Here is a 72,089-nt window from a genome sequence, read left to right as displayed (position 1 = left end):
AAAAAGAAAAACCAACGAGTTTTTGACCTAGTTACTACCTGCAAACCAAATTTTCAGGAAATCACCAAAAGAAGATGCCCATTTTTAACAATATTGGAATTGTTTTAGGGTTTGGTTTATTAATGTGAGCTGTAGTTTCCATCAATTCATCAACCAGGACTGCAGATGAAGAGGGTGCAAACATAAAATCAGTCATGACCTGCAGAAATCCCAGAATTTAAAAATGCAAACATAGTTGTTCTCAAACTTTTTCAAGTGCACGTAATATTCATTGTTCAAACGTCTCTCTGTTGTCAGACTTTCCATCTTTCTCATTAATGTTGAATCTGTTTTCCTTCACTTTTTTTTCATAATATAATCCAATTATTCCCTCTTTGAATTTGCTCTTTAAGCCTCTGTGGATTAAAACTTAGTTCCAAATATCACTTAACAATGAGTCGCCCCTTAGTAATTGCAAAGTAGTAGTGAATAGAAACAGACATAAATTTTCATTTCATTTCACAAATTGTCATAGAATTAGGTTAAAAAAAAAAGCAAATACATATCTGATTACATTTGAAGTACAACTTTAAGAAAAAATATGAAAGCTGCATCTTCTAACATATTATATCACAAATAAATGAATGAATAGGTAAATTGTGGATGTGTTTATTTATTTAGTGTGAGATAATATTTTTATATTCAGTTTGAAAGTAATATAAAATAGTTTAAAAGTGTTTTATCATATATCATTTTTGTAATCCAACAAATTGTATTATATTTAAAAAAGGCCAATTACTTTATTTTCTACTGGTTCATTAAATTACTTGGTAATCTGACCTTGTCCTGGATAAAGATGTTCTGAAAACAGCTCAGCTGAGAAAGACACAATCAACATTCGAATGGAATATTTCTTGTGTGTTTACATAAGAAGTTTATAGCATATTTAAGTGGAAATTTGTCTTGATATGATACTGACATACTGAGACATTTTGTAATTTTTTGAAAAAGAAACATCTTTGAAAGAAACAACAAATTTGTAAAGATTTTACTTCAGTATTTATTTTTCTATGAAACAATTATCATAATCATTTCACCTGCATTTAATTTAGATTTTTCTTCAAATAAATCAATGTATTTAGATCATTTAATCTAAGTATAATTGTTAAAGCAGTATGAAAACATTTTTTTAAGTAAAAGCTGCTTTTGAAATAACGTCCATTTGGTTATTAAAAAATAATCCTCCTGCATTTGTACATTTTTTCTTAATATGTAGAAGGTATGATGTCATTGGGATGAAAGGCAAAGTGGCCTTGCCTTTCATGTTAGCAATCCCTCCATTAAATATCAGATGAAAGAGCAGCTAAAGAGAAAAGAGAGCTGGTCATGCTGGATCGAAAAAACAAAGCTAATGCTTAGAACAGGATTTCAAGGATAGGTGGCAATGTATCTCAGCACTGACAATAAGTCTGTCGACCCCTATGTCATCATGGGGAGCTTTGACCTCGGTGACAGATTTTGCATTCGGCATCCTTTTGACTTTCATTCAATGCCAACATGAAATAGAATCAAGATACTTTGAAGTTAGGTGTCAAAACACACGTCCTCACTTGATAGTGAATAAGTTATGACAGTATCTCTTCTGGTCAAAGTGTTACTTTTCAAGATTTGTTTGGAAGAAGTAAAAAGCATATACATACTGTACAGTTTGCCCCCACGTAAGAATTCATGTTATAGTGTACTATTTAACACAATAATCACAATAATCTACTTTTTTAGTGTTACTTTGTGTATAGAAAATGCAGTTCAGGCTTCAGATGTTATTTTTAGCACGAGCTCTTTCAATCACTGATACTTATTACACATACTGTTTTCATTTGCTAAAAGAGGACGACTAAAACCTGATCTAAAGTACTATGTCCCCAGTTCGTTGACACAATGTGTTTCGTAGACATATAACGTAATACTAGTTTGAGTTGGGTGATTTGACTTTGAAACGCTGAATTAATTCTTGACATTTTGACTTTGATCTTTAAACTGTATGCCAACTTTATTCACCTTGTTTAGACTTTACTTTCCAAATAGTATTTCAGGTTTACATTCAGAATGTCTGCCTAATTACTGACACTTCCACTGTGTTCTCAACAGTCTGACTTTATTCATGACAAGTTGACTTTCTTATAGACAGTTTGACTTAATGCTCAAACTTGGAATAATAACTAAACAACTTCCTTTTATTCTTTTCAATGATGTGGCCCTAATTTGATTCATACAACAGTACCTGATTAAATAATCTATATTCAATTCTAATTTTGAGCTCCCCTCGAGTGTGTGTGCACATGGCTGTTTGTCTTAGGTGTATCCTGCCTCTGGCTTGATGGCAGTGGGGACATGCTCCAGAACCCCCTCTTCACATGAACCCTGATGATGTTGCTTGTGATTAATCACTGTGTAAGCAGAAGTTTAATGGAGAATTTTAACATGTGAAAATGATCTGATTTCTTTTTTGTATTATCTTAGGATCACTCCAAAGGTATTGCTGTCCAGCTACATATTCTCTGTAGCAGATCAATCATCACAAATAAGGTACTGCACCTACACCAATTATTCATTCTGCTCACACACATACTGTCTAGCCATCTGGAGTTACCACCTACCAACTTCAACGAGAAATCAGTGACAGGAAGACACCCAGTTGATAACAGTGGGATACACTGTGCGCTTATTTCCTAATCCACTTTTAAAAAATCTTTCTCTCCCATACGGGTTCTCAATCAAAATAGCAGAATGTTGGGTGTTTTCTTTACCACTTGTTTTTATTTTTAGAAAGATCTTTACACTCAGCTCATTATATGAATGATAGTGTGTGACTGTTTAGTTTGTTAATTTGTAATTGTCTGCCTTCCCAATGTCAATGAATGCTGCTGTTTGCCACAACCCTCTGCTTCTGCATCTCGACATTCCCATCCCGCCCCCTCATTAAGTGAATCATTTTGTGAGATGCTCTAATGGCTCCTAAATTGTTTATGGGGCAGTTTAATTTGTCTGTAAGGAATCCTAACAAACTCTCTTGGCACACAGACAAGTAATTATGTGTTTGGCTAAACAGATAATTGGATGGGCTTGAAGATAGATTTATGCCTCTGAAGAATGTTTGGAAATAGAAATAAGTTTTTAGGAAATGCAAGAAAGTGAATTTGCTCTAATTGTATTAAATATCATGGGAATAACCAATATCCTGATTTGCAAGTAAATGTCACCAAAGGAAAAGGCATTTTTAAGCATATTAAACCCAGTATTTTTCAGGTTTGCTAAAATATTTGCCCTCATGTATCTCAGGAAAGAGCGAATATTGACCATCCTGGGTTGGTGTTTACAATATCATCCAAGTTGTAGTGCCACTGTATATCTTCATCCAATAAGATGAACTCTCCCAGGAAATCTCTTATATTGTTCCAGTTCACAGAGGAATACTAACCTCTGAAAAAGAAAGCAGTCATTTTGCTATTGAGGTCAAGCTCAATATTGGTAGCAATAGCTTAAAAGAGGCCTTAATATGTTTGAAATTGATTTTCTGACTTATTCCCACCATAGTTCACGATATGTATTGTCAAATGATATAGACCAGATTAGAAATATATCATGTAAGCCTCAAAAACAATTCAACTAAACTTTTAGGTTGGGTTCAAACATATGATACACAATGGCATCATTTAGAGGTCTTATGCTGACCATTTTAGCACATCGGTGGGGACGTGAGCTTTTCTTGGGCTTCCCTGGACGTTTTCATCAGCCGCGCATCAAACAGCCCGAGACTGTGTCAAACCGAAATCTCTATTCAGCAGAGCCTGCATGATTTATGCATTTGTCATTTCTCATTTGCTGAAACTCGGTGTCAACGTTTTTGTTCCATTGCACCAGTCAAGCCCACGGAGACGAAAACGTAAGGATGGAGCAGATGTCCTTCAAGATGACAAAGTCAGATGGGGAATTTGTTTAGGTGTACTTCTTTTCTAAAGGATTTCGTTGTGAAAGTGCAGTGGTTGAAGACAATCCCCTCGTGACTCATTCGTAAATATGTTCTCCAACAGTGGGACCTCGTGGCACATACTCGTGCACCGTGAAAGAGAGTGAGCATAGTGAATGTGATGGCTTGCTAAAAATATCAAATATTTCTTGAAAATGGGCCCACCTGTGGCAGACTGAGTCAAAACTTTACATTCTACGTGAACAATTAATAATCACATTGACCTAAATAAAGACATCCCTGAGTATAAGATATTTTCTTGGAATATTGGAAACACTGACTTCCTCATTGCCATCACCTTGTGACCATGAAGCAGTCATACATGAAGTTCACATTTGAGAGTCTCATCAATCAGTCATTCAGTCTTATGTTAGACTCTTGAGGAAACCATCTTCTCTAACAGAATCTTTTTGAGCACATCCTATGTCACAGCCACATGTATAGGTTGTAGATGTATCATGGTATGCATGATTACTTCTTGTGCTACAACATTTAAATGACATTGAGAGATGACTATTGCTGTTTGTAAACCAGCAAATGTTACCCATATTGAAAACGGATTTGTGTTACCTACTCATGCAGCACCAAATGTGCTGATGCATGCAAAAAGTGTATGTCTTTGGAAAGTTTAATTAGCAGTTCATCACAGTTAAAAAGGGAAGCCAGGAAAGACATACTTTGTTATTTAGAATAAGGTGATTATCATGACAAATATGCCTCAAACGTAGATTGCGGTAGCTTGTTATGCATCGTCCTTGCTCCATAATTTCCATCTATCCATCTATGAATCACATCCCGTGTGGACTAACAGATGGAGCCTAAATAGTTTAGTCATTCAGGCATTCATGAAATATGTTACGGGAACGGTACTCACAATGTAAAATCACAAAGAATAATTACATTTACAGCAATTACAACAGAGTCAAGCTGGAGTATTGTCATGATCCGTGTTGTTTTGATGTTTGTTTTTTCCATTCTGTTTCTTGTTAGGGTTCTGTCACTTCCTCATTTGTTTCCTCAGTCTCTCTCCAGTACAGTCATCAGTTCCACTCCCTTCACCTGTGTTCACTTCTCTTCAGCTGCACTCAGTCAGCAATCACCCTCCTCTGTATTTAAACTCTTGGTTTCCTTCACTCTTTGGCAGATCCTCACCCTTACGCTTTCTCATGCGGTTCCTGGTTTCTATTTTGGTCACTCAAGTCAAGTCAAGTCAAGTTTTCTCAGCAGTTTGATTTGGTTTTCTCTGGTTAGTTTTTTGTATTTCCGGCTTTGCTGCGTCTTTGTTTAAGAACGTCTCTGTTTCTTTTTCTTTTTTTTTGTGCTTTGTGTCTGCACCTGGGTCCTCGTTCGCCACTGTTGACACGTGACAAGTATAAGGACAAGAAGATGCATAGAGATATGAGTCAATAAAAATTATGTAAAATTAGATATGGCACAGGATTTAATTTTTCTTCATCGCCTGGAAAAGTAAAATATTTGGATCTTTGGCACTACTGCTAATGGATAGAAATGACATGATATTCAGGAAACCCATATTTCAATCAGTAGTGTTGCTGATGTAAAAGTGGCAAAATGATGTAGCCAGTTACACTTTAAAGACAAAGAGCTAACTTTGCTACTCACTGATGGGGCTGCTCACACTTTAAACCAATGTATTTTTGACTCTGCCTCTTAAACTAGCGGTACAAAAACATTAACACATATTAAGCTAAAATTAATCCTACAAGACATGCATGAAGAGTTAATGCAAGTGTAACTCTTAAGTTGTGTAAAAATGCTTCCTTCTATGCTTTTCTATACTGTTCAGTCAACTATAACAAGCCACAGGATTAAATGTTAGACTGGCTGTGAATTATTCAGCATGACATCTTGTTGCAACAACTGTATGAATAAAAAAACAGGTTGATCCCATAAAAATAATACATATTGGTTCATTATCTAAAGTGCTATAAACTGTTGCGACCTGGCCTACACCCATCACTGATGGCGTGCAAATTCAACAATGATAAGGAATCTCGTATCCAAACATAAGAAATTCACATGAATTAAAAATGACTTTATTAACTATCAGTAGCTGTAATAGAAGTAGACTATTATAGTCAGTCATGTGATGACACAAGAAGTATAATGTTTATGAATATATATTGTTGCTATCTTAACATGCTCAATTATTCAAATACTTCAGTACAAATACTTCAGTAAAATTCAGTACATTCAGTAGAAAATTGTTTTCTTTTTCTTGGCTCATTGGTTAACTGTATGTGCTTTCCTAAGTGTGTGTACATTTATTGTTTTCCAGATTGGTTGTCACATGAGTGACAACCCTTTGCAAACTCAGGTCCCGGTCCAGATGCCTGGGAGCTGATGGGTTCTATATTGTAGCTTAACTGGTCCTAGGACTGTACTCTTCTGGCCAGAGATCTCTGACCTTCCTGGGATCTGTTGGATCTGGATTCGCCTCCATGTAGTCATGGCTACAAGTGCTCCAATTACCACTGGCACTACTGTTGCCTTTCAGTTCTTGCAACTTTTCAACTTCCTCTTTCATACCATGGTATTTTGTGTTTTTCATCTTTGTTGTCCACATTCCTCTTTATGTTGCAGTCACTTGGGATTGCAACTATCGCTACTGCTTCCTTCTGTTGTGCGTGGGTGCGCGTGTGTGTGTGTGTGTGTATTTCCTGATGGATTACAACAACTCCATGTATAACAACATCTTTTGAAGTGGATTAACAATTTTATATTAAAAAATTTATATTTAAAAGCTATATTTTTTTTCCTGTCAACACATCATTGTCACAGAATTTCTCAATGTACTCTTCTTTCATCTCATCGTATCCCTCTTCTCTCATCTCATCTTTGTTACCTCCAAAACACAAGGTCTGATCTGATCAAGCAATAACTTTGCAATATGACCTATTGTGACATGCTGGCCCTTGACTGAGATCACCTGCATTCACTACCCATTTACCTGGCCTGTGACTTTAACTCTGAATAAGCTTCAGTCTCCCATCTTCTGGTGCCAGATTGTCTTAGCTGTGCGAGTGGTTCAGTGCGTCCTTGTAGTATATCTTTCTTGTGTTTTGACCTTGCCTGTTAACAGTTTCTGCCTTCTCCTAAACCCCTGCCTGACCTCTTAGACTGCCTTTTGGTTATAATGGCTTTGTTTCAATAGATTACTTGCGCACTTATGTAATAAAACATAAGAATCATACCCTGCCTGCCAGTGCTGTGGATTGGAGTCTTCTGTTCCATAACAGATCTCGCTTCACCTATAATGTACTGTATGTAATGCAAAAGCCACTATGTAACTTTAATCTCGACTTCACTCCTACTGAAAACAATGAAGCCAAAATTATATCAAACCTCCATCAAAATCATCACAGTAATGCCTATAGTCCCTGCAGTGTAAATCCTTACACTTCTGATCAAATAACAAGCTTCATGCAATTTTTCAAAATAAATTTTTTACCATTCCACTCTGGTTTAAGGTATTTTCCTTGTATGCACTGTATATGTATGAACAATGCAACATCTTCATAAATGCCTGTTGTATAGATAACCATTTGATTTTCAGACTCAAATCTTTGCATCCAAAAGTAAATAGTAGTGTTTGTAGTCACCTATTCAAACACCACAATCCTGAATATATTCTTTCATACTGTCATGCAACTTTTGGGCAAGCTTGGCCTCATCCTGTCAGTGCAGGAATTGATAGACAGGCTTTTGCTTTGTGTGTCAAAGGAAGTGGTCCAGTATAGACAAGAGAGACACTCTAACTGAACACGGAACAGGGGAAGAAAGGGAGAGGACAAAGCAAGAGAGTGACACGCAGAAAAAGGGAAAACTGAAGGAGAGGATGAGTGAATATGTGTGTGTTGTGGAGGAGGTTTAAATTGCCCTAGGCGAAGCCACGTGTGAAGATGGCGGGGCCTGAGAACTCCCTGCTGCTGGGGAAACAAGACAAAACAACGAGCCCAAATGAATAAACTTTAACACCCTGTCCTTCCTTGTAAATGTATGAGCAATTCCCTAAGCCCGCTTTGACATTTCACTAAGTCTGTTTGAAACGGAGCATTTGAAAACATAGCTCGTGTGCAGGTACTGCTGGACTGAGCAACGCCTGAGACTCTTACTAATAACTCATAATTCCATGCTGCGGATTTCCTTTTTGTTGCCAAACCACTACAGATTATTTTTTGGAGGCGTTTAACTATTGTCTGAGCACAGCTGATCTGAGCAGCTCAAGCTTTGCATTCCTCAAAAATGTTGAAGCAGTGTGTGTAAAACTTTTCTCTAGTCTTTCACAAAAACACAAGGGCAACAGTTTAAATGACATTAACATTTCCAACTTTTCTGGACACTTAATTTTCTATGTCTTCGATCTCACCCATCTCACACAACAGACTCCTCTAAATCCTAAATGTCACAGCTTTACATCACTTCCCAGTGTCTGAACAAGTGTTTAATATGACCTGTCGAGTTGCACTTGCAATGTGATTCAACAACCAGTGCACTGATCGAAGTGAACAAATCTAACCTAAAGGAAATGCTGCTTGTGAGCAAACTTTATTAGCTTGGAATTGCCTAGGAGAGGTTGAGTTTTTTTCAACAGATGCTCTCGAGCCAACCCTCAGTGGTCATCAGGGGTATTGAACATATAGGGGCTTCATCATTGGCTTCACTCTGCCTCTCAGCCACACAAATCTGTCACTTGCATGATGTGATTTTTCTAATGACTCCCAGTTTCATGTTGTGCTTTATTCCCTCAGTTATATAGGATATTTGTTTGCTCTAAACAGCAATAGTCTGCAAGCACAGTTTGCCACTGTGCTAACTGTATCCTGCAGCATACAGGAATCATACGCCAAACACTAAGGGGCACCAAGACATTTGTCAAATCTGAGACAAAATAGAGAGACAAGACACTATGAAAGTCAAGAGTCTAAGGGCATAGGAAATAATTCTGGCACAGTCTGCTCAATGTTCAATTATTGCTGATGAAAGGGGCATTTTGTGGGGCGGACATCAGAGAGAGGGATTAGTTAAAGTGATTTCCTTGTCCTGGGTTGTTTGACAAAGTCTGCATGTAATCCTCTTGAAGACTTTGGCTGTCTTGGCTCTTTTTCCTTTCCTTTGTCTTAGCTTTTTGAACTGCTGTTTCCTGTGAGCTGTGGATGACACACGAAGCTGAAACAACAAATCTCTAAATTTGTTGACCATTCAACATTTACCCTCAACTACTTTTACATCTGTGGTGATTTGCCAAATTAAAGCTTGATTGAGGGGCTGCAAGGGGTCAGAAAAGCCAGGCCTCACAAAATAGTTAGGTAGGAGTAAAAAGGCATGGCTGTCATTATAATGTGCATGTTATAGTTGAAAATGTACAATTTTACCATTTTCATGTAATTAGTTTCATTAATGGCTGCATGGTAGTGTGGTGGTAAGCACCGTCACCTCACAACCAGAAGGTTCCTATTTTGAATCTCAGTTGGGGCTTTTCTGTGTGGAGTTTGCATGTTCTCCCATGTATGTGTGGGTTCTCTCCAGGTACTCTGGCTTCTTCCCACAGCCAACATGTTAGGTTAATTATGACTCTCAACTGACCGTAAGAGTGAGCGTGGATATTTTTTTGTCTCATTTGTCTTTGTGTGGCCCTGTGATGGACTGGCAACCTGTCCAGGGTGTCTCACCCAATGGCAGCTGCGATGGGCTCCAGCTCCCCCGTGGTATCACCCAGGTATAGAAAATGGATGGATGGAAGATTGATTAAATAAATTCCCTTTCTTTGTCACTGAATGATGTTATAAGTTTCACTTGCATGAATTAAATGCATCTTCGTTGTCCTGTAACAGCTGGGAAAAAGTAATTAATCTATACATAAAGTCGTAAAATCTTAATTATAAGATGATTTCATTATAAATCATATTTATCTTTATGGTGGCAAATTATTCCACTGAGCTGATAACAATTATAAAATGGCTGTTTCTGTACATGACTAGTTTGATATTTCTTTTAAACATTTTCCTTTGATTAATATTTCATTTAGGATTTCTTTATTATGTGTGAGTGTGTGTGTTTATAGTCATTTATATGTATATATTCATAAACACACACACTTACTAGATATAACTTATTTCACTGTTAGAATGTTTTCAGCTGCATTACAGCTTGAATTTTGAAATTCATGTCTTCTAATGTTAGTTTTTTTTCCTTTTAGATTTATTATGCTTATGTATGAAACGGTGTCTCATCCAATTCCACAAGCGCAGCGACAGGATTTAAAGACACGAGGATTTAATAAAACATACCAACATTTGGCAGGCAGTCATCATTTGAATAAGGAGGATTATAAAGATGGAGCATGCTGGTAGCAGTGAGATCCTGAATGCCTGAGGCTATCACAGAGGGAAGATTTACCACATACTGTCCTTTCTGACAGTGAATGAAAAAGTAACCAATTTCACATGTGCAGGTATATTGAAAACCCTAAAATTAGGGCATTCTTGGACTATGCACAACTTCTCCTCACATCAGAGACTTATTTATAGATTTGATATCTAAGCAAGAACTTAATTACTACTTCAAGTAGTAGAGGAGAACATAAGGACTGGCATAGAAGCTGTGCTGTGGAAATATATTGACTGGTCAAGAAATAATCAAGACTGAGTTCTCTTCTGTTAGAGTTAGACACTATCTTCAAAAAGTTTCTTTTAGAAACAAAATGAACATAAACTAGACAGAGGACTATGTATCCCTCTTTACACGGTGCTTTTTAATTTTCTACTCTATCATCACAGTGGTCAAGCTGAAATGTTATTTTATAAATCATATAATTGAAGCTTGAATGTTGTATATCTATTACACATGCTCTTGTTTACCATGTTATTGTTAAGGTGGATTGGTCAGCATTGTAATTTACACAGTACCTTATGCATATTACTTTAGAAACACATATTTTTACTAAGTAAGTAACTGATTTTTTTTTCTCTTTATTTAGTAATGAGTTTGGAAGTGTTTTGTCTATCCATTAGGTTGTGGACGTAGAACATGGAAGTTGTTATTAGTCACACACAAAAAAGTTTGTTTGCTTTTCTTTTTTCTTATAAATCTTTTCATTATGAAAGAGAATTCCTGCTGGTCAAATAGAAAAGAAGGTGAAAGTTAATTTCTTTCAGAGGGTTTGTAAGTGGAGCCTAAATTGCCACAAATAACCCAGAACTTCTGGTTTAGGATGGCTGAGCAAGTCCCTCTAAAAGGAAAGTCTTTCAGTGATTTTAATAGTGGTTCCTTCCAGGGTCCAACTCTGACTAATTTCCAACTCAGTTTCTCTTTTCCTATCCATCTCACAAGTTTCCCATTATCTATCGAAGTTGACTTCATTCTTCATTTAAATTTTCGCTCCACATCGATACGCATAGATGTCTGAGAAACAAAACACACAACTATTTATTCAAGGATGGATGTCCTTTTCTGCTGCTTCTGCAAAGTAAAGACAAACCAACGACCTAACAAACCCAGAAAGAGGAATATTATCGATTTATGACCTGACTTTAATGTGAACCATGAAATAGTTTACATTTGGCTGTTACTGAAAATCCCACGTGGTTAATTAGATATCTATTGTTTATCTTTGTGGTGGTGGTGTGTGTGGTTTCAACTCAGCTGTAGGAGCAGATGTGGGGCAGTCGTTCAGAGAACAGAGCCAAGTGAGATAGTTTGGAACGGCTCTAACTAGTTGGTAATCAGCCTCTCTGTCTTCATCTGCAGTAGTGTGCCAAAGCCCTGGAGGAACCATGCCTGGAGCAGCAAGGATAGAGCTTCTAACACTGAGAGCAAGTCTAAACTCATGTGAAAACCAGAATACAAGTATTATTTTACATCACAAATGACAAACAAGCAAGCAAAAAAAATTTGCAACTGACAGTGTCTGTTTTCAGCTGTTCATTTGATTTTCATGTCTGTTTCAAGAATTGTATGACTGTGTTTTACAATTTTGAAATACATTCAGTAAAAATCAGTTATTTCAACATTGACACAACCAGCCATCAGATGTATTGTGAATTTCTTCACCATCTTGCTAAAGATTTTTTCTGTTCAAAACAAAATTCCATGTTGGCCATGCTCCTGTCCTCATGCATTTTTTTTAAATACCAAAAAAGCAACAACAACTGAGCCTATGTCATGACCTGAGATGAGGTAATAATTCATAGTCTAACTGAAATCAGTTATAATGGACCGAGGACCAATGTTTGCCTGCATTTTCTGCTTGACTGACTAGTCTGAGATCACCGAACTGTGTATCCATCTGACCCAGCATAATCAGCTAATATAAAAATCTGTAATTCAAGTTCAAACAGCCTTTTGCAACCTCTGACCTTCAACCCTTTGTGCCTGAGAGATGTCTCTGAGAGAGTTGCCAACAACACAAAAAAGATACCTCAAAATAAAAGAGGCCAGCCTGCAACAACAAGCCATTAGCTAAACACATTTAGCTTCTTCTGTTTTTTTTTTTATGGTGTTCTTTTTTATCTTTAGGCTAATTTATTAGCTTGTACTAATTTGTTGTCTATACCTCATCTTACTAAAACAGGGATCAAACTTTTTTTTTTCTTTCACTAAACCATTTTGTAAAAGTTTTAATTTATTGTAAATCCCTGTCTTGGGTGCTTCCTTTCTTACATAGTACCCTAAATAAACCAACAACCCCGTGTTGAATTAAAAAAAACATGTAAGAGTAGGAGATTAGTAAAAAAGGTAAAAGGCTTTAAAGGCAGTGACAGCAGAACAAAATGTTATAACTTTAAGATCAGTCATAACATTTTAAGCTGTAACTTAAAGTAACAGACAGGTCAACAATTTCCCTTGGAACACAAGATTGTAGATCAAAGATCCTCTTGTTTATGCTATATAACTTTGTTGTGTCATCCTTAACTGCAGCTGAGGATTTTCGTATTGATTCTGAACTTTGCTTCAACAGTAACATTGCAACAGGTATTCGGTAGGTATGTATAGACTGAAAAAAAATCCTACATGAATGCATGTGTGATGAGTGAATGAGCCATATACTGTAAAGCACTTTGAGTGGTCAAATAGACCAGAGAATAGCAAGACATGTTGCACCAACTATTCAAACACTTGGCTCAGCAGCCAGTGGAATTATATTAATACGGATGATCGCTTGAACAGTACAAGTGTGAATGCAGGGAGGACACACAGAGATCTGATCATACAAACCACATACGGAGATAGTCGCCTTAAGATGCTGCCAATTCTTAGCAGTGTGTAAGCTAATGTGTCATGGGCCATACTGGCCTGCCCACTTAGCACAATAATTGTGCATATATGTGTCTATGTGGGAGTTTTATCCATGTATTGAATGACTGTGCATGCAATGGCATGATGCAACAAGGACATCTTTTAGCTGAGAAAACTGAGAGAAAAGTTGAACACTATTCCTCATTTGAATTGCAACCTTAAGTGCTTTAAAGACAAAAAGATGTATGAAGAAACTAAATAAAAGACTAAAAGTCTAAATGGAAATATAAGGATTGTAAAACAAAGCAGCAAGCAAAGACTGCAGTCTACGGCGGGTTAGACACTGACTGCTCATAAATACTTCACATAGCCCTCTTGAAAGAAGAAATCTCTTTAACAAAGAGAAATAACATGCGTTAGTCTGCATACAGAGCAGGAAAGTGGTATCAGCTGACTAAATCAAACTTGTAATCAGTAAATTAAATGGCCCTGTTCATACCAGATTGTCTACTGTGAATAGGGCCATTTGATTTAAAATACATGTTAAGCCTTTCTGAATTGTTATGACTAGAGTTCTGATTAAATCATATGTATTCAGTCTCAGTCTGAGAATGTAAACAGAGCAAATAATAAAAATCAGAATCTTAAAATGCAAACACACTCCTTCTTCACTAAAGTTGTATTAAGGATCTTATTTCATATGAAAAGAAATAGTGTTTTATATTGCATTTTTCCTCAAACACAGCAATATCTGAAAGATAATTGTAAATCAAATAAAGTATAAACCAACACTGATGAGTATGTGTTGTACAGTATATGTCAAATTCTTGAAAATGAGGGTAGATAACTGCTTTAATCTCCACACTGGATTAAAATGCCAAAGACAGACTGGGCAAATCCATAGCTCTCTATTCACAGAGGTCCGTTGGCTCCTGTGCATATCTACAATCTGCTTAGCATTCCAAGGCAGGTCCACTGCATTTTTTTTAGATGCTCATCACTTTTCAGTCCATCCACTGAATTGTAATAGGATAATTAAATCTTAAGAATGATGTTACACATTAGAGGGTAAGAAACAATCCCCTTTGGTGACCGTCACTCCACAGATTAACAAACACCCTGCTGAGACATACAACACAACGTTACCTGTTAAAGTCGGTTTTACATTACATGCACTTTATTTAGAAGTATCATACCATAAGATGAATAAAAAGCCAATTCTGCATTCAAGCTGAATTTTTACATCGACCCTTAATGTTGTCAATTAAAAAAAATAATTGATCACTAGGGTGAATCTTACCCAGTTTTACTTATTAGTAAATATTTACATGTTACATTTACGTCTGTTATTTCTCTTAATTTGGGCTCACACTTATTTCTGCTGTTGGTTCAAACATCCTCAGCTGCTCAACAGTAGCAGCCACTGATGTGTTGTCCACGTGTACCTGGAATTAATTGTACACGTGTTTTCCTCCTTCATTCTTCAGAATTGAAGAAATAACTAAAACAATGTAGTATATAGATAAAGAAATAAATTAAAAAAAAATCCATTTAAGATAGTACAGTTCTTAAGATTCTTGAACAATTTGCAACAGAATAAGTGTGCTTTCACACTAGAACTGTTTGGTCCTCTTTAAATGGACGAGAGTTTTTCTTGGATAGTCCGCTTCAATTGGGCAGGTGTGAAAGCTCCTCCAAACTCTGGTGCGGACCAAAAGAGCAAACTCTGCTCTGCCTGAACATGTGGGTCTCAGTTTGCTGGCAGGTGAACCCTGGTGTGGTTCGCTTACAGTGGGAGTGCAAACAGTCTATCAGGTGAACCAAAGGGAGGAAGTTAACCTAGGAGGGGAAGTGATGTAGAGCACATGGCCGTCTTTTTCAGTACTGCTGCATTTGTCTCATGTACAGAGCAACATGGTTAATAGCTTGCTGCCTCACCTGCCGTTCATACTGGGCAGCTTCTTGTGAAAAAGCATTTAGGTTTGAACATCAAAGTAAAAACAGAAACCTCAGGACTGCATAAATTTGGTGAACGCTCCATTGTTTGTTTTTGTTGTGAACAAGCCAGCTGAAGGGAATGAATTTCAGTTTTTGGTCCTGGCCAACTGTTTTCTTTCCCCTCATTCTTCTTTCCTTCCCGGTCAGCGCTTGTTTTGGGCAATACTGCCCCAAACGAGCAGCTGTTGTAACTGTGTGACGTTGTAACTGTGTGACGTTGTAACTGTGTGACGTTGTAACTGTGTGACGTTGTAACTGTGTGACGTTGTCCAGGCGTTTTTTGCTTTCAAAGTGCAATGTGATAGTGAACCAAAACCAAATGAAGGCGTGAAATTTTTCGGCATTCCTTGTCCAATCGAAACAAGTCCCCCAGACTATCCTGGTGTGAAGGCGCTCTTAGTTTAGCTGAAGCACTGACAAGAATATGCAAGACGTCCTGTTGAAGAATGAGTTGATTTACTAACCTTAAGTACCAGTATAGCTTTAACACACAGAATTTCATCAGTAGAGAGTAGCAGATGTAACATGACTTGTAACAGCTTGTTAACACATGGTTTTGATAGGACAGGTTTGGATCACAATTCCAAACTCACTCCATTATCTAACAACAAAAACGTAATATATGTATATGAAAACAGCATTATAGGGGAGGTCGGCTGTACTAAGAGACAGTGTATCTGGGTAAAGAAGGAAGAAGAGAAAAAGTCAGTGTGTGTGTGATGTTCAACCAACACACACACACTTTTTTTTTGTCATCAAAATAAAAGTAATCCAATAGATTGCTTTTTCCAAAGATGTCAGAGGTGCAGGATGACTTGTGTACTCACGCTTGCAATAAGCTTGCCTACCTTTTCTTAGAGCAGAAATATTTAAAAACTGGAGTGAGCATAAGAATTTCTAGTACAGAAAAAACAGGCAAAGCAGTGACTTTTTTAAAGTTAAAGAGGACAGGACTATACTGCAGGGGGTGATTTTGTTGCCAGCAGGGGGCAATGCTTATCTGATTTACACATCACAATTAGCTACATGCTAGAACAATGAAATACTCAGATCAAAGTAAAACGAAACAATGAGAATGTCCTTTTTGTGTAACTTTGCAATTACTTTTAAAAACAATGTTTAATTTAAAGTGTGAAAGAGCTCTATCACATTTGAAGATATTTCAAGTTCAATGTTATTGTACGTTTTCTCTTTTGATTGTGTTTGAATTATTTTGCTTGTGTAAAATAGTCACAAACATTAATTTTTGCATGAAAGCATTTGTTGAAAATAACATAGCAACAAAAAACTGAAAGTCGTTACATTAACTCAAATTTTTGCCAGTTATTTGGAGTGTGATCAGACACACCAAGACCATTTTAACTATCATTCAAACACACTATTCAGAATGAATGACAGTCTGTGTGATTGAGTATAAATGATACATAACAAGTAAACCCCTACTTCCATTTAAATCTCCCATGGGTCATCTTTAAACATCCCTAACTACCATTCAGTTCTAATCTGGAAAGAACAACTTCTAACCTTATGAACAGTGTTAGAATAAATAGTCAGTTTCATAGTCTGCGCCTGTGACCCGAGTATTTGAGTCACTGTCTGGCTGCAAAAAAATTTAAACTCAGTTTACTCCACATGCCTTGCACTCCAAAAATGTCACGACTAAAACATCAGGGAGCCTTCATCACATCCATCTCCCACACAGAAGTCAACCAAACTGCAGGGAAGCTTTGCAAATTTGTCAGAGTGTATGAGACAGAATTTTTCACTGGAAGTTTTATGATTTAAAAAGAAAAAAAAGAAACTAACTATTGTAACTATTGGATAAAAGAAATACCATCTTTCACAAAATAATTCAAAAAGTTTGTTTGGAAAAAGAGTGCCCCTTGCGTTACTCTAAATATACTGAGACAAGAACTGAAAAGATTATTTATACAGTATCTGCAACATTTAGTTTGTAAAGCAAAGAAATTACCCATCCATTCATCCATGTGTGTGTGCGTGCCATCTACAAAGAAAATATGCAAAATAGATTTACAAGTATTCCAGACAACTCTTACTGGACCGTTGTTGTAATCAGTTTTTGAATATCTGTTTTTCATGGATACATGGTTCATTTTGACCGAAGCTAAATTGTTAGAATATGTAACATCACTTTCTGTTGGACTTCTGTAGTTCTGTAGTTCAACATTTGGAGCACATGAAGCACATGCTTTAGTCCTTTTATTATCATATTTAGCCAGATTTAAAGGCAAATGTAGAAAAATCTTTAACGCACTGGAGCATCCAAACAATATGAAGTGACTATAATGACATTTGCTTCTGTATTTAGTAAAGCCTCAAAATCGTAACAGCTGATTGACAGCTATAAACATCTACGTCCATACAATGAGGTTCAAAGAGGTTAATTTGCATCAACAACAAGATGGTTTTTGACAATTTCCCAGCTGCTCACTGTGGGAAACTTTCTAGAGATAATGATCCTCCCTGACAGATTTGCTGCAATCAAACTTGTTTCTGCAGATTTTTTACGTTGTGCATACTCCAAACCAACAGGGACATTTTCAAAGCTTGGAAGTGTGTTGAGATGCAACAGTGTCGAAACTTGCATGCCCAAGCCAAAGTTTGAAAAGATAATAGTGAAAGGGTATGAGGTGAAGTCACTCATTGAGATATAGGTAATGGAAATGATTCATTCTTTTTAGAAGTAATTAAAATTAGGATTTTACAAATCTAAGACAGATGTTCTGTGTTCAACAGGAGCTGGTTTGTTTGAAGTTTTCCAGATGAAGAGGGAATAACGGGCAGGGGAATACTGACAGGTGGAAATGAGAAATGAGAGATGCTGGTGATTCATACCATGTCAAAGAGCTGTGTGATAGTGAGGGGAAAAAAAAAGAATCTTAACCACACCCCAAGAAATGGGCTTTGTTGTTCTCCTGATCATTATTCCATCCACATGTGGTCTGCATGTTGATGCAGTTGTTGTTTGATATAGAGCACATCTCAATTGGTAACAACAAAGGGTAATGGCAAGAACCGCTCTGGCTGTTTTTGATTGTCAAGCAAATAACTAGAAAAAAGGAACAAAGTGCCTGTTGAGGTTATTGTTGCATTGTATTGCACTGAGGATAATCTAAGAATACAATGCCTCTTGATATCAGAGCGGTATTAGAGTGTCGTGCAGGTGAATATAATAGTAGTCAAAATTATTCTAGGAAACGACTTAATCTGAATACTTCAAAACTGGTTTCCATCTGCATGGCAGAAGGTAGATACTGAAACAAAGGCTGGTTATTTTATATTTTACTGATGCCACAAAGTGACCCAATTTCAGTATGCGATTGTGGATCTGTAACCAGGAACAAGGTCTGCAAAAAAGCTACAGTTAGAAGTCCTAAAATATTTATTTTGTTGCTCAATCTGTATATAACACTGTGTTAAACTGTGTAAGTGTCAAACAATTAAGCTAAAATAAAACTTCTGACAAAGGACAGAGGGTGTGCAGTTTTTAAGTGCAGCTGTTAAGGCTAAAGATGAATGCAGTGAAAATCTGCGTTTTGCGTGATGAGCGCTTAAAGTAAGCAATGTTGTTCATATTTTCTGTGAATTTAACGAGGCTGTTTAACTAATGAATGTGAAGTGAGCGCAGCTCTTTCTTGTGGCATTGAACAACATTCTTGTCAACAGTGAACATTACATAATGTATTGTGCCTGCAACACGTGAACACCTGCAACACCTTGCAACGATTTCTGGTCCATTCACATACATTCACATGGTCCATGTCCACAAACCACTGGTGAAACGACATTCATAAAGTTAGTTGTTTAGTTGTAGACATGTAGAACTACCCCAAAGTATTCTCACAATGGGCAGCACAGAAACTATCAAAAAGCTGAGTGGAGGTTCCAGAAGAGAACTATAAAGAAGTGAAAAAACAGTGAGGCCTGCCCGCTGAATCAGAAGGATTCAAAAGATCGCTGTGCACAGCAGAAAGTCAGAGGAGAACACCTGTAATGTAGGTTGAACTTTTGTTTTGTCCTTGATGCAGACAGCTGCATGTTCTTAAGTGAGAACGGACTGTTCTCACTTAAGTCATGCAGTGTTACTATGATTTTACAGTTGCTTTAGTTTCCTAGTCTCTGTAAGACTTATGACATGTTACTGTTGCTGGATGTTTCACAATTGCATTTTTCTTAAAAACCCATTGCAAAGGTAACCTTTATTATTATATTAAGTGAGAGACTGAATGATTTATCACTGAGCCGCTGCTGGCTAATAAAGATGAACAAAACTAAAACGATCGAATGAAATAGGCTTTTGTTATTTTTAACCTTGTTGATTTGAGTATCTTGATGGTTAGAAATGAAATAAGTAAATGCTGCAATGTGCTTGCTTCTGCTCAGAAGTCTTTGGTCCCCCTGTTCCAGTTCTTCATAGTTTTCCAAAACACTATTTATGTTAGAAAGACAGTATTAAAAAGAAGTCAAAGAGTTACTGGTTCATTTTAAGATTGTGAACTTAGTTTACAATTTCAGTTTTAATCTATGTCAGACAGACTGAAGACAGCAAAACAACAAGCTGAAAATGAGACTTCATGAAAAGGTGTTTCAAAATCACAATGACTGTCATCTGTAATACAGTCATTATTAATATAGAAACATTAAATATAGTTTTGTTTTATTTATTTATTGATTTTTAGAAAGGTCAAAGCAACGGGATACTACAGTCTCAGCAACAGTAACAAAAATACCAGCAAACAGAGCATTATATATTGACAATTTGCAACCACAGCTCTGTTATGATTTTATTGCCTCTAAAATAAACTACATGACTCATGCTGATAACTGATTTTGAAATGCAATCTCATCTATTTGTCTATAGTGGAGTTTAGTTATCTCAAAGATCTTCTACACTGACAAGGTGACCGATTACTCTAATGGTCTGATATAGTACAGATGTCCTGTGTTGTGATGGATGAAAGTACATTTGGAAGTTAATCTTGGAGTAATGAGTAAATGAAGAAATGTACATTCTTATATCATTATACATCATTCTTGTATCATTATATGTGCATCATATATCTATATTTTGCTCTGTTAAGTAATATCCATGTTGCCAGATCTCACAAGGGTGGAATATTGAGATGCAGACAGGCCTTGAAAAAGTAAATGATTTCCTAAATTTGTGGTTTCAACAATACCAATTAGGTGTTAAACTGTTGAGAAGTTATGTGGCTCAGATTGTGCTCACATAGGAATAAGTAGGCGAGAGACCTAAAACTAGCCTTCTGTTTTTTAATGGTCTCTGGTATTATGAAGTTTTCTGACAATGGGGGTTTAAATGCACTGAAGAAACTACATACAGTATCTCTTGACAGTCTTGGTAATTCACCAGATAAGTTAATTCAAAGCGAAAAAAAAAATGCTGTCACGAGTTATGCCACCAATCAGTTTTTGGGTCTTTACAGAAATATTACATTTAGCAACAAAGGACTTCAAACAATAAAACTTCAAAATAAGTATTAACTTTGATATTTGTGTATTCCAAAATAAGTAGCTTCTCACTCCAGTCCGACTGAGTCCTAAGATCACAATCCATTTCCAACACAGCCAAGCACAATTGATTTCCTGATAGATATCCTGGCCCACCTACTAGCACTGCTGCCTAGAGACATAATTTTCTTGTGAGCATGATCAATAGCTGCATCAAAATAAGTAAATGCCGGAAGAAAATAAATTCTATTTCATTGAGGCCAAAAGCTTTGGTTGCCTTATAGGTATTTGCATCCATGTAGAGGTAATAAGTGTGTTTCCCTTTGGTTAATATTTTTTAATCAGCTATGTTACAAAGTACATCCTAGAAATGCATAACAGAGCACGAGATAAATCTAAATTAATACAAAGACGTGTAAACATATTAAATGCTGTTCAGTATATTGTTTTGTGTGAAAAGTCCTCAATAAGTCAATGCTAATTATTTATAATGCTGATTGTTTATTTATTAATAATTCAATGGCAAGAACACACACAAAAGAGAGCCAGTGTGGCAGGCAAGCTCAAACTGAACAGAGCAAGTGCGAGCTCGACACGAGTGGAACATTTACTGGTGACAGTGGAACATGAAAGTAGAGGAGTTGCTGCAGTGCTGGACTGCTGACCTCTCACTAACTTGTCTCTACACGATGAGCAGAGATTAAATATGTAGCAGGAAGTCCTCTAATTTTAGCTTCTTGCTCTTTCATCATCACTTTCCAAGTTTATGCTTAAAAAGGTCTTCTAGACTCATCATCATCTCCTGATTTTATTACTGGGGAAGAGCTACAGAGTAAGACAGATATGTAGTGTAGACTTTGGCTTGAAGATATCACATGTGATGTCTTAAAACATCAAGATCTGTAACAACCAAAAAAAATCCAACATATCTTAATAAAGATATTTTTGCTGTTAAACTAAAAGAGTTATTTTAACACAGAGTTGAAAAGTTCTAAAATCGAATTTTCTAAAGCTAAAATGAACTTTGTCACTTATATTTTTATATCATTATAATTCATGATCAAATAGTTACGCAGCTTGCTCTTTACCCTTATTTGTACTTTGTTTGGTGTTTTTGGTCTAAATCTGTTAAGCAAGATTACTAGAAATAATTTTCCGCGTATGCTAAGGTAACAGGACTAAATATCGGTTTAAATATAGTCAACCAAGTTCAGGGGAGAATGAATATTGAATCAGTTCAGTTTCTTGTCCCAATTCAGGTAAAATACATACAGTAGTTGGTCCATATGTGCCTACTTTTGCCAATATTCAGCCAAAACTGGCCCAAACCCCAAAACCTAGTCTGTTTTGGCAACCATTAAAGGGCTGCTAGAACACCGCTTTGCATTATTTTAATCATTTATATTCAGTTAACATGCTGGTATTATATATTGACTGTGCTACCACCTTGCTAGTAACAGCCTTCTGTATAAATGGCAAATATGATATATTTTTTTATCTACCCATCTAACTTACAACAACAAAGTGGATTAATCATTTTTTCCAATGTCAAAAATTTATTTTCAAAATGTTAAGTGTGCAAGATGTCTATACTTGTACAATTGTACAATGTTATTATAAAGGACAGTGCAAGCTTAAAAGCTTTGGTCTTTTCAGCATAGATGGTTTATGTTGTGTGTTGCAGGCAGCCACCTGTTTTTTTTTACTGTGAAATTCAGCTCGTGATTTATTTGGGGTTGTTGCAGCTTTGTTCACATACAGGCTAAAGTGCATCTGCTGTATTCTGTAGCAGAGAAAAGCCATCGAGTTTCATTTAATTAAGGTTAATTTAGATGGATGTGTATAACAAACGAAGCATTTTCATGGTTTGTTTTCTCATACACTACAGTGATTTATTTATTTTTCCTTTTTTTTCTACCAAACATTTCCATCTTCAAAAAGATTATGAATTGGCAATAATTTATTGTTACAGTCCTTGGTGTTGTAAACTCACCCTAAATAGAGAGAAATTAATTTCTAAGTACTCTTAAGACTAGTACTGGTTTGCGCCACTGATGACTTTGAAAGAATAATTAAAGTGTGTGCTAAGTGTTGCTCAGGGATATTTTACATTCAGTAGAAGCGATGGGACGCTGAAGCGGCCAGATATTGATTACTGCTGGGATTACAGCACCGTGAGCATCGCTCTCAGTCCAACAATGTAATCATCAGCCCTCTACTTATAATGCGGAGGTCGCCTCAGCTTCACCAGGGAAAAGGAGGAGAGGCAGAGGGAGAAGTGCAGCTGGACAGAGAACAGATGGATAATGTTTCATTTGACATTGTCCTTCCACTCATGATGAATTTAAGGTTGAAATTTCCCTAGTAGGGGTTTGGTTTAAAAAGTCTTAAAGGAGCTGTGCCACAGTAATTTCTTAGATATCACTGCTTTGTGTGTTTTTGCCAACAGGAATATCTTTAGGAAATAATTTTGTTTGCCACCTCTTCTGCTAAATAAAGTATATCTATGTTTGGTGGCATAAGAGTGTGCTCTTTCTCCTATTTGAGTTTGAATTTGTATCTCATCTGTTCGAAGACTGTCACCATGGCACCAGATCAGATTCAGAGAACGCCTCTGTGTGTTGTATGTTTGTATACAATGAATGCCAACACACAACACATATAAATATCTACATATACATATTCAGTATTCACTGAATACAACTTATATTTCAATGTTTAGAGGACTCTTTTGTCTCTCCTCTCCTCAAGTTGAAAGAGAATTATTCCATCTACACATTCTGTCACTGAAAAATCCCATGAACAAAAGTAAGATTTTTTAATATTATTCATCCATAAATAACTGATTCAACACACATAAAACAATGTGTCCAAATATGCTCAACTATCAATTAAAAAATGGAAATTGAACTGGAGAATTGGGTGATAATTATGTGTGAGTTATTATTGCCCCTTTCACAAGATACACAGTCATTTCACTCTGCACAGCAGCTTTAAACCAACAAACTACTTCTTTTGGTCTGACATAAACATACACAAAAGAATAGTAATTATTTTTCTCACCTTCATACTGTGTATTCACTTCAAGGCTTTATATCTCGACAATTAACGTCAAATGTCAGTGGACAAGTGTCTTTATTTGGCTTTATGATGTAAAAATCCCCATTTGACATTATTGTGGATGCTGCACAATCAGCATAATAATTGTTCTTTCTTTGAATGCCTCTGAACTGTGAAGTAAAAGTGCTTTTGAGATGGCCAAGGGTATATTTTTGGGTATTTTTTGAGGCACCGTAGCCCTGGGGCATCCCTTGAAGCAACTCCTCATCTAAGGCAGCGGAGCCAGGACCTCTGAAGTGAGTAGGCCGGGTGACATCATGGTGTTCTTGTGTTCTCCTTGCAAAGTGTCACTCTGGCCAACTGTCTGGTAAAGTTTCCCGCAACTTTTTGACATGAATCCTTACATAAACTGCATTAGAAACTTTGTTTTTAGCCCTTATAAAAAATGAATTCTTACCTGTGGTTTTATCTCATATTTTTCACTGTTAAAACCTTCTTTGTTTTCTCTATTTAACCTGAATGTCCAGGAGATTGTTTAGGGTAATCATTAGAATTACAGTTTGTTTTTTTATTATTCAAATAACAGAATATGCATATATATTAAGGACAGGATGTGTGTTAGATGGGAGGACATTGTTAGTTAGTGAATGGTAATGTATCACCAGGAGGCACATAACAGTTGGTTTATCATCAGAGAGGACAGACAGCAGTTCATGCTGTTAATACTCAATCGAGTCATGCCAGGTGGTGGTGACGGGGATCTGGACTTGATCCTGGATAATGACACCAATGGAGCCGCATATGGGGAAAAGTGGAGCTATTTTCCCTCGAGGCAGTGGGATAAGGAGGTAGAAATTAATCTGCATGGCTCCAAACTGACTGAATGAAATGGCCATGGTGAGAAAAATTCTGGATGTTACTAAAAGTGCTAAATATTTTTATATTTCAAATGAAAAGGTGACAATGCATAAAAACGAGTGAAAAACCTGTCCGTAAACTTTTTCCTCAAGTTTGCATTTTGAGTTTTGCTTTAAAATAATTGTTAAGCTTTTAATCTTTTGCTCAGTTTCATTTCGTTGTAATGATGTTAAAGCTGATGTTAAAGCTGAGTTAAGTTCCAGTAAAAGTGCAGAAATGGTATGTAAACCCTGTTTCAACTCGAACAAAGAAACTTTTGAACACACAGCACTAACTCTAGCTGAGGTATAACTGGAATGTAAGCACCAGCAGTTGTGTTGGGTCAGATTTTACAGATGCCAGTCAGTGAGATTACAAAATTTGTTCAAATATTGTCTGGTCAAAAGGATAAACTCAAACCAAACTGAAATGAATTGCCACTTCAGTTTCCAGCCTTTTGTGTGTTTGCGCTGGTGGAAGAAAACAAGGACAACTGGCATGATATTGACAATCATTAAACACAGATGTTCAAACTAATGCAAAGGTATTGCTGCTTATTTGGTTGCGGTTCAGTTTGCAGAGTGAGATGAAAAAGCTAAAAATGAAATCAGTGATTGGCAGTCATATGGTCAGAACAAAGGACTGGAACTTTCAACAAGCTCTAAAAAATGCTGCAAGTTTCCTGTATACCAAATACTCTTATGTGGAAGATGAGCCAACCAGCTTCCACTTTAATTTGAGATCAAATACTGTTCTCATTCAGACCTGATCCAAAGCTAATGTGTGCATCTCCCTTTCAGAGCTTTCAGAGCTGGAACAACATTTGCCTCTTAAGTAATTATTTTAATGACAATGATTTTTGATTGAAAAAAATTATAATTATGGCCAAATCATCGGTTTACTTGGAATGGTGAAGGTTTTGGCTCTGAAATTGTATTTCATATTCATGGTTTCAACAAAGGCAAAGAAATGGTGGTTATCAGAGAAAAAAAACTGACTGGTTTAAGGAATTCCTTTAAACAATGTTTGGGTAATATGTTTTTTTAAACAACACCTTGCCATGTTGGGGGTGAATATTGCTATAATTGGTTTGTCTAACAGAGACAGCAGTCGAAAAGTGCAGAAAAGTGCATTTGGAGGCCTTCACTGAGGTGGTACTTCGGACGTCAGGGGAGATAACCAGGGGGGCCTGCAGATAAGTGAATCTGAAGACCTCAATAAAGCCCAAGCTGGGAAAGGAGGAAGATGTAGACAGGTATTAGTCCATCCATCATTTCCAGTGACTTCAGATAACCAGCAGAAACTCATCCCCAGGTCGGTAAGGACTGAAGGTGGTGTGTGAGTTTATTACGGGAGAATCTTACTCTCTAGTGTGAAAGGAGTAAAAGCTATTTTTAGTATTGCCAAATCTCTTCCTGTTTTAAGATATTATAACACTTTACAAACCAGCAGCCTTGTTTGATAGAATCAGCTGATACAAATAACAAAGGGGGTATAATCTTTTCTAATTATCCTATTTACTTCACACTGATTTTACTCTCAAATCTGAATACCACTAGGATTCGAAGCCATGGTCTGCATGCAGATTTTCAGTAATGCTTTATCAAGTAGAATAAGTTACTGGGAGACCCAAAAGCTGAGTGGCTGAGTGAAATATGACATATAAACTTCATAACATTCAGCATGAAAGTGAAATATAAAATAACAAGCACATTTCCATCAGCACATTCACATTTAAAGCATTGTGTTGAACTATAACTTTAACTATAACTATAATTTCTTTCTACACACCTTGTAAATGTAGAAACATGCAAATACTACTGATAAAGTCTTTGTAAAAGCCTGAGGATAAAACTGTATCTGCCTTGTAATACCTAAATATTTTACTCCATCACACAACGACTGGCTACAAAATCTACAAATAAATCAGAAATTGGTCTAACTAGAGTTTTTACAAAAACCTTAGTCGACTTGTTGTCCTATGTGTCCTTTGAGTGATTCATGGTACCATAACAGATCAGCTTTGCAACAATTAACAGTTAATTTGTTACATCATTTGTCTTGAGACGTGGGCATTCGAGATCACTCTAAATTTAGATTTAGATTTAGAGTGAGGAAGTTGGAGGAAGTTTGATCATGTAGAGTTTCCCTGATAACTCCCATGCCAGGAACAAGTCTAAGAGCTTGGGCCAAAAGCTCAAATATTGTGTTAGTATTTAATTATTTTCCATTTTTCTAAACATTAAAAATCATCAAAACATAGATAATATTTTGCACTTAGTGGGATGGATAGATGGATGGGATGTGGTACATTTTATCCTTAAAGCATCTCTGTGAGTATAGATATACATTGGCAGTAAGAAAAAACTAATCTTAAGTATATAAGACCCATAAACCACATTTTATTTAGTTGAAATAAAAGGTCATCCTTGAGTCCAAACAAAAAAACCCTCCAAATGCCTACATTGCCAGCTATCAAAGGATCAGGGTAAATGTTGACTCATTGAGGACAGATTAATGGTAAACTGACCTTTGTCACAACCTGCAACATGCACAATATTTAGTGCCTTACTTTAAGGTCATTGTAAGAGATATTGCTTGCTGCTGCCACATTTGATCTTTTATTGTAGGCTTTGATGAACAGCATTAAAACAGGTAAATTGCTGTACCTCCCTCTCTGTCCCATCAGCAGGCAGATGATGTTTGCTTCACTAAAACTCAAGCCAGAGGTCGACATCAGTTAATTAATCACAGGGCGGGAGAGAGACGCTATTCCCAGAAAACATATTGATCCCAGGATGTTGAATATGCTAAACATTTGTCTGAAAGAGGTGCTTTGAAAATCAGCGATACGAGCTCTCCAGAACACCAGCCCATAATCTGTAGGGGACGGCTTTCAATTATATTGCTAATGCAGAATTTTCATCATCAAGCATTTCATCATGTGGTTCTTTGCATTTGTCACCAGCAATTACCATAGTAAATAGGTCTAAGATTAAAATTCTTAATACCCTATTATTTTTTTGTTTGCTTTTGCATTGAGCAGGTTTCAAGATGGCTTTTCTTGCAGAGACATGTAATCTCTGCATCTATCTGCATCTATTTTCTTATACTCTCATATTCACCCTAATATGTAAAATCTTACTACAAGTAAAAGTAAACCTGTGTTTCTTTTTTTCATTTTTCATCCATGTATTGGTTTTGGAGATGTTTACTGTTTTTAAGTAAAACTTAAGTGGAAAAAGTTGTAGCTGGGAGAGGATGTGGTTAGATGTGTATGCTTACCTGTTATGTTTATCTCATCCTTGTGTGCCCGATTGTTCATTTCATCACACATACTCTGGATACAGTCTATCTGTGATATTTTACTGAGGTATCTTGGAGCAAAACACATAAACAAGAAACAGCTAATGTTTGAATACCCTTCTGTCTTTGGACAAGCAGCATTGTGTGTCAACAAACTCAACTGTTTCCACAATTCACAAGCCCTGCAGGGTACATCATCAATTTCTCATGTTGGACTTTATCCTGTTGACCCGAGAGCTCGCCAGTCTGCAGTCTGTGACTTTTCTGAAGTCTGAGCAAAATGTCCTTCATGATAGAGCACCGTGAAATCCAATGCCTGTAAAATCTGTTTAATTACCTTAAATTCCATCCAAGGCCTGCCTCAGGACTTTTGTAAGATGCCCACACACTGGGCAGCCTTCTGCGTTCGAAAAGATGTGTTTTATATTCATAGCACTGCAGCTGATATCCCTGAAAAGGAATAATTTGGACATATCTTTTTGATTTATCAAAAGGGGACATCAGAAAATGTGGTTTTCAGGATCTTTTGGAATTTTAATTATAAACTTCCTGCAGTTAGCTTCAGTGTCAAATGAGACTTACCAGTTAGTCATGCACATTATGATATGAAAAAGACACCCGTCAGTAAATTCGATACGATTGCTTTTATCTACCATCTGATAAAGTTTGTAGATTAATACATTGTTAGTATAGGAAATATGCTGTTAAAACATTAGAATAAACCATATAGATAAATAATAGTTGAAAAATAAACAATAATAAGAGATAATAATAATAATGGTCAAAACAGCATAAGTGATGTGATCTCCAGCTCACACTTGCATTTGTCTGGCTCACCTAGCCAAAGTGGTGCCATGTATCAAACAGCAACAAAACAAATAAACAGGAACTGGCTTTAAAACAGGGCCACAGTTCAGTTTCCCACATTACACCAGGTCCAAAAGAGTCTGTAATCTCGGTTTCCTGAAAAAAAAAGTTTTCTGTTTACATGGTCATAAAGTTACATTGGTGGTGAAGCTCTATTAGAATATTTACAAGTTTCAACGTAAAACAACCAAGACAAAAGCAAAATTATCCCATGCATGCTCACTTGCACAGCTGAGGCAAATGGTGACACTTTAATACATTATTTCATCATGCTGATGTTCCAGAGATTTTACGAGGAGGCTCAGTGGAAAATCCCTGCAACAAGTCCAAAATGAATGCAGATCTTTGTGCTCTCACGTGCCACTACTTGAGAGCATCTCAAGAGCATTTTAGGACTCCATTACGAAATGTCCAAACCTAGACATTTCACTTCTCACGCAAAAGGGCTTGGTGGTTAGAAATATTTGGAGGGTAGTTTCATCTTATAAGTGGCTGAAAGGGCATTCACACTTAACGGATTAGATAAGATCACGTGTTTGTTGTTTATTGCCTGACTGAGCATGTTTTGGTTATAAGATCCATGTGACCTCCCAAACCCGTAAAACTATTTAGAACTGAAGAAGCTGTTCAGATGAGAGGTGAAATGTCTTCAATTTCATTTAAATCCCACAGATTCAGTTCCACTCTGAAACGTATGAAATAAAAATGATGGTCTGACTTTTTGCTTTGAAATTCATATGACCTTGGATTATCAGCAAACCCGTATGCAAATCAGATTGCTGACAAACAAAAACCTAAAATAATGCAACTTTGCTGTTTGTAAAATACGCATGACAACTTTAATAAGATAAGTACAAATACAGAAGACTTCAGTCTTTCTGTAGAGGATGGCTGGATACTGAGGAGCACATTTTATAAAAGAGTAAAATAGCATTCAGCCCATTATGTATTTTCTACAAGCTGGGTCAGAATCTAAGGTCCGTTGGGGAAAGAGCACTAAACACCAAGATTAGAGTCGGCAGGGCACTTTCTCTAATAGGCCTTTGAGAGGCCTCATTAGATGCATAAATTTGAACTCAGATCAGCAACAAGTACACTAGCAAATGTCTAGTTTTGAAATATTCAACTTAAAAATGCACACAAACAAGAAACAGAAACCAGTGTGGAATTAATCGCAATGATGCACACTTCTAAAGCAAATTCTGAAGGCACACACATGCATACACTTACAAGACATTGCGCTCCTACTAACAGAAATATTCTCAAGTTCACAAAGATATTAATGTTATCTATCCTCTTATGAAAAGTGACAGGATTAGAAAATCAACAGACCATCAATAAGCAGTCTATTTAATCATGCGATTCAGGGTATGATTTTGGATTGGCAGAATCCTATCTGTGAGATCGGTGTGCTTTTATTTCTCTATCCTCTTCTCCTGTTTCATTATGCATCTTGCATTCCAATGGTCACACAATATAAACCTACCATTCCTTTATCTAACATAATTGTCATGCAGCAGCTCCTAGTTCAGTCAAATTCTCCCCTAACATCTCAGAATGAAAGCCCCCCTCACAAAGCCTTATAAAGATCTGTGCCCGGGGAGAGAACAAACTGTGGAATACAAAAGTGTGCCAGGTGCTATGTTTCAAAAAGAAGGACTCTGTCTAAACAGAGATGCATTATTTAAAAGACAACTGAGAGGCGTAAATGGAGTGAATGCATGACAAGGCCATACAATCTGTAGGCTCTAATAGGTCCCCAGTGGTCCTGATTCAGTCTTCTCACATGAAATCGGTCATCCCTCTGGCTCTGGATAACATGCTCTTTGTCTTAGTTTGACATTCAGTGAACATTTCCCTGTCAAACCACGATAATTTAGCCTATTATGGCAGTGGTGTGCAATGATAATAAAAACTAAAACAGTTAGTGTATTACACTGAATTAACTGAATGCCATGCCGCAGAGGAACTTTGATCCTTTTACGTCAAAACGCCAAGGTCAAAACTGTTATAGATACAAAGCTGTGTGTGCCTGCTTGTTTCTACTGATGGTATGAATTATCCCCTTTGATCTGACAAAGATTACTTCATTAGCATTTACAGGACCAATTAAACATCCATCTAATCTGATGTGCACCATCTGATTTGTGTCCATTTAGCACCTGAAAGGTGGCTGTCATCGCCGCTGGCTCACAATCACATCATTGTCATGTGACACAGACGGTTCAAATGCAACTACACAAAGCTGCAGGCACATGACAGAAATTAATTGCTTCAGAGTCAGCCATGTGGTAGGCAAATGCCCATCTAGCTGCTTCAGAATGAGATAACATAGGCTGAGTCACAGAACCTCCACTTGGGGCCATATCTATTTTGTACAGCAATCTTCACATAGTTAAATGACCATCAAAAAACATTTGTAACTCTGTGTACTGTTTGGAATTATTAATAGAACAAAAGAATCAGAAAGTTCTCGCAGTACGGCCAATCTTTGTCTGAATCATTCAGGATAATGATTTTACTACAGTTGTTGATTAAGTCAGCATAACAATGTAATGACTCTTTTCTATTGCTCTGTACTCAGGTCTTCTCTCCAGGCTCTAGTGAGCATTCCTCACACATTGCTGGAGTGCAGGTGTACTATAGAGATTCACATCTCATTAAAACGTGAATTACCCCCTTCCTGTCTTCCTATCTCCGCTCCTACCCAACCTTGCTAAAACCATATGGACCCCATACTGACTCTCATTATACGGCATGAAGTGAATTAATTCTTGTGAAGACAAGGAGGGCCCAGAAGTGTTTGTGCTTTGAGGGTGCCATAATTTTAATCTGAGCCAAAACTGAGGGTAGGAAAAAAGCAATTATGCTGAATCATTGAATTACATCTGATAAAATAAATTTATATTTATTCAAAATATGTCTATTGTTAAAAGAAGAAAAATGGAAGAAGGTGAATATTACCTGATTTTACATGAGTCATAGGCTTTTGTTACACTGAAGCACTCTACAGTTGGAGTTTTCAATGTACGTTCTGTCAATTTTCCAGAGAATTACATCACTGTGAAAGCTCTTCCCAAAGAGAGTGCTTACACTAACACTGTATGCATGCTTATGCCTTGTACCAGTGGTAATCAGTGTTTGTCTTTGGCTTTGATCCGTTTCTTTTTTAGACTGTACTTCTTCCTCTGAAAGCACATCTTCTTTTTTATCTAGAGTTTAGACACCCCTGTTGGAGGTTTCCTAGGTTTTAGCTAAACTTTCTCTCTGGAGAGCTTTCTTTTCCCATGATTGTGATAGTTTGTCTATCCATGTTTTTTTTGGATGGTTGGGTGGAGTTTGGGGAACTTGTCTCTGTTTCTAATACTTTTTTTGTTTGTATTGTTCTTGAATTTTCACTGTGTAAAGTATTTTGTGTTGCATTCAAAAAGTTTTATTAATTTACTAATTTTTACTAAAGGTATCAAAGTAATAACTTTTGGTACATTTACATGCTCAGTTGACTCAGTTATTGTTATAGCCTGACTTATCAGGTTAACTTAACTACTCTTCTGTCTTCCCGTCTACATGAAAGGGAGTGGAATTGGGTTACTGACTAAAGTAAGTACAATGACAGTTGCTTGCATGGTCATTTTGTCAGATCATGCTGTATTTCTGAAATCGGGATGCATTTTTTTAGGGCAGGGAGACAATACGTTTTATAGTTTATAGATAGTCTTAATGGGCTGCTTTATAGTCACAATTTTTGGCACATTTAGTCTTCTGACAAAACAGAAAAGTATGTTATTTAAAGCAGCTTTATTTTGATTTTGCCTGTATTAACATGCAGTTTTTTACAAAGATACTCACAAACCCTTTTGGTTGTTCTGTATAGTTACTGGCTTTTTCTCTTCTGTGTAATGAACTCTTTTGATTGCACTAACATGGTTACATGCATCTTCATAGTCCAGTTTTTGCCTGACTGACATAAAAATTTGTTTATTCTACTCTAGTCTAATTATACTGTCTATGAGTTTTGTTTTGAGAGTTTGTAATATTCATTAGTTTCTAATATTCAAATTCAACATGCACGTTTGAGCTGTAGGAGGAACATGCAAACTCCTTGCATATGTGCAAACGCCGTACAGAAAGGCATGACTCGAAGCAGAAACTGAGATTTGAACCATAAACCTTTTAGCTGAGAGGTAACAGATTTACACACAAATTTACACATCATCTTGTAGCCCCACAAATATAGTTCTACAAGCATAATGTCAAATGTCTGCGTGACCTCTTCATGATGCATGCAAACAAAGTGAAGAGACCACATATGTTTTTTCACAGTAAATTCACATCACGCCATCCCATTCTCTCTATTCAATACACTGAAAATACTAGTCCAGGGATGTACTGAAGCGCCCTCAGCCCCCAGTCATTAACCCCCTCTCCCAACTGCTGACATAACAAAGTGAACAACCGCATAATCAGGTGACAAGTGATGGAAAGAAATTAAGCAGCAGGAATGGGGAGGGTGGTGGAGAAGATTTCTTAAGCTTTCTTCATAAGACAGCTAGCAGGAGGCAACTCATCAGGAAATTGGGGTGTCAGCTAGCTGTCAGGGTGCATTGACCTAACGGAGCAAGTGTGCCAGGCAGCTGTCGTTGGAACGTCAATCTCACTCTGAGCCAATCAATGTTACGCAAAAAGGGACGAAGTAAAGCAAGGGAGGACCTAGCACTTATCTTGTCATGTATATTTTCAGCGATAGCAATAAAAACTTCAAATTCACTTTAAGAGCAAAAAGAAAAAGAAAATGACCGCCAGACCATCAAGATCTCCCTAATTATCGAGGCATGAACTTTAAAACAGCTTTTGCCATGTCCTCATTCTCAAAAATAAACAAGTCACCCCTTCTGTTTTTATCCTCACCCACCAACCCCTCTCGCTGTGCTTGAAGGTCAAGCAAGCACTCTGGGAAGGTGTGTTGGTGCAGCAGAGGAGAACTGCTGCATGTGTTCATTGCCAGCTCTGTCTGGGTGACCACGAGGCTGCCTAGCTCCCACTGTTGCTCCAACTCCCCTTAGTCTGGGCATGTCAGCTTTCTGGAGCACAGTCGCCATGGCTCCCCAGGGAGAAGAGACGAAGAAGACAGAGGGGGTCGTGTGGGAGTTGGGTAGGGCATAAATAAAATATCACTTGTGCTTCACCTTGGATAGGCTAGTTGCCTGTTGTTGTTTCTCCCATATGCAGATTTAAAACCATAAAAACTTATGAATATCTACAGGATATCTTATACCGTCCTTTGAGATAACTTGTATTAAGACCTATGGTTTGGTGATTGCTTTGAAGACCTGAATTGTGAGTGACAACTTATCAACAACTTTTGATTTGCAGCTTCTTTTTACTGCTGGCAGCAAAGAGTTCTAATTTAATTTCAATAGCGAGCATACAACTCAAAAGGACATTCCTAGTAAACAGTATTTGTCGCAAACGTGGTAACCACTGGATGCACCACACAAGAAGAAAATAAGTGCTTGGGAATTTCAAAGGCAGTGAGTATTAGACTCAAAAAGACTTTATCAGACCCGATGTGTATCAAAGGACAAGTTCAGTGTTTTTGAAAATATCCTCATTTTCCAATTATTTGTTGGATAATATTCAAATATCTAAACAGAAACGAGAAGTGAGCAATACTGAAGCAAGACAAGACCTCCAACAGAATATATGTGTCACCCGGGATCATCAGGATGCATCAGCATGTGTCATAGAATCAAAAGGTGGACAATTCAGAATGGAACTATGAGCTCAACAAAAGCAAATAAGAGCTTGTGTTAGACTTTAAAAGCACCAGCTACTGTTGTCTTTATTCAGAAAAAAATTTATGGAAATTTCAGAGCACTCATACAGTAACTAAGACAGAAACTCAAACATGCAGGTGAACAGACAGAAGAGAGACAAGGAAATACTTTTGTGCATATATATATTTACTGGGGGCCTGATTCAGTCTTTCAGAATCCTTTTTACTGATCATTATTGGGAATTCTGTTGACCACCATGCTGTGAAGAATCTATGGCAGGCCCAATTCATCTAGGTACACTGTAGTTTAGCAAGTTAACTCGTTGGAGTTTGCACTAACCATGGGAGATGAGAATGCCATCAGTTTTAAAAGACAGATTTGGATCTGATGATGACACTAGATGGAAATTTGAAGGCTCACCAAAAATTCAAGCCAAATTGGGATATGAATAAAGGAGAATTGGGACATACATCATGGCAGTTCATTGACACAGCTGTCTAAGGCTTTTATCTGGAAACAAAATGTCAACCTCTGGCAAAGGAGTACAAAGGTCATATGGATTCATGGTCTTGAGCCCATGAATTTTTGTACAGAATTGCTTTTCCATAAACAAAACACAATACAGACTTGCAAAACAAAGGTATCCCTTTCTGTAGTTTTAAAACAAAACCGCAGAATTTAGTATTTATTTATCTTTATCTTATTTTTTTAATTGAACTGTGAATAAGGTGGTAGAGTGCTGGGCTAGCAGGGTCACAAAACAGATTCAGTGTTAACCAAGCCATAAAAGTTTAATGTTATAAGTTGCCCAGGGCTGCTATGTATAATTAAGATGTTTCGGTGGGTTTCCCTCTTGCAATGTCTGGAAGACAGATAGGAAATTAGGTAGGAATGAGTTTTAGAATCACTTGAAGAGATAATATTGTGCTAAAATTTTAGAACAAAACATTATCCTTAAAGAATGAAAAAGGAAATAAAATTTAGTTGCTTTGCCATCCATACCACAGCCTGTCTTGACTCACTGAGACAAGCAATTCTAGTTTAGCAATTTTCGAGAAGTTTCAAAACACCTTTTGAAGAAGTCACAGACGCAGCATTATAGTGCAGTAATTATGTCAGTAATGTCAGCAGTAATGACCTTGATGTGTCTGCCACTCTGCAAAATCTAGTTATGATGGAGCCATTCCAGCACATGAATAATGAGAAGCATTTGTTGAAGTAATGTGCTGCACGCAAGGCAATGGGTGGGGGTGGACAGGACCTTCTGCACTATTCATGTCACCATCTGCTTCCTTTCAGACAGTCCTGCTTCAGAGGTGCGTGGGTTCTGAAGCCAGGTGTGGGGCTGGGGCCAGGTCCAGTACTTCCAGGATTGCACGGAGCTGCTTCACATGTGATTTGGACCCACCGTTATTGCTGGTAGTAAAAACAATCAGGCAGTGCTCATGTGAGACTGGAATCTGAGGGAATGAGGAAAATAGGTAAGGGAGCAAACACAGGCAGCAGGGGACTTCCACAGCAATAACAGAGATCAATAAAGAAAACACAAGGGTGAGAGCTGAAAGAGGTCATTACATAAGATCCCAAAGCCAACACATAAAATATATATGCTGTTGAAATGAACAGGATCTGCTTTTAAAACCAATTGCCAAAGACCAAATGTCTATTGAGTCTCCAGTATTTTGGTCAAGGTTAAACCTTTGATTTATTTATAGCAGCAACATGACTCAAGAAGCTGTTGACCTGGAGCCTGATCGGTTTTTAGAGATGATTATGACCTGCCAATGGTCTAATTGAAAGCCTTAGTTTGCACTGAGTGTGTTTGTAAAGTAAATCCATGCTCTGATTACACATAATATCCACAGTGAATATCTATGAACAGGGGCTATGTGATGTTATGGAGGGATCTTATCAGTATGCAAATTGAACAGCTCACTTTGCTCATTATATTAAATGAGCCGCGACTGAATGAGTTTGTCTCAATTATTTCAAAGTTGTGCTGGGCGCCTGTTTCACATAGTGGTATTTTGGCTTCATATTAGAGTCTTCGTCTGAGATTTAGGGCTAAGTAGAGCTTGTCACACTCTGCATTTACCATGCCTGAGGTACAGACCACACATTTACTCACACACACATACCACACAGACTAAGTATTGGCCACCCAGTGGGGTGTCAGCTATAAAAGATGACTTAGCTTGGCAATGATATCATTAAAGTATGAAGCAGAGAAATGCATGAGGACACAAAAGGCCAACCTTCACATTGCTGCTGTATAATCTGTTGGTAGGGGGTAAGAATAAGCTCATTGCAAGGACAGCAAAGGTTTTGGGAAAGGGTAACTGTGATACACAACCACGCAGAGATGGATATTACCTAACTTAATAACTGAATAATAAGCAAGTTTTGCATGTCCAAAATCATCGTTATTTCTCTGACTATGATAACTTGGTTAAATGAGAAATCACATTGAAAACTTTTATTTCAACTGATGGGAAAGTTTAAACCGTTTAACCTTGCCTTCCTTTAAAAAAAAAAAAACACTACATGGCAGTACTGGATTATGGATATGTCACATCAATTCATGCACTGAGACCACTGATGTTCCTCACAAAATTCCAAGCCCTCACTCACCATTGTAAGTTATATCATCTTCCACTGCCATAGTTTAGTTACAAATTTTATTTTTCTAAGTTGCCATCACAGACCTTCATCCTTTAAAAGAATAAACATGGTCTTTGCTTCTATCCCTAAAACTCCTCTTCAGTTGGAAAAAAAGAGATTTTTAAATATGCTCACCTGAATATTTGACAGGTAGTTTCATGACATGAATTTAAGAATTTTCTGAATGAGTCAGAGGTTGGCACATGTGGATACCAGTGTTATGTTGAATGTATATACTGAATATTTCTCATACATTGCTTTCGGGTTCATTGGGTGTGCGCTGTTTTGTAACCATTGCAGGTACTCTCAGCCAAAACAGGTTTTGCAGAATAAAAACTATGAATTGTTCTGTTTTGTTGACAGAGTAGTACAGGCACTGTGCAAGTAAAATTTGAAAACTTTGTGGCATGCTGTAAAGTTGCCATGGACTAATGCGACTTTTAAAATATGAAACACTTATCACAATTGTTAACATCTAAAACATATAGCCAAAAAAACATTATAATGTATGAGGAACGTGTTGGTAATTATCAGAATTAAATGTTTCAAAATGTGGACAGAAGATAAAACATGTCATTTGATGAAAACACACACACACATATATATAATACAGGTCAACAGGACTTAATGACTTATCGCCCTGACCTCTGTGGTTATGAAGTCTTGGGGCGCCTTGTGCTTTCACACCTGAAAGAAATCACTGACCACCTCCTGGACCCCTTACAGTTTGCTGACAGAGCCAACAGGTCTGAAGACAATGCAGTCAACCTGGCCCTTCACTACATCCTCCAGCACCTGGACTCCGTAGGTACCTACGCCAGAATCCTGTTTGTGGATTTCAGCTCTGTCTTCAACACAATCATCCTGGCTCTGCTTCAGGAGAAGCTCTCCCAACTGAGTGTGCCTGACTCCACCTGCAGGTGGATTACAGACTTCCTGTCTGACAGGAAGCAGCATGTGAAGCTGGGAAAATACGTCTCCAACTCACAGCTCATCAGCACTGGTTCCCCCCAGGGCGGTGTTCTTTCTCCTCTGCTCTTCTCCCTGTACACCAACAGCTGCACCACTAGTCATCAGTCCGTCAAGCTATTGAAGTTCGCGGATGACACCACCCTAATAGGACTTATCTCTGATGGTGCCGATGGTGAACAACCTGGAGCTCAATGCTCTAAAGACAGTGGAGATGGTTGTGGACTTCAGGAAGAACTCAGCCTCAGCTACCCCATCACCCTCTGTGACTCCACAATTGACACTGTGGCATCTTTCTGCCTCCTGGGAACTGTCATCTCCCAGGACCTAAAGTGGGAGCTTAACATCAGGTCCCTCATCAAGAAAGCCCAGCAGAGGATGTACTTCCTGCGGCAGCTGAAGAAATTCAACCTGCCAAGGACAATGATGGTGCACTTCTACTCCTACATCATTGAGTCCATCCTCACCTCTTCCATCACCATCTGGTATGCTGCTGCCACCGCCAAGGACAAGGGCAGACTGCAGTGTGTCATCCGGTCTGCAGAGAAGGTGATTGGCTGCAATCTTCCATCTCTCCAGGACCTGTACACCTCCAGGACTCTGAGACATGCAGGGAAGATTGTGGCTGATCCCTCGCACCCCAGTCATAAACTATTTCAGACACTCTCCTCTGGCAGGAGGCTGCGGTCCATCAGGACCAAAACCTCACGCCATAAGAACAGCTTCTTCCCATCCGCTACTAGCCTTATCAACAAGGCCTGCACCAACTACACCAAGTCAAATTCCTTGTAAGTGCAAACCTACTTGGCAATAAACTTGTTTCTGATTCTAATTCTGATTATATGCATAGATGTGTAAGTTGCCATAGCGTAGTATAGCATAGTTGCTATGGTGAAGGTCCCACTATAAAGCTACAGAGAGAGCTGAAACTTTACATGACATTACAGCTTTACATTCTGTAAAGTGTGTGGGATCAATGCTGTCAGATGCCAATGATGGATCTGATATGACTTTATCTCAATACAAAGAACTGACATCCTGCATCAATGCATGTTTTAAAGTTGTATGGCCATTATGTCTCACTTCATTCCTTTTTTCTGTCATTGATAATATGTATAATCAGGATTACATCTTGGAATGATAATTCATGGATCATTTTTTGAAGTTGATCAATTTTTCATTGGATTTCTGAGATGCAAGATGCCTCATGGCCCCTCTCTATCTTTCCTTGAAAAAGCTGATAGTACACAGTTTCTGCTTCAATACTGCCCCCAAGTGATAGAAAGGAGCATTTCCAGAAAGCCACACGCTCAGGACTCTACTCATGACTGCTGCAATTACCATTTATAGAAAAATATAAGACTGAGTGTGAGTACTGTGAAGCTATCTTCAGCCAGATTGTTTTTTGTTTTGTTTTAATTAAGCTCAAAAAGACAGTGACTTAGACTTGAAAATGTCTGATTGTGTGTGTTTATGACACACAAATTGAGAATATATATAAATATATATTGTTTTCTCTATCAGAGTACAGAGTAAGTGTTTCAAAATTGTGTGTGTGTGTGTGTGTGGGGGGGGGTGTTTTAATAGCAGAAATAGTGGAGTACGGAAGACCCAAAAACTCAGTTGTTGCCTCATCTTGAAGTTGATAACTGTCTCTTTCCCTGAATGATGTGACAGGCGGGTCTGGTGCACCATATGAAATATAAAACAGGATGGAGACATTGCTGACAGCCATGTCACAAAGCATCAGTAAGGGTGACAGGACCAAGGACCCCAGTCTGCTTTGCTGACATCTCTGCAGCTAATCGGAGGGTACAGGTTCACACTGCTGAACCAAAAGATGGAGAGGGGGGTCAATAATTCAAGAGCTGCAATATGTTGACTCTTGTCCAATATTAAAGTCTCCTTCTATCACGTCTCCTGCACTAAGACTCTCTCTTACTGTCTCTCTTGAAAACAAAAAACATTATCTTAAAAATGTTTTACATTATGTTGCCCCCAAGTGATAGAAAGGGTCATTGCCAGAAATCCACACACTCAAAGGACTCTATTCATAACTGCTGCAATTATCACTGCAGGTACAGCTATTTCATTGAGAATGTCGTCTACTCTTTAGACACGCTGACAGAAAGGTGGGTATACAGCATGTTTTTATTGCTTCGTGAGATGATCTGTTTGATTTGAAAAGCAGTTGTGAAGTCACACATTGCAAACCATATCTGTCAGTGCTTCCATTCTTCCTCATTGGAAAAAAAATTAATTTGCCTTTTTTTATTCCCTTGCCACTTCTCTATCCATGAGGCCGTCAAGACTTTCACATTTTTCTGAGCTCATGTGCTGCGTTGTCATGACAACTGGAATGAGGTGAATATTCTGGCACGTATCACCTTTGCTGTCTCACCTCTGGTTGCTGGCACTCGGTGTCACTGGTCTAGATCGGCTGACAGAAACTCAGCAGGTGGGTTGGGAAGGTGGAGACAAAGAGAAAGTGAGGGTGACAGGACAGGAAGACAGACATAGTTAGGGGGGAAGTGTATGGATGGGGGGGATGAGGGATGCCAGTACTGCACTCAGGTGAAACAGAAGTGGCTTCAACGTGATGGCAGGGAGTCCCGATGGAGGAAAATACACAATGCAGGAAGGACACCTGCAGCATGTCTCATTCAGGACACTCGCTGACCCCTGACAGCTGAGAAAATAGACTTTCAAGGGAAAAAAAAAACATACATAATCATGAAGCCTTTTTTTTTTTCACCAACTTCCAGAGGTTTAACTGCAGCATTTGCCTACTTTAATTGGCAACAACTCTCAAAATCTAGAGAAAGTTTTCTGTAGCTTTCTATTTTTTCATCATTTACTGATTCACAGTAAATGTAACTGTCTATCATTTAGACCGTTACTGTGAATTAGTTGTCTTCAAGGCCTGTTTGATGTGTAGGGTATTTGAAAGATATGACAAAACATATCTCAGAAAATACTTTAACAATCTCAATGATTAATAAAATCATACAAGAAAGATTCAAATATACTTTAATTCATCCACACAGTGCTCAGAACATTGAAACCTTGCCCTTTCACACTAATAAAATGTAATGCTTCATCAAAATAGAGTAGAGGATATTTAGTTAAGGATTCAGCTGTTGCCACATTGGGTTTTGACAGACAAAAGTGATGTTTAATTAGCTAAAAGAAGATGTGATGTGTGTGAAGATGTGTAATTGGACTATATCTCTTATCAATCGTATGTCAATCATTTTCTTGTTTAAAAGAAAATATATAATTCAATGTTTTCTTTTATCTGGCTGTACCAGCAAAATTCAGCATAGTTCATTATTTAACATTGGATTAGATTCATATCATACAGGATACAGCTTTACAGCTTAGCTTCCACATGAATAGCAACAAAGGGGTCCTCATCTCTGTTGCTGATCTTAAAGTGGGCGTAACCACCATCACCAACATTGATCTGCTTCCCAGTGCACCCGTTTCCTTCCTTCTGGCCAGAAATGATGTCACAGTAGGTGCCACCAGGCAGACCAGTGTTTAGAGTCACATCCAAGTCCCTGAAGGTGAAAACAAGGCCGTTTTAGAGAAACTAAAATTATATCTTGAGGCTTGCAAGCTATGGACGAATTTATGTGAGAAGAAAAATAAATACACATTTTAAAATGTACTATAAACTGATTAATTGTTTAAAGCTTTGTTCACATCCAGCAGTACACGTTTACTTCACACAATTACAGTTTTCTGGATTTTAAAGAAAATGTATGCGCTTCATCCATTTGTATATGTTTGTTTAATCTATGCATTTGGGGTATTATACACCAAGCCGACAACGTGGCCACTGGGCACATCTGGAGCATCTATCTCTTTTGTATTTTTGACATAATGTGCTGTATCGCGATTGTTGGAGTCCTTCTGCATCTTTTTTCAGGGATTCAACGTGTAGAGGCACAGGTTGGGATGGCTGTTTCTCGGGGGAAGAGTAGCTGTCTGCCAACTGGAATGTGAATGTGGCTTGTAGTGTAAAGGGGCTATGAGTGGTCAGTTGGACTAGAAATATGCTGTTAAGTAAAGTCTGCTTACCACTTATGGCTGCCTGTGAAAGAGTTCACTCTGATTGGCTGTTCAGTGGAGCAGATGAGAGCATATGAGGGGAAGGTGCGGTGACAGCAGAAAGCTAACTTTCTAGGACTACTTTAACAATATCAAACACAATCTCATGTCATTTGTTATCTTCATTTCTCTAAAATGAGCAACACCATATCACTTCCATGTGGAGTGAAAATACTGAAGATGAAACAGACCATCAAGACTCAAGAGAGGCCAGCTCAGAATCAAAAAAACACAAAGCCCATGCTGCTATGTTTATGCTTTTTCTAACTCAGAATTCCATTTTCTCTTACAGTAAGTATGTGCTACTAACACCTTCTACACTGGCAAGAAATTACTGCCAGGTCAAGTAAAGATTTATGCCCTGGCCATCAGTTGGACGTCATCTATTATGATATGTACATAAGCTGTTTTGTATGTTCAGATTCTGGTGATGCGAAGAGACACAAGTACATAAAAGTAAGATTCAGTCCTCACCAGTCATCATTGTTGAAGATGATGAAACCACGATTACCACGTCCAAAGGCAACCTGGTTGCTCTGGTTGTCCCACCAGTTGGAGTGAGGCTGTCCGTTGACAACGTTACGGAAAATGACCATGTTTCTAAAAAGAAGATGGGAAATAGCATTTCAAATATGTATACATTTCAAGCATATACATGATTCATATATACAGGATTCATATAACTAAGCAGAAGTAATTTGTGTTCTATGTGCGAAACGGCCGTTTTCTTCAAGAACCTACGTGATCTGACGCCATCTGTGCTCACACACCCATCCGTCTCCACAAGTCTGGTCAGGGTTGACAGGAACAGGCTTGGTGGATCCGTTGCTATTGCTGGGAGGGCCCATCCAGTCATTCTCATCCTGCAATCATTGATCAATTACACAGAATCTTCCAAATGTCTATTATTTGTCATATACATTTAGTTATTATTCTTGTAGAGGGAGAACATACTTTTCCATTCACGAAGTGTCGGTCCCAACGATAGCTAGACATGACCCTGGCCACTCCGTAAGGGTGGGCCAGCATATAGCCTACAGCCATTTTGTGGAGTTTGGAGTCCCAGAAGGTAATGATGGATGAACCACCAGCACCATGGCCCCTCTGGTTGTCATGGTTATCAATAAAGACCACAGCATTTCCATCAGACATGAAGCCCCATCCCTCTCCCCAGTTCCTGGATTTTGGAAACAAAATTAGAAGTTTACATTGAAAGTCTTGCATTAAATAATCATTTAATTCAGAAGCTCTGGGTCTTTATTTTTTTCCAATACCAATTAATTATCAAATTAAACAACAAATTTGCAAGTTATAATAATTAAAGTAGTGTGTGTGTGATTTTTGAGTTTAGCACACAAGCTGAAACAAATGTACCTGGTGTAAAACAGCTTCTCTCCGTGCCATTTTCTGAAGACATTTCCGAGCTTGGCGCCATACTTGAACTCAGTCACCCTTCCCAGATGGACATACTCTGAAGATGAGATTGCCTCATTTCCCAAGTCTATTACCTAGTGTGAAAAGAGCACTGAATTCATATCATCCATACACTGAAAACCAAAATAGTTCCAATTATTGGTACCATATCATTCCCTCAAATGGTTTAGTATCGTAGTGAAAAGTGTTGTTCACTTTGTTCATACCATGCTTTTTGGGGTTACAGTCCTGGAAATCTGCACACACTCTACTCTGTTTTGGCTAACCCTGTGTGATCATTTCGTAAGCAAAAATAAGATATATCAGTGCCCATCCATGATTGTTGGTATGTTACGGAGTAAGTCCAGATTGATTCCTCTTGTGCTTTTTTCTCCTTCCCACTTGCCTTCACAGCTGATTGGATCAGTGGCCCAGCCCTGACCCAATCAGGAAGTCCTCTCCTCAGCTGGCTGTCTGTGCAGTTGCTTAAATACACAATGAAACTGTCATACTAGTTCCCACATGTCTGCATTGAAAGGATAGACTTCTGCACTACCCATTTGTAACTTGCTTGCTTTAGTAGTTGTCTGGTTTAAGGCAGTTGTTGATGTCCTTAAGTCTCATATTCAATGTTTATTTGTCTTATCTTATCTTACATTGCATGTAACACTGACACACAATACATATTTTATTTCTAGAGTGGTTTTCTTTCATTTTATATTGGGAGCATTTAATCAAAGACTATTTCCAGATTCTAGTTTTGAGACTTTTTATAAAAAGAAACATTTGATCTGAGCATCACTCACAACCTTGAGTTTGTTTCTCCTTTTTGCTTTTCTTGTGTCCACTGAGGTGTGTGTTTTTGTTCCATCTTCAGTTGCACTCAGTAAAAGACAGGTAACTATGTAGAGACTTACTACCTGATCGGTCTTTTACCTCCCTAACCATGTCCTATGCAGATTTTACACTAATCTTTTAGTGTGCACCTTGACTTATGATATCTTCTATGACAAATACCTTTTTGTCAACTAATAATTGCATTTCAGTTTGCAGTTTGCATTTCCACAATGCAGCGGCCAATTTAACTTATGGAACAATGTGTTGGCAGTTAGTACTTATACAATCATTTATTTGCAAATAAAGTACAGTCAGTGCTTGACCAATCAAAAATGTGAATGTATGGTTTTTTTCAAGTAGTAGTTTCAGTTCACTGGCTGCAAACCAAGTTGCATTACATCCAAGTAAAATACTTTCAACCATCCTTTTTGGTAACTTCAACTCACTTGAATCAAAACCATGAAACCACTTGAAACCATGAATTATCTGGCATAATAGTGCTGGAGAGTAAGTATTTCCCTCTGAACTCCCAGACTTTTTTTTTTGTTCATTTTGTTTTTGTCCGCAACAGCCACACACCACACAGGCCAAAACTGAACCACTTTGAAGTGCATCAAAGAAAAATAAGCAAGTTCCTTTATGTAAGATGGAGCAAGGATTGAAACACTCCATAAAGGATAAGGAATGTTTGTGTTGTGATAATCACTGATGGTATTGAAACTGTGCCAAAAAGTTCTCAACTGCAAGTCTACCAAATTTGTTGCAGATGAATGACAAACCATGAATTAATTTTGAATGTGTCATGCTGGTATCTATATGAGATTGAAATATAGTTGTATTCCAGAAGAAAAGATGAAGAAAAAAAGTATTTGGGGAAACTACCTCCTGGAAGATGAAGGGTCTGGAGTCACTGGGAAACCATGTAGTGTTGAGGTTGTGAAGACGACGATAAACATTATCCAGGTCACCGGGCCACATGTGCTTGCAGGCATCCACTCTAAATCCAGCCACACCCAAGTCAATCAGCTTGTTCATGTACTCAGCCACCTTGCCTCTGACATAATCTTTCTCCAGCGCGAGGTCCAGAAGGCTGACCAGGCGACAGTCACGTACCTGGAACGGTTAATAACACGTTTTAAAGCTCATTTCATTCCTACAATTACCAAGATTTAGCTAATTTATGTACATTTTCTTAATATATTATGCTGTTTGTGCATAACATTTATATCAAAATATTTTGAAAAAGCTTTGAATAAAAACCTTAAAAAAAAAATTAAATAAATTTTTTAAAACTTCTAATTCATTTTGGGAAAAAAATTATTGATTGATCTGAACATATTTCTGGGTTTTAATTGCCTGATGTTTTTCACTATAGTTTTCAATCCCACCGCTGCCAGTCATGCATTTTTTATCATTGAAGTCCAAAGAGGAATAGGGGACACTGGGGAAATCCTCGTTGCTTGCGTTAAACCAGCTTCCGCATGAGGAGTGGTTTCCTGCCCCTGCACTAGCTCCGCACATGTGGTTGATGACAGCGTCCACATAGATGTTGACCTTTAGAAAAAATAAGAGCAACACGCCAACTCAATGCGTATGAAATGCAGTATCACTTTTACAAATTTTCTTTACATACTAAGCTGAATCGCAGGTATATTGTTACATTGTTTTTTGCTTTTACTTAGAATTCCAGAAATATTAAAGCAATGCAATACATTAAGCATCAAGTGTCATAAGCATATCTGTGATTTCGGTGGGTTTGTACAAGGGTGTAGATATTACAAGATGATGAGAAATACAAACAGTGGCTTTACAGCTTTTCATTAAATCACTGCTGTAATGTGGTTTACCCCGACGTTGTTGCATCTTGTGACCATGTCTTTAAATTCATTCTCACTGCCAGATCTGGAGCACAAGTTGTAGCTGACTGGCTGGTATCTCTGCCACCAGGGCCTCCAGGGACTGTCCAGCACAATGTCCTCATTTGGAGGTGAGATCTGAGCGACATAGGAGGAAAATATTACGTTGTTTTCTTGAAAGAAATCCTGTATGTGAGAGATTATTGTTGAGGTTGTAATGATTAATGGTACAGTTACAGACTGGTGTTGCTCGGCAAGTTTACAATAGAGCGTCACAGTGGTCAAACTAACAAGAATTATTCAGCCTGTGCAAACAGTTTAGGCTCATAAAAAAAAATAAAATTTAGAAAAGTAACCCTGACCATTCAAAAATATGCTATGTATTGTGCATTATCACCTTGTTTTTTCCAACAGTCTAAACAGACAAACTTAAGGTGAGGATAGCCTTTATATAATTCAGCTTAAGTTTAAATGAATGTGGAAGAAAACAGTACCTGTAAGAATCATGGGTTTTGCAATAATATTCTAATTCGTTTTAGAGCATATTTCATCAAGTTATTACAATTGCTAAATTCAGAATTTGTAATGTCTCCATGTTCAACTATTCTAAACGTTTAACTACCCTCTGTCACACGATGAGCAAACTGCTTGGTGCATTTTCATCATGCGGTTTATTTTCAATTGTTCTCCCTTCCCGAGAAATAGAGCATGTATCATACCTGTGTTCAGCTCTACATACCTGTACTCCACCAAATCCTTTGGGACCCAAGAAACGTTCACACTCTGCAGCGATGTCGGCCCAGCGCCACTCAAACAAGTGAACGATCGCTGTCCTTTTGTGCCTGAAGAGGGGATCATGTTGGGCGAAGCTGAGCCAAAACAGGACAACCAAAATGAACAGCTTCATGTTTCTGTTGAACAAGAGAGACAAATATTTTCACCTTATACCAATCCTTTACTGTTTACATAAACCGTTTCATCTTCTAGGCCAATCAGAAGTTGACATATAAGCAGGTCACAAGTATGTTTTATCACAGGGTTCTCTACGCTCTTTAAAAAAAAAAAAAAAAGATTAAAGGTGAATTTTCAGTCTGGAAACAAACATAAGCCGTACATTTACCCATAAACCCAAATATAAAAAACAGAAGCTGAAACTGTGCCAGACACTAATGTCAATGTTGTATTCATTGCATTGAATTTCAGTTTATGTGCAGGTCAAAACAAAAAAAGTAAACCTGAAACAGATCATGTTTGCTTTTTCTCGCGGCAGTAAAATGCATTTGGACCTAAGCCAACGGCAACATTAGCAAACAAAAATATTATTTCTGCCTTTCAAAATTATTGTAATTTAATGTTTATCAATTTTAACATTTCTATCTACCCACTTGACTTTAAAACACATGAAATCTGTACCTCCATTGCTCTCACCACTCAGAGCACGAAAGTTTAAATGTATTCTCCTGATCCTGGTCCGATTGAACTATTTGCTCACTCAGTTCAATAACCGGAAGATGTTGCAACAGGCAACATTGATTTTGAATGGATCTCAGTTGACCACAGAAGAGACAAACTAGTTTCCATCCATTTGGAAACTCTATGTGTTTGTCACCACCTGGCTCTTTGGGCCATGACAACATTTTTAGAAGGTTTAACATGATCCTTTATTTAACATAAGGCAACGGAAAATCAAACAAACATTCCAAATGAGAAGTGGATGTCAGTATTATGAGTGGTGTAGGATGTGCATGAGTGTAAAATATGAGGGGCCGCACAAGACATAATTCATTCTGGCCCTCTCACATACATATATTCTCCTTTCACATACATATATTCTCCTTTCACATACATATATTCTCCTTTCACATACATATATTCTCCTTTCACATACATATATTTTCAGTCTCTCACGCACATAGATTCTTCTCTTACACCCATATATTTTTCTTTTACATTCATATATTTTTCTTCAGACATACATATATTTTTTTTTACATGAAACATTAAAAATGAATGTGTATGAAAGGAGATTATATCTATGTAAAAGAAGAATATATTTATGTAAAAAGAGAATGTATGCTGTGAAAGGAGAATATATGTATGTGAAATGAGAATGTATAAGTTTGAGAGAGCTAGAATGAATTATGTCTTGTACGGCCCCTCATAGATTTTGAAGGCGTGTGTAGACAACTTGTGTAGATATTTTTATTTATGTATTTAAACATGAAAAGCAAGAATTTGAAAATGTTGCAGAAATGAAAGCTTGTATTGTTTTCGTTGAATTTCAGTTTCTGTGAAAATGAAATTAACTTCAAATATAACAAACGGCAATATAAGCTGGAAAAAATGCTGTATTGTGATATTGATGTGAAGTGGAGCATGATGGCAGGTATTTGTGGAAAATTAAACACACTGACTGACATTGACTTCTCTCCTCACATGTGCTGCTTTATGTAATGCTGTGACTGATAATGTTGTGACTGTCCTTGGATCGTTCACTGCTCTGTTTGTGATTAAATTACGTGACTGTGTCCAGTTGGAAATGGCAGGTGGTATTTATGTAAAAATTAACTGCAAGGCTCATTTTAGGTTTTCCGAAAGAAATTTGAAGAAAGCTATCAATATTCACAAAGATGTTACTCTTTCATTTCCACAGCAAACTTTAAAATTGCTGTTCTTATAACATAAAAAGTATAAAGAGTTTTTTGTGTGCCCTTCATACTGCCTGAGCTGTTACAAAAACTGATTTCAGTAGATAACCTCTGTTTAAAGTCTGAAGCACTCGTCTGTCAAATTCAGAGCTTGATTGTGTATCAAGCAGAACGTTCACTGAATCATTTTAGGAAGACGGTCACTGTCGCTTTGATCACAGATATTACAGTTCGTTCTAGAACTCTTCAATGAAAGCCTTTCACTTTTAGTTGGTCTCTGACTTTTGTATATAATTTCTATCTTTTAGAAGACTCACAATCATACTTTTCAATACCATAGTCAGTAATTTATTTTTCCCATCTGCAGTCATCTTGCAGACATGCAGATGAGTAACACTCCTTATAAATCCAGAAAGTTCAGAAATAATGTCAGGTTTGTATGTCAGTGTTCACAAAGCTGTTTTCTCTTGTTGGATAGAGTTTTTACTAAACTGTTTCATTGATGTGTCCCTTTTTGGATGAACAATGTAATTACTGAGAGGCACTACCTTTTTTAATTACTTAAATTACTTAAAATGTGAGTGACGTTGCACAGGGCTGTACTTGCATCTACTCACTTTGAACACTGTTTTATTGTGTTGTTGGCAGTTCCATATTCTTTTTTGTTCATGTGATAATCCAGGGAAAGTGCAAACTCTCTGTATTTTTTAAGTATATATGTGTTTTCTGTCTTCTGTTTTTGATCTTTCCTTCCATTTGTTACTGTGTCACTTTAAGAGTAACTTTGTTGCAGCAGTTGAGATTTCCAGGTACTTTTCTATTTAGCATTTTATGTCTCTCAGCCAAAAAAAAATAACCAAACATCCAAATCATCATTGAAGCAAGCTTTATGTTGAGTTTACATTTTACAGCTTGGATTCGGCATGAATCGCAACAAAGGGGTCCGCAGCATTGCTGCTGATCTTAAAGTGGGCACGGCCATCACCGCCAACACTGATCTGCTTCCCAGTGCACCTGCTTCCTTCCTTCTGGCCAGAAATGACGTCACAGTAGGTGCCACCAGGCATGCCAGTGTTCAGGGTCACATCCAAGTCCCTAAAGGTGAAGAACAGATCTACATTATTTAACAATGTTTGCACAGGGTCAAAATGAAACTCCTGATGTTACTTATTTTCTGCAGATTTTGAATAGTAAGTGCACAATCAAGGTTTCTATTTGGGGGGAGTAGGCATTGAATAGTTGAACCCATGTGGTCTGGAAACATGCATATATGACAACATTTAATGACAAAAAAGAGTTTTTGGTATTTCCAAACATGTTAACGACTGAACATCAGTCAAACACTTGCCTCATATCAGTTCAGTATGACAGACTGAAACACTATTGATATCAGGTGAGGCATAGTCATGTTATGATCAGATCTAACATTGCCAATATGGTGTGAAACTATTTGTTTTTGATGCTTTGATGATGCTTTTGATGCTTTGTTTTTAGTTGCAGCTGTATTCATATCATAGTATGTGGGCAACTTTTAGGAAGTAAAAGTCTATGACAATTTCAAAGTAATACGGAGACAGTAAAAGAAAATAGTACAGAAATAGCCTATCATCATTTCTGTATGACTTTGAATGTTTTTTTTCGGTATACTGATGGATAAAGAACATGTGAGTTATGTTTTGATATTGGAGTTTCATGTTGGCTTGTACTTGTGTCTCACCCACACAAGCGTTTAGTTGGGATTTTTTTTTATTTCTCTGCATCACAAAATCCTTACCAATTATCATTGTTAAAGACGATGAAACCACGATTACCACGTCCAAATGCAACCTGGTTGTTCTGGTTGTCCCACCAGTTGGTTTGAGGCTGTCCATTGACCACGTTACGGAAAATGACCATGTTCCTTAAGAGGTGTGACAAAATTAAATCAAACTGCATAGACAGGAGATATCACAGTTAAAACATGTCATGTAAAGCCTATTATGATGTACAAGACCAATGATAAATCAACCACGCTCTATAAGATCAGCAGTTTGTTTTTTCAGTGAGCTCACTTGATCTGACGCCATCTGTGCTCACACACCCATCCGTCTCCACAAGTCTGATCAGAATTGATAGGCACAGATTTGGTGGATCCATCACCGTGGCTGGGAGGGCCCATCCAATCATTTTGATCCTGCAGTCATTTAGAAATGGGTTTACCACAACATAAATCTGTTTCAAGTAGGTGCTATTGCACAAATGTATCTTGTTATATTTCCAGCTGAACCAAAAACGTACTTTTCCATTCACAAAGTGTCTGTCCCAGCGGTAGCTTGACATGATCCTGGTCACTCCGTAAGGGTGGGCCAGCATGTAACTGACAGCCATCTTGTGGAGTTTGGAGTCCCAAAAGGTAATAATGGATGCACCCCCAGCACCATGACCTCTCTGGTTGTCGTGGTTATCAACAAAGACGAAAGCATTGCCGTTGGGCATGAAACCCCATCCTTCTCCCCAGTTCCTGGACACATTGATGCATTTTACTAAAATTGAAGAATCTACTACTCACATGCCATCATTTGAAAAAAGTAATTGTTACCTGAACTATGATTTAAGGATAATATAGCATTTGGATAGTTGTTTGTATTTCACAGTAAAATAACTTTCTCCATTATAAATGATTGACATAATTTTGGAAGAACCAATAGAAACACACAAACTTGGTATAAGACAGCTTCTCGCCATTCCATTTTCTGAAGATATTTCCCAATTTGGCGCCATATTTGAACTCCGTAACTCTTCCCAGATGGAAATACTCTTTAGCTGAGATGGGCTCACCTCCGAGATCAATAACCTAAAGCGAAAACAACAAATATTACCATCTATAGTATTTGAAGTAGGAAAGTTTCCATAAACTGAATTATGATTTAAGAATAATTTAATTTTAGAAGCTTGGCAACTTGTAAATACTTGCAAAATGCAGTAGCAAGCACAGTAATTACAGTCACCTTTGAAATTTCACAGATGGGACCATGCTTATGTCATAGAATCAGTAATATCCCCTGCAATTGAGCCACAGACTCTGCTCTTGTTATACTATACTATTATTATAGAACTTGTATGTTATCAGCATTTTGACTGGAATTGTTTTGATCAGTACAGATGCAACATACAGCCAATACACTATGATAAAATACCCAAAGCTGAGTAGTTGTTCTGAGTTGAACAATAGGGATATCCATATAACAGAGGTTGATAGTTCGTTGCTAGATGATATTCTCCTTTGTTTGTTTCAAGAGATTCAAACTCTGTGAAGAGAAGGCAAACTTTGAAAGTTTGCATAAAAAGAAATACCTCCTGGAAGATGAAGGGTCTGGAGCCACCTGAGAACCATTTGGTGTTGAGGTTGTGAAGACGACGATAAACATTATCCAGGTCACCGGGCCACATGTGCTTGCAGGCATCCACTCTGAATCCAGCCACACCCATGTCAATCAGCTTGTTCATGTACTCAGCCACCTTGCCTCTAACATAATCTTTCTCCAGCGCGAGGTCCAGAAGGCCGACCAGACGGCAGTCACGTACCTGAGGAAAACAAATCACTTTTGTATCACAAATAGTTTAAATGCATATCACTCTGTAGAGTATTAATATATAGAAATAAATAGGCTTCAAACTAAAGTCCTTATGATGAGAACCAACTCAAAAAAGAGAAACAAGTCTGAATGTAGACGATCACAGTTCCATCGGGTTTTTCCTCAATGGAATTGATTACCTGAGCGGAATCACCATAGTTTTCAATATTGCCACTGCCAGTCCTGCACTTGTGATCGTTGAAGTCCAAGGAGGAAAAGGGGACACTGGGGAAGTCCTTCCTGTTGGCGCTGAACCAGCTGCCACACGAAGAGTGAGTCCCCTCTCCGCCACCTGATCCGCACATGTGGTTGATGACTGCATCCACGTAGATGTTGACCTGGGATTAGATTCACAATGACAGGTGCAACATTTCAACAAGTCCTTTCGCTTCATCTTGAGTTTAATTATTTTTCTTTGCAAGTTTACCTAATTTTCAAGTCACAGGAATACGTCAAAGAAACATTGCCTGCTCATGATTACCAACTCAAACATGTCGCTCCACGAAGCAGCAGCTTAATGTGTTCAACAAAAGTGTGAATGAATGCCCTCAGTTGATGAGGGTTTATTGAACTGATAAATTGCTGCATCTTTGTTTGATGCTGTTTTCTTAGTTCTACTGTCAAATACAGACACAGAGAGATCTAATGTTCTTCGCTAAAACTGGTGTAGAGTAGTTTACCCCAACGTTGTTACATCTGGTGACCATGTCTCTCAACTCTGCTTCACTACCAGATCTGGAGCACAAGTTGTAGCTGATTGGCTGGTATCTCTGCCACCAGGGTCTCCAGGGACTGTTCAGCACAATGTGCTCATTTGGAGGAGAGATCTGAGTAACAAAGAGAAAAACATATTTCAGCAATTATCACTTCTGACATAGAAATTTCCTGCAGATGGAACACTGTCGTTACATAAGGTTATCAGGGGTATTCTCACGTCAGGTACAGTTTCATCATCAAGAGAAGCACTACTCCACCGGTGGACATTTATATAACTGTGGAAGAACTTTATCTAGTCTTAGGCTGGATAAACTTTCTAACAACATGTACACAATTTACAAAACTTTAGATAAACAATTCCTTTCCAAGAAAAGATTAGAGAAATACAACTGAAATTGCTTGCAGTTTTGGCAGGGTCCAGAAGCCTGACCCAGAGCCATGTAAATACAATCCAATCCAATCCAAAAGAACGACACACAGTCTATCTTGTAAACATGTTGTAAACAAGTCCAATACTTGATTATGCACTGAATGACTGCTACTACAGTTAAGTGTGTTATATATATATGCACCTTGTATACTTTGCAATATCAAGGACGTACAAGTAACATTGTGAAACTAATTTATTCATAACTTCAAATTTGTATGAGCTCAATCCAATTCAATATACATGCATGAATGTACAGCTAGCAAGTTGATAGTGTGTGGTGTAGAAATCTGGAGGGGTTAAGAGGATACCTTTCACCAGAATTGTTTAGATGATGATATGTCCTCAGCCATACACACCTGAACTCCACCATAGCCATTGGGACCCAAGAAGCGCTCACACTCTGCAGCGATGTCGGCCCAGCGCCACTCAAACAGGTGGACGATGGATGTCCTTCCATTCTTAAGATGGGGCTTGTGCTGAGCGAGGCTGACCCCAAACAGGGTGAGGAGAATGAACAGCTTCATGCTTTCTCTTGATGAAAGAAAAAACGGCACTCTCTCTCTGCCTCATCATCAGGTTATATATGGATTATCTCTGTCTCTCCTGGACCAATGAAAAAACTACAAGTTATCATAGTTGACAATGAACAGGTGCTTCTTTCTCACAGCTTCCTGAACTCTGCATCATATTGGCTCTACAGAACCCATTGAGAGCATTGTGAAATTCAACATTAGCATAAATGTGAGCATAACATTTAGAGAAGAAGAAAAAAAGATCATTCTTAAGATATTATCTGACTTTAAAAAATACTGTAAGATTATACATTTCTTATATAAACTTCAAAATAATGTAAAAATTCCAGGGAAATTCTAGAAAACCATCCAGTTAAGAGATGAAAATTTAATACTGTAACACTGATGTCAAATGTTCTTACTAAGTTAAACATTAAGAGCTTTATGTGCAGCCGACTACATAAATGGCAAGCATGTATTAGATTACGAAAAGGCCCATTTCATCTGAGGACAAGCCATACCTAATCTTGAAATTCTAAAAAAGAAAGAGCATCACCACCATTGTAGTACGTGATATTTTGAGCGGAGACTAAGGCATGTGTAGTCTGGAAGCATTAGCATGACGTGTATATGTTTATTTATGCATTTAAACATAAGCAAGGATTCAGAAATGCTGCAGAAACTAAAGCTTGTGATGTATCCTTTGGACAGAATTTGAGTTTCGTTGCAGGTCAAAACAAAAACACCTTTACTCACTTTTCGTGTGACTCTAAAATTAACTTCAAATAAAGCAAAAGCAAACAGCATGTTAGCGGAAAAAATAGCTGTACTGATGATATCTATGTGATGTGGACCTCGATGGCAGGTATTTATGGAAAAGTAAACACACCGAGCAACATTTACTTATTTTCTCATGTGCTTGTTTTAGTAACACTGTGACTGATAATGTTGTGACTGTCCTTGGATTGGTCACTGCTCTGTTTGTTATTAAATTACGTGGCTGTGCCCTGTTGGAAATGGCATGTGGTATTTGTATCGGAACCAATTATTTGCTCATTTTAGGTTTCATTAAAGAAATTTGGGATCAACATTTATGTATATATTTTTTTCTCTTTTATTTCTATAGAAAAGTTCAACATTGCTGTTTTATAAGAGTTTTTTCAATGCCCCTCACATTGCTTGGGCTGTCACAGAAATTGTTTTCAGTAGATAACCTCTGTGTAAAGTCTGAAACACTCATCTGTATGTTTTACAAAGCTTGACTATGTAAATTGAACGTTCACTGAATCATTTTAGGAAGACGGTCATCGTCGAGTTATTAAGGGTTGGTCTGCTTGTACTCGACCAGGCTTGGCACAGAGGACACAGGAGTCAACTCGGTTCAACTTATTCCTTTCTTGGGACTTTTGTCACTATTTGTTGAATCATAAGAAGGTTGATAACCTCAAAGAGAAAACAAGCATAAATTAGTTTCAGTGTGAATCAGTCATACATGCAATCATATGTTTAGTTTTCTGTCTTAGCTAATTAAACAGATTCAGATCCATATCATCAAAGTCATAATATCATGCTTTAAGAGAATGTAAGTGGAGAAGTGAAGTGTGTCATGTAGGGAATGGGTGGTATGCGTAGTGTGGTGGAGATAGAGAGGACCAGGATGCAGATATTTCCAAGAAAAAACTTGATTTACTTCAAAAGTAAAACACAAAGCGCGGGTGAGCCGGAATGCCAAAATAGCTTGGCAAAACAAGTTTTTAGAAAGAAGTGCAATACCGCTGCAGCTGCAAAAGAGAGGGAGACGGTGTGGGAGAACATTGCTGCTCGGGTCAGTGTGTAAGTTTAAATGTAGTCCTTTGCAATCACAATATTATTACAGGGGAAAACTGCTTGAATGGTAACCTATTCATTTATTTCATTTAGGTGCAATCCCGCAGGGGAGAAGCACACTTGGCAGCAGTTTAAGATGAAATATAAAGACATTGTTCAAATAGGAAAGACCTTGGCATGGAGGCACCTAATTTTGATCATGTTTTACACTGGTAAGTAAATATTAAGTGCCTTTGACTGTGCAGTTGTTTTATCCCCAACATAATGCTGTTTTCACACACATAAATGTCTTCTCATCTATATCATATTCTGTTAAATAATTAAGCCTATTTAAACTAACACAGACTTCTACTCAGCCAACAGAAAGAAGGCAGATGCCCGTAAAACAGGTGGTGGCCCAGCACCGCCACCTCTAACGGCGGCAGAGGAGCTGACCCTAAACCAGAATATTGGAAGGCCAGTGGCTCAGTGGATCCCTGGAGGGAGCTCATCCTCTGAGTCCACGCCCCAAGACACAAGTGCTTTTATAAAATTTAGTAGGCCTATAGATGTATTTTTTTCAGCCTATTCATACAAATATGTGTTTGTCTTTTTTTCTTTTGTCCCAACAGATTCTGATGGTGCTATCTGCCTGGTGGAGCCCCTCATGCCACAACAGACCTTGTAACTGTAAATAGGCAATACTCCAAAGATTTTACCAAATGGTAGTTTAAGTATACTGAAACATACCACTCATCTGGGATGAAGAGGATGAGGAAACTGTGTCTGCTGCCTTTACAGAGGGTGATCCAGAGAGGCCTATAGAGGTAACATCGTCATATGTTACGGATAGTTCTCCTCCCATTAACATTCCTTAACATTCTGGAATATAGAGTGACATTTAGTGGTATAAACACATTCTCATCCTTTTTAACAGAGCATGGCTGGGCAGCAGCAGGAGGGCCCCTCAACTTCCACTGCACAGATTGACACAGTGAGATGGATGGATGTAAACACCAGAGGTTCATTCTGTGGAATTCATGTGCAACTGCATAATTTAATGTCCTCCTCATGTATTCCCAGTTGACAGTAAAAGAGGTTTATAAAATTCACCTGCTGAAAAAATCTTAAAAAAAGACAATAAAGAAATGCTCTACTTGGACCTCCAGATTAGGAAGACGGATCCAGAAATTGAAATACTGAAACATAAGTTAGAGGTGAGTGCATGGTCACAGGTGAATTATGTTAATTATGTTAACTATTGGAACATTAACTGAACTAGCACTTCTATTTGTAGAAAATAAAGAAGACTAAATTAAATTTGTATTATCTCTCAGTGCTCTGCATCTCTGACATTGTACAAAAAACTTCCATTTGCAAAGAAACGCAGTACAACACACAATATCTGCTGGGATGTGAGAGCATGACTACGGTTGGTAATGTTGCAAATGAAAGGACGGATTAGGTTATGTATGTAAATGATGAACTGTGACGTGAAACAATACTGCTCAAAAAGATAATTGTCTGGAAATGCTAAAACATCTATGCACGGTCTGATAACCATCTCCTGACGAATTTTTAATTCTCTGCGCAGTAATGCTGGACCTTCATCCATGGGATCGTTGTCAAAAGGACATGCCATGTTCGTGAAAAAAGTCGCCTCCGACTGTGCCTAATGGACTTCTAGAACTAGAAGAGCTAGGCTATGCCAAAACTCGCTTGCTGACTGAATTAATGAATGAGGAAATCAAATGGTGTGTGTGGCTGAAAGAGGGCGGAGACAGAGAGAAACTCAAGGTTTATCGAGACAAATCTGGTCCCGACCAGACAAAAGGCCTGCCGGGTGCTCAGTCAAGGTTAATCACCCGAGTCTCTGAACACTCGGGCCCTCTACTGTCCTCTGGCACACTCCATGCACCAAATAAACATTCCCCACATCCGCACAATGAAAAATAAACAGCATATAATGCATAACCCCACAGTCACTGTGGCTTTGATCAGAGATATCACAGTTCATCGTAGACCTCCTGAAGAAAGCTGTTTGCTTTCATTTTTTTTTCCTCCATCTGCAGTCATCTTGCAGAAGAGTAGATAAGTCACACCCCTGATATAGACAGAACGCTCTGAATAATCTCGGGATTGTATGTCAGAGTTCAGGAAGGTATTTTCTTTTGATGAATAGAGTTTTTATGTTACTCTACAGTTTTTACTTTACTTTATCTAAGTATCACTTTTTGGATAGTTAGAAATAATGTAATTATTGAATATTGTGAACATTGTTTGATTGTGTCATGCATATTTTATTTGTTCGTGTAATAATAATCCAGGGAAAGTACAAACCCTCAGTATAAGTATTTCTGTGTTTTTTCTATTCTATCTGTTACTGTGTAACATCAAATATCCAAATCATCATTCGAGCTTGAAAGTAAGCTTTATTTTGAGTTTACAGTTTATAGCTTGGATTCGGCATGAATTGCAACAAAGGGGTCCTCATCTCTGTTGCTGATCTTAAAGTGGGCACGGCCATCACCGCCAACATGGATCTGCTTCCCAGTGCACCTGCTTCCTTCCTTCTGGCCAGAAATGACGTCACAGTAGGTGCCACCAGGCATGCCAGTGTTCAGGGTTACATCCAAGTCCCTAAAGGTGAAGAACAGATCTACATTATTCTTTTTGATAATGTTAGCACAGTGTCAGAAAAGAAAATCCTTGTGTTGTTTATTTTCTGTGGATTTTAAGAGAAAGGGTACTATCTGGATTCCTATTTGGGGAAGAAAGCCACTGGATAGGGGGAGTAACAACCAAGAAAAATGTTGTACTGGACTAAATAGTAAGTAGAAGTTGTCATACATTCAATGGGTAGACAGTAATATATTCAAAACATCAGATTTTCTTTTTAAATGCACAGTCCCTGTGTGCTTAAAATGTTTCATTAACTCAGACTGACTATCAGGGGTTTCTGAGGAATCACCACATGTGTTATGGACACATGCGTGCATGACTACATCTAATGAAAAAAGAGTTTGTGATATTTCAAACATTTTCAAAGCAGAAAATCTGTCAATCAGTTGCTTCAGATGAGTTCAGCAAGACAGACAAAAACATCACGGATACTATGTGAGTGATGCTAATATGATATTGGATATAAATTAGTTGGAAGCTTTGTTTTCAGTAACAGTTGCATTTATATAACATTGTTGGAAACTTTTAGAAAATAAAGTCTGACATTTTTTAAAGTGAATAAAAACAGGAAAAGAAAATAGAACAGAAATAGCTTATCATCATTTTTCTATAATGACTTTAGATACTCTTTTCTTTACAAAATCCTGATGGATAAAGATCATGTGAGTTATGTTTTGATATTAAGAGTTTCACGTTGGCTTGTACTTGTGTCCCCACCCACACAAATGTTTAGTTGGGATTTTTTTTAATTGCACTTTTTCTCAACACCACAAAATCCTTACCAATCATCATTGTTGAAGACGATGAAACCACGATTACCACGTCCAAATGCAACCTGGTTGTTCTGGTTGTCCCACCAGTTGGAGTGAGGCTGTCCATTGACCACGTTACGGAAAATGACCATGTTCCTTAAGAGGTGTGACAAAATTCAATCAAACTGCATAGACAGGAGATATCACAGTTAAAACATGTCTTGTAAAGCCTTTTATGATATATAAGACCAATGATAAATCAACCACGCTCTATAAGATCAGCAGTTTGTTTTTTCAGTGAGCTCACTTGATCTGACGCCATCTGTGCTCACACACCCATCCGTCTCCACAAGTCTGATCAGAATTGATAGGCACAGATTTGGTGGATCCATCACCGTGGCTGGGGGGGCCCATCCAATCATTTTGATCCTGCAGTCATTTAGAAATGGGTTTACCACAACATAAATCTGTTTCAAATAGGTGCTATTGCACAAATGTATCTTGTTATATTTCCAGCTGAACCAAAAACGTACTTTTCCATTCACAAAGTGTCTGTCCCAGCGGTAGCTTGACATGATCCTGGTCACTCCGTAAGGGTGGGCCAGCATGTAACTGACAGCCATCTTGTGGAGTCTGGAGTCCCAAAAGGTAATGATGGATGCACCCCCAGCACCATGACCTCTCTGGTTGTCGTGGTTATCAACAAAGACGAAAGCATTGCCGTTGGGCATGAAACCCCATCCTTCTCCCCAGTTCCTGGACACAATGATGCATTTTACTGAAAATGAATCTACGACTAATGTTTGTATTTCGCAGTAAAATAACTTGGCAAGCCTTTTATGATATACAAGACCAAGACCTTGGCGTGATTGACATCATTTTGGAAGAACCAATAGAAACACACATACTTAGTATAAGACAGCTTCTCGCCATTCCATTTTCTGAAGATATTTCCCAGTCTGGCGCCATATTTGAACTCCGTAACTCTTCCCAGATGGAAATACTCTTTAGCTGAGATGGGCTCACCTCCGAGATCAATAACCTAAAGCGAAAACAACAAATATTACCATCTATAGTATTTGAAGTAGGAAAGTTTCCATAAACCGAATTATGATTTTAGAAAGATTTCAGTTTAGAAGCTTGGCAACTTGTAAATACTTGCAAAATGCAGTAGCAAGCACAGTAATTACAGTCACCTTTGACATTTCACAGATGAAATGAGTATGAGCATGCTTATATCATAGTATCAGTAATATCCCCTGCAATTGAGCCACAGATGACAGCCTCTGCTCTTGTAAGGCTGCTACTTTATAGATACTGTAATTATAGAACTCGTATGTTTTTAGCATTTTGACTGGAATTGTTTTGATCAGTACGGATACAAAATGCAGACAGTACACTATGATAAAAAACCCAAAGCATATTTTCTGAGTAGAACAACAGGGACACTTAACAGAAGTCGATGGTTTTTTGCTGGCTGTGAAAATAAGCACCTTAAACTTTAAAAGACAAAATTAAGAATACCTCCTGGAAGATGAAGGGTCTGGAGCCACCTGAGAACCATTTGGTGTTGAGGTTGTGAAGACGACGATAAACATTATCCAGGTCACCGGGCCACATGTGCTTGCAGGCATCCACTCTGAATCCAGCCACACCCATGTCAATCAGCTTGTTCATGTACTCAGCCACCTTGCCTCTCACATAATCTTTCTCCAGCGCGAGGTCCAGAAGGCCGACCAGACGGCAGTCACGTACCTGAGGAAAACAAATCACTTTTGTATCACAACAATATTCATGATAATTATGATTACTTTCTACATTTTGCACCATCTCCAATTGTAGATTTTAATAAATAGTGTTTTCACTGTACCAAACAATCTAAAGTTCCATTAAAATGGCTGGCTTGGTCATAGACATAAACTATTTAGTTGCATCAAAATAAGGGACCGGAAAAAAACTAAATACATAAATTGACGTCAGCAAGAAATAAGCTTCAGACTAAAAGTCCATGTAATGAGAACCAATTCAGAAAAACAAGTCTGAATGTAGACGATCACAGTTCCATCGGGTTTTTCTCAATGGAATTGATTACCTGAGCGGAATCACCATAGTTTTCAATATTGCCACTGCCAGTCCTGCACTTGTGATCGTTGAAGTCCAAGGAGGAAAAGGGGACACTGGGGAAGTCCTTCCTGTTGGCGCTGAACCAGCTGCCACACGAAGAGTGAGTCCCCTCTCCGCCACCTGATCCGCACATGTGGTTGATGACTGCGTCCACGTAGATGTTGACCTGGGATTAGATTCACAATGACAGGTGCAACATTTCAACAAGTCCTTTTTATTCATCTTGAGTTTCATTCTTTTTCTTTGCAAGTTTACCTAATTTTCAAGTCACAGGAATACGTCAAAGAAACATTGCCTGCTCATGATTACCAACTCAAACATGTCGCTCCACAAAGCAGCAGCTTAATGTGTTCAACAAAAGTGTGAATGAATGCCCTCAGTTGATGAGGGTTTATTGAACTGATAAATTGGTGCATCTTTGTTTGATGCTGTTTTCTTAGTTCTACTGTCAAATACAGACACAGAGAGATCTAATGTTCTTCGCTAAAACTGGTGTAGAGTAGTTTACCCCAACGTTGTTACATCTGGTGACCATGTCTCTCAACTCTGCTTCACTACCAGATCTGGAGCACAAGTTGTAGCTGATTGGCTGGTATCTCTGCCACCAGGGTCTCCAGGGACTGTTCAGCACAATGTGCTCATTTGGAGGAGAGATCTGAGTAACAAAGAGAAAAACATATTTTAGCAATTATCACTTCTGACATAGAAACTTCCTGCAGATGGAACACTGTCGTTACATAAGGTTATCAGGGGTATTCTCATGTCAGGCACAGTTTCATCATCAAGAGAAGCACTACTCCACCTGTGGACATTTATATAACTGTGGAAGAACTTTATCTAGTCTTAGGCTGGATAAACTTTCTAACAACATGTACACAATTATACAAACAATAAAAAACTTTAGATAAATAATTCCATTCCAAGAAAAGATTAGAGAAATATAACTGAAATTGCTTGCAGTTTTGGCAGGGTCCAGAAGCCTGACCCAGAGCCATGTAAATCCAATCCAATCCAAAAGAACGACACACAGTCTATCTTGTAAGCATGTCAACCACTGGAGGGAGGCACAAGACCACAAAAAGAATGATTGCTATTTCATATGAGCCCATATGGGAGTTTAAGTTAAGTTGAATACAAGTTTGCATGACTTGATCAGGTAAGTTTAGAACCACACCAGTATTTTAAGTCATAGTTGATGAAATTATTTGAAAGAAGGTATATAACCCAAAAGTGTATATGTATATGTATGCATACAGTGCTAATTCACAATAAAAGTCGTCTCAAGGTACTTTATGAACGAGTTTTATACAAGTAAAATCTGGAAAATTATTATAAAGCATCTGGTATCTAAGAACAGATATTTAAGGCTGGATTATAGTGAGGATGAGATTTTTTTTCCCCTTAAATCTTATTAAATGTTGGAATATCTGTCCTGGTTTAAGGTTAGATAAAAGTAGAGAGAGAGAAGAAAAGGAGGGATTATTGAACCCCTCTTAAAAGCTGCATTATGTTGATTGTATTCTAATTTTGTTTTTGCTTCAGTCTTCCATTATTTAAATGAATAATGTTTCATACAAATAAGTACAAATATGTATTTGCTCATTCTGGTCCTTCAGATTAAATATTAAAGATATTGAATTGGTTGGCAGTTACTCTGGAGTTTGCATTTTGACACAATGCCAACAAAAATAATTCAAATACTTAATTTTCCTGCCACCTGTGTGCCAAACCATGCATCATCAACCTACAGCTTAATTCAAATCTATATATATATATAACTAATTAAGAGGATATCTTTCTTCACCAGAATTGTTTAGATGATGATATGTCCTCAGCCATACACACCTGAACTCCACCATAGCCATTGGGACCCAAGAAGCGCTCACACTCTGCAGCGATGTCGGCCCAGCGCCACTCAAACAGGTGGACGATGGCTGTCCTTCCATGCTTGATATGGGGGTTGTGCTGAGCGAGGCTGACCCCAAACAGGGTGAGGAGAATGAACAGCTTCATGCTTTCCCTGGATGAGAGAGAAAACTGCTCTGTCTCTGCCTCAGCATCAGGGTATATATGGAGCATCCCTATCTTTCCTTGACCAATGAGAAACTACAACCTACAATAGTGGAGCTATAGCCACAGGTGCTCCTTTCACACAGATTGCCTTACTCAGCCTTATATTTTCTATACATGTTTTTGAACTTCAAAACAAAAAGGAACACCCCCTGTGAGCGTTGGAAAATTCAACATTAGCCAACAAAAAGAAGAACAAAATAATCAAATTATCATTATTGAAACATGATACATTATTATGTGGCTTTGAATAATACCCTAAGATTATACTTTTCTTACATAAACTTTAAATAATCTAGAAATTCCCGGTGAACTTCTGGAAAACTATCCAATCGAAAGTTGGAAATGTCAATACTGTCACATTGAACTTCCTCTTTTAATTGCTGTGAACTCTCAATAAGTCTCTGATAAGGTTGAAATGGTTGGCTGTTTCATTTCCTACAGTACTCTGTTCAGTTCTCTTCACTTTGCATCTGATAACAGTTCTGTTGTTTGCTGAACCCACAACCACACAGTTTGCATTTAATCGGTATTAATATTTGATCACTCAGTGAAGAACCAACGAATGCTGCCACATTTTTTGGTACATAAATCTTAAAAAGCAAATTACAGGTTGAGGCTATTAAGTTCTGTAAATATCTTATGTCCATATCATACACAAAATAGACATAAAGACACGTCTGTGTGTTTGCAGGCTATGGTGATACGGTTATCTTTTATGCCTCACATCCACCAACTAGTAGAATCTGAAATTAAGTTGAAATTGGGTTTTTATCTCAGAATCAAGTCATTAGATGTACTGAAATATGAGTTACATTCAAGGTTAAAAAAAAATGTTCTAAAAACTTGATTCTGTATGATAATAAAGAAAATACTATTGAAAAGCAAATGAAAGGCTGAGGTATTCAATTCTATCATGATTGTCAAATTATACACAAACACATACACCCATGTTTGTGTGTTATGCGCTACGGGGATATGTGTGAAAAAGCAGCATCTGATTTCTCACATTCTACATAGAATTCCAAAGTCTCCTGTGCTAATAGTGTGACCGTCCTTGATATTTTGGCATTTACCTCTGTAATAAGATCACGCAGCAGTGCCTAATGCTCAGTTATATCTGGTCATCAAAACCTTTTTGTAACAACAATGTGTTTAACTAAGCAGCCCACAGAAGTGCCCTTAATTTGTTGAAAAGATAGCAGAATGTGTTTGCACAATTACTTTTGATTAGATATCAAGTATCAGATTGCGCAAACACATTTAGGTAGAAACAGGAGTTTGAGTCAAGAATGTTCCGCAGATCTAAAGCAGCCCTAACAAACATTTGACTTTGCTGTTTGAGGTCAGTGTAATAGTTCCAGAAACAGACAATTAACTCTAAGATACAAAACATATATGCAGGTCCATACATGACGTTTGCTGAAGGGTCACGTCGACTTGTTTGATAGGGACAGTGGAGGTGCATATACAGTATGTAAATACATACATGTACATTTTTAGAGGAAACCTAAAGCATAATTTACTTTTCTATCTACATATTAAACAGCTGTATTATGTTTTATCAGTGTTTAAAAGTATTTTTTACATGAGGGCATCAGTCACAGTATAACTGTTATGTTTGAGGTGTAGTAGTTGCATAACATTACTTGTATGACTTCACAGTGTTATCTGCTTGAACTGACAAAAACAATCCAGATAAGCTCGAGTGACATAAAATGGTTAAGAAGTTAAACATACTAAGCAGAACAACTTAACTGAGCTGGCCTTGAGAAAATGCAAATATTTATCTTTGAAAGGCTTCTATGCAGAACTTTTAATATACATTCAATAAAATCAAAAAGCAGAACAGCTGCAGGTCAGATTAAAGGGAAAGCAACACTGAACTGGTTACATCTCGTTTTAAACTGTCTGAGTTCAACTATTTTCATAAATTCTAAACTACATCATTCTTTCCTTGGAGGTAAGTGGGATTTACTTAAACAATATGAGGTTCTCGAATTTCATTAAAAAGAAATTTCATGATCCATTTTATAATACTACTCAAATCGATCTCTTTTAAAGGGTCATTTTGTACACTTATTGTACACCTTTTTCTCTTTTTTTAACTGACAATAGTTGTAATGTGTACCATCTGGTGATATTAGTTTTCATACTCTGAACTATATGGCGATATATACAAGCTGTTAAAGTTAGTTCTACCTTGACTGCAACTCGCTTGTCAATTCATTTGCAATAATAATACCTAGTACTTCAGAGTAAATCTACTTTATATAATGCATTACTGAATGCTAACTAATCATTGTGCACACTTGGTACAGGTTTACACTTGAATTTTGATATGCTGACTGTACATACTGCACATGTCTGCACACCAACATCACCAGAGTGTGTAACCAGTATGTTTATCCACATGTTCAAAACAAGGTAGTATCAACGTGGTTAAAATGTGAAATGGCAACTTATCGCAAGGTTCTTATTTTGCATAGATAAATGGACTTCATTTGAATAGGCTTTCAAGTCTCACACCAGTGACCATGACCTATTCTTGCAGCACTTTAGAGAAAAAGTAAAATACAGCTTGTTTAAACAGACGGAACAGTCAACTTACAGTTAAATCACAGTAAAGATGCAGAAATACATTACAAGTGTAAATGAGAATCTTCTGAACAGACACATTCCACTTTTGAACTGTAACACTTTCAATATTTAAAAAGCTGTTCAGTAAGGAAGAGCTTGGGGTGGCTGTTTTGTTTGGTGTAGTCATCATATGCAGTCCTTAATCAAATTCTGCCTCCCTAAATTGGCACCTTGAAAACTCCAGATACACAGTTTTTTAGGCCCACTTAACAAAGTGGCTGAAAGTTCGTACATTTAGATGATGGGCAGTCTCATGTGTCATTTGTAAAACCTTTAAACCAGCCACTTGGTAACAGAAAACCTATCCAACTCCCTGGAAATAACCAAGAAAACGTGCCCAACAGGCTCTATCCAACATTGTAAAAACTAGCGGTGGATATTTCTGTGTGTAACATACTGCATATTTATTTCACAATAAATGTATTATAATCAACTAAAATAATATATGTGCTTTAAAGCATGCCTCTTCATTACAACCTTTGGGCTAATATGGTAAAAGAAAAAACATTTTGTCAGCTTCATCAAATATCCAAACTCACTGGATAACAGAATAACACATGAATATAAAATAGAATCATATTCACTTTCCTAGATGCTGCGCCAGATATTTGGGACGTTAATATCCGGGCAGAAATCAAGTTTCCTGATCAGACCAAAGTCTGAATGCTTATGTAAGTCTGGATACCTGATTGTACTTTAAAGGGGGATTTGTTAGTGAAATTAAGGAGGCAAAGACCCCGACAGACATTCTGGTTGTATATAGACAGGTGTGTCCTAACATTTTTCATTCAATTCAAAACTTTCACAGGAGAAAATATAGGTTAGGAGAGCTTTATTTAAGGTGATAGTCAGTGTCTTGCATCTGTGTTTTACAGGTGAAGCACAGCCAGAGAATGAATAAGCAGGTGAGGAGTGTGATTTAGTCACCTCTCAAAATGTCAATAATTAACTAAATTGGAGCTTATCCCAGCTGTCTTAGGGTGAGAGGCAGGGTAAACCCTGGAAAGGTTTCTATTTCTATCACAGGGCCACACATAGACAAACAACCACCCACTCTCACACTCACTCCTAGGGACAATTTAGAGTCATTTATTAACCTGAAATTCATGTTTTGGGGCAGTGGGACGAACTCATGGAGAACACGCAAACTACTTTATGATTTTGTTCATTGTAATTAATCCAAGTTTACATATATCAGAAACTGAGAAAATAATCCACAGGTTTGATGTAGTCATTGTATATATAGTGTGATATACATATGCTGTACTTGAGTACTTAAATCTACACAGCCGAAAAGAGATGTATTTACTTGTGGTATGGCAGGTATTAAAAGGGGAGAAGCAGAACGATGGTTAGTTCCTGTGTTGAAGCGTTTGTAAAAAAGTTTAGCTTCTTCCCTCTTGCTTATCATCTGACCCAGGTCCAGCCCTCCCACTCCCTCCTGCAGAGACCATGTCAAACAAACATCTGACCTGCCTTACTGAGTTTCGTTCTGGGTCACTTCTCCCGGCGAGTCTGTAGGACACAGGCATGTTAAAGTGAAAGGGCTGTGACACGTCTGTGTTGGAAACAAACACTACCACCCCATCTGTGCGCAGACTGTGCATACTGACATGGATCAGAGGGATAAAGATCTAATATCAGAGTGCAGACTTTGTTCTTGAGTTGTGATGCTTTGCTCACAGTGCGATGGTCCAGAAAAAAAGCACATACTCAGAGTTACTCATAGATTTTATTCTGGGAAACATTTAATGAGGAGTAAAAGCAAAAGCCACATCCTTACAGAAAATACCTCATTAGAATACTTCTGTTAAGATATAACAGGTATTCTCCCATTTCTAAAAGGTTTAAGGATTGTTGGCTTGTAGATGAGGTTGTAGATGTACACTTATTGGCTTCTTTGATGTTGAGTGTAATGTAATAACAATCAGAATCATAATCATCTTATGATTTTGACAGAGCACTTACATGTATGCTCTTAACACACTGACTTAAGCACAAACATTACAATAATTTTTCAAGAAAAGAGTTGAGATAATTATTGATAATAATGCGTGTGTCATTTTTTTCTGCAGAAAACAAGAATACCAGTTGTTTACATTTACAGAATTTAACAAAGTGAAATTTAGATTTTGAGCTCTTATGGGGTCAAACAAGTAAAAAAATCTAACAATTGCAGCCACTAGAGGACAGCAGAAAGGCAATATGAACACAACACTGATACACCTTTCAGCAAATTTGCCTTAAACTGTTTATTATTATATCCAGCTGTCATGCAGCATCATTATTCATCTGGTTTTGGTCTCGACTAACTCCTGAGGGAAATGTCTGACTTTTTAGCTGCATTTTGCTTTACTGTGTACAAAAGCCAGCTTGTCTCTAACTGTGTTTGTGTCTCATTTGGTCCTAAGCAATTAGCTTACAATGGGTCTTCAGAAGTAAACAACTTATTGTTGTACCTCATTTAAAAAAAAGCTGTGGGCAGAAAATCTAACCAGTGAGACTAAACTCAATATAGAAAATTTAGGAAAGCTTATGTTTCAGGTGACATCACCTCAAATATATCTGTTCACATGATGACTTTTATCTGATATGTTGTTAGTAGAAAGATATCGATTTTAGCCCTTCTCAGTTTTCTTTTGCATTACTGGCACGAGGTTTCTCATCATTATGACGTAGCACTCTGTGGGTGGAGATGTCAGGGGAAGACTTAAGGCTCTAACTCACTCATAGTTTCCCATGGGCCCCAAAAATTCCAGTCAGACCAAAGTCCTTTCCTGTATGTACAACACAGGACATACCTCCAGAGACGATGAAGGGTTTGGGGGACAAAGCTTTCTTTCACAGCTAAAGCTTGGAGTCCAGGTGAAGGGAGAGAAGTTGGTCATTTCATTCCCGCCCTTGGTTCTGTCATGGGAAAGTGGAAGAGGCAAGGCAGCGGGTGGGGCTGGGGACTGCCAAGGATGAGGGAGATAGAGAGAAAAGTGTGAAGGAATGAGGTCAGCAGGTTGAGAGAGACAAGCATGCAGAGGGAGAGAGGAGTGAGAGTTCAGTGTGGTCTTGCATAATAAGTGTGGAAAAGTGAGAGCAGAGTGGGTGCATGAGATGATCGAGGTGCTGCCTGAAGTCAAATCAGGAGAAAAAAAAAAACAGAGCTGTGGAAAAAGACAGGGCGAGTAGAAAGCATGAAAGATTAAGTTAGGGGAAGGATTCAGCTGTATGAATCCTGTGTTCTTGCATGTCAGGTCACTCTTTCAGATTTAAGACATGTGGATATACACATGTAGATCTCATGAAATACTGCAGCCAAAAAGAGAGAAATGTTCAGTCTAATAAGCTCTCCATAAGCATCTCTCACGGCTGTTGGAACCATTGTAATATGTGCCACACTGAGCGAACAGGTGTTGGATGTGAACTTTAAAATCCAGTAATCTGAGGTGATGCATTTGTCACTTCACTTGTTACTGCAAAACTGTATTGCTTCTCACTTTTTAATGATACCAGCTATACCAAGTGTTTTTTTGGCCAGATAATAATTATGTCACCACATTTTTTCTTTTATAGCTTTCCAATTTTCAATAAATGAATTGGCTTTTGGAAACTTGTCAGGTTTCGTCCACCAGAAAGACCTATAAAGTGAAATGCACAGATGCCTCTAATGGAAAGTTTCAGCCCTGTATCCCTTTTCCCCCCCCAATTTTTTTTTTTTTACGTTTTTGTCATGATGATATGTTGTGCAGATGTGGAGAAAAGCTTTCCATCTCACTGCAAAGAATAACAGCAGCAGCGGAAGTCCCCCAAAAGAGTCCCACACTCTGAAACCTGCAAAAACACACACACTGTCAGACACGTGCACACACGTCTGGGAACGTGCACACCCAGCTGCAGACACAATGACAAATACTTCTGCATTTTTTGACAAGTCATTGAATCAAACACTCTTGGGTTTCTCTCTCACGTGCATCCAGTCAGAGAAGTCTTCTTTTTTCCACCCCCAGGTTCTTGTGGAGACGTACAGCACACTGTTCATGTTGAGTATCCTGACCACATATGTTCCAATGTGTCAGTGAATCTTACCTCAGAAAGTTTAAGAACAGTAGAAGTCTGGTGCAAAAAGGAATACAAGGGAGGAAAATGTTTACTTTTGTTGTGTACAGCCATTCCCCCCCCCCCCCCCCCCCCCCCATTCTCCAGACCTACAAACCCTCATACTCTATCCTCTTGAGGATTAAAGCGGGGGTTAAGGTCCTTATTGCTGTGAGGTGTCACATGACAGGTCACCTGTCGAGCACAGAGCTAAAACAGACAACCATGCAGGTTCACACGCAGTCAGTTTAGAATCACCAATGAACTCCACATGCATGTCTTTTGCTGTATTTAAATAAAGACACACTCCAGCAGTTGTGGAGTAAGACCTAAAAATTTATCTCTGTTCCTCAAATTTGCACATTTTGAAGTTTTTGCCATGAAATACCTTTCATGATCATAAAGTGGCTTGTGTATGGCTGTAAACTCCCCCCCCATCCAATGGATGAGGATCTAGGCATATCATAATATAACAACCCCCAGGCTTCTTCATTAAAATGACAACCAAAACTGTTAGTTATATCATATGAATATAAGTAGTAAGTATAGTAGTCATAAAATACACATGCAACATGATTATCTGTGTTAACAATGGATCTTACATTTACTATATTGTAAAACAACATCCTTTCTTAGACCCTTCTATAAAGGACATGCCACATAAGCACTCTTGCAGTGTGTAACAACCTTAGTTTTTTTTTTTTTAAAGTTGCCAAGTTGAGCCATAAATCTGATGACATCAATAGAGTCAGAGCTTATAAATTTCCCTCCAGTGCAACAGAAGACATTATGCAACAGTTTTCACGAGCTGGTGTGCCTCTTCATGTGTCAACCAATTAACTGAAACTGAAACTCTCAGTAAATCACCATATTTCACGAAGTAGCTGTGATGCTGTGGATAGAGATCTGAATCCAGCTTGATTTAGCGAATGACGCCCCCCCCCCCCTAACTGACTAAACTTAAAGAATGTGAGATAGCTGTTCATGGGAAGTTCAGTTGACACATTACAATACATCGGTTCAGGAAAAAGGAATTTGAATTAAACTTACTGCTGGTAACTGGAAGGTTTGCCATAAAATTACAGATGGAGTTAATTTTATGATCGGGTTTCACAGTAGTCAGCAGGAAATAAGAGCTTTGCTTTCATACTCCTAAGCTCAGCAACAGCGTTACTGTGAAGAAAATTCCTGAGTGCCCCTGTTCTGACTGTTTCTGAAATATCGGGAAGTTTTCCTCCTCAGACATTTGTTACCCTTTATACTGTAATCAAAGAGAACTGAAGGGTGCAGACTTTGGGAGGTACTTCAATCTTCGTTTGGCTTCTTTTCAATGAGATGTGCTGTGTTTTATTCAGCTGGCATTTGATTATGTTTTAAAGAAATTAAAGAACTGGGCATTACTGAATCATGACATTTTAATATTTTATAACATTCAGAAAAAAATCCAAAAGAACCCAAACTAAAGTTGTAAGACTTATTAAAATTCTTCTTCAG

At 37.8% G+C, this 72,089-nt stretch overlaps 3 protein-coding genes and 1 long non-coding RNA gene across 4 annotated transcripts; 1 reads left to right on the top strand and 3 right to left on the bottom strand.

Annotated features, from left to right (window-relative positions):
• Positions 1–41,306: 41,306 nt before the first annotated feature.
• On the bottom strand, positions 41,307–47,996 carry LOC140269231 (alpha-amylase-like). Its single transcript, XM_072364256.1, has 10 exons — positions 47,928–47,996; positions 47,254–47,425; positions 46,506–46,652; positions 46,015–46,212; positions 45,541–45,771; positions 43,783–43,916; positions 43,363–43,585; positions 43,150–43,271; positions 42,883–43,008; positions 41,307–41,855 (listed from the first exon to the last, which is right to left on the bottom strand). The coding sequence occupies exons 2-10, from the start codon at positions 47,419–47,421 to the stop codon at positions 41,666–41,668; spliced, it is 1,539 nt and encodes a 512-aa protein (XP_072220357.1). The 5' UTR covers positions 47,422–47,425; positions 47,928–47,996; the 3' UTR covers positions 41,307–41,665.
• A 2,050-nt stretch (positions 47,997–50,046) lies between these two features.
• Positions 50,047–54,466, bottom strand: LOC140269228 (alpha-amylase-like). The gene is made up of 9 exons (XM_072364255.1): positions 54,280–54,466; positions 53,457–53,603; positions 52,917–53,114; positions 52,496–52,726; positions 51,862–51,995; positions 51,440–51,662; positions 51,214–51,335; positions 50,937–51,062; positions 50,047–50,257 (listed from the first exon to the last, which is right to left on the bottom strand). The coding sequence occupies exons 1-9, from the start codon at positions 54,445–54,447 to the stop codon at positions 50,068–50,070; spliced, it is 1,539 nt and encodes a 512-aa protein (XP_072220356.1). The 5' UTR covers positions 54,448–54,466; the 3' UTR covers positions 50,047–50,067.
• Positions 54,467–56,501: 2,035 nt separating this feature from the next.
• On the top strand, positions 56,502–57,382 carry LOC140268890 (uncharacterized). Its single transcript, XR_011907570.1, has 2 exons — positions 56,502–57,068; positions 57,179–57,382. It is a non-coding gene; the product is annotated as an uncharacterized lncRNA (long non-coding RNA).
• A 1,271-nt stretch (positions 57,383–58,653) lies between these two features.
• LOC140269232 (alpha-amylase) lies at positions 58,654–63,837 on the bottom strand. The gene is made up of 9 exons (XM_072364257.1): positions 63,645–63,837; positions 62,308–62,454; positions 61,768–61,965; positions 61,200–61,430; positions 60,584–60,717; positions 60,209–60,431; positions 59,983–60,104; positions 59,706–59,831; positions 58,654–58,881 (listed from the first exon to the last, which is right to left on the bottom strand). Exons 1-9 carry the CDS (start codon positions 63,810–63,812, stop codon positions 58,692–58,694), a joined length of 1,539 nt encoding a protein of 512 aa, XP_072220358.1. The 5' UTR covers positions 63,813–63,837; the 3' UTR covers positions 58,654–58,691.
• Between the last annotated feature and the right edge of the window lie 8,252 nt (positions 63,838–72,089).

Source organism: Leuresthes tenuis, unplaced genomic scaffold (assembly GCF_036924035.1).
Source record: "Leuresthes tenuis unplaced genomic scaffold, fLeuTen1.0.hap1 SCAF_14, whole genome shotgun sequence".
Classification (NCBI taxonomy): Eukaryota; Metazoa; Chordata; class Actinopteri; order Atheriniformes; family Atherinopsidae; genus Leuresthes; species Leuresthes tenuis.
The sequence above is the reverse complement of the archived record's forward strand: the minus strand, read 5'-3'. Positions and strand labels throughout refer to the sequence as shown.

Bases quoted from the DNA above. Each gene is read 5' to 3' on its own strand.
- LOC140269231 (XM_072364256.1), bottom strand. From the start codon at position 47,421: ATGAAGCTGTTCATTTTGGTTGTCCTGTTTTGGCTCAGCTTCGCCCAA. The intron at 43,009-43,149 runs GTAGGTTCTTGA...TCTTCTTTTTAG, and splicing joins CACAGATGGCGTCAGATCAC to AAACATGGTCATTTTCCGTA. The intron at 41,856-42,882 runs GTGAGGACTGAA...TTTCACCTTCAG, and splicing joins ATCTTCAACAATGATGACTG to GGACTTGGATGTGACTCTAA.
- LOC140269228 (XM_072364255.1), bottom strand. From the start codon at position 54,447: ATGAAGCTGTTCATTCTCCTCACCCTGTTTGGGGTCAGCCTCGCTCAG. The intron at 53,115-53,456 runs GTAAACTACTCT...ATCTAATCCCAG, and splicing joins CCAGATGTAACAACGTTGGG to GTCAACATCTACGTGGATGC. The intron at 51,336-51,439 runs GTACGTTTTTGG...AAATGACTGCAG, and splicing joins GACACTTTGTGAATGGAAAA to GATCAAAATGATTGGATGGG.
- LOC140269232 (XM_072364257.1), bottom strand. From the start codon at position 63,812: ATGAAGCTGTTCATTCTCCTCACCCTGTTTGGGGTCAGCCTCGCTCAG. The intron at 62,455-63,644 runs GTGTGTATGGCT...TTTGTTACTCAG, and splicing joins ATGGCTATGGTGGAGTTCAG to ATCTCTCCTCCAAATGAGCA. The intron at 58,882-59,705 runs GTAAGGATTTTG...CTTCACCTTTAG, and splicing joins GTCTTCAACAATGATGATTG to GGACTTGGATGTAACCCTGA.